This window comes from Trifolium pratense, linkage group LG1 (assembly GCF_020283565.1).
Source record: "Trifolium pratense cultivar HEN17-A07 linkage group LG1, ARS_RC_1.1, whole genome shotgun sequence".
NCBI classification, from domain to species: Eukaryota; Viridiplantae; Streptophyta; class Magnoliopsida; order Fabales; family Fabaceae; genus Trifolium; species Trifolium pratense.
In genome coordinates, this window is record NC_060059.1 from 30688009 (window position 1) to 30760097 (window position 72089).

The following is a 72089-nucleotide window of genomic DNA, read 5'->3' on the forward strand; positions in this document are numbered from 1 at the left end:
AAAAACAGTGTTATAGAAAGGGTCAGATGACTGGTTTGACAAGTCTGATGAAGAGCCAGTCACATAATCGACCTGAATATAATAATGTTGCATAGGTAAAAACCGGTTTGACATGCCCAATTCAGTGATAATACTAGCTCAACCACATTACTTTTGGTATATGGTTAGAATGGCTGAGCATTACAAAGGATATTCTATATTAGAGTCACGAAGTTAAAAATCAATTTGTGAATGCATATTAAAATATGGTATGGATTTTTAAATTAGGATATGATTTTTTTTTAAACATTTGGTAATATAGAATTTACATATGATTTTTTTTCTTTCACTTAATACCAGTCGTTGACGGTCTAATTTTGTATCATCGCATAGAAGCATGAGTTTATTTATGATGGAAGAGATTACCTTGCAGTTGGCAGCAGCATGCTTTTCAAGGGCAGAAGCCTGGGACTTGTAAATAGATACATTCTTAGACATAACATCCTTCCTCTCCATACCTTCTTTTCTTGGGAATCCACCAACCATGACGGCAATATTGACTCCAGTGCATGCCTCCACAACATCAGTTGTAGCAACAACACCTGAAACAAATAATTCCACATGACTTCAATCTCCTATTCATCATACATACAGGCAATTTAAATAAAACGATATCAAGTCTAAGATTTCAATCCATAATGTTTATGAAACATGTAACAAAGAGGGTAAGTTATTAAACCTTTAAGAAGTGGAAATGCAGCATCCACCAACTCCATTTTAACTCCATTCAATGACTCAGCAGCTGGTGGAATATCAAGCATGTGAAGGATCACAGGTTGATCAGGACCGAGCATCACTCCCCTAGCGATCATAGGGACAAGTGCATAACCAATTTGCCCTGCAATTAACATAACATTATATCAATTTACGACAACCCGGATTCCAGTTAGGACATTGGAGGACTTCGATTAAAATTGGACAGTCTAGATTGAAGCTTGATAAATAAATCAAATATAAAAAAACCATAGATTAAAATCCGAAGGTTTGAGATCTTCCAATTATGACATGCAAATTTCTTATGCAGCCAACATCACAAATGATCACACATTAAATTCACTACACATACTATAAAACCCCCTCTTAACAAAAGGGGTTGTAAAATTTTGATGAATTACACATACTTACAAAAATTTACAAAACTTCATAGATAGATCAATTAACTGTTACATAAGAATCCAAACCCGATCATCAAAAATAGATACTAATTCATAAACAAATTATACATCAACAACATCGTATCACAATAAACAAACACAAAAATTGTCAATCAATAATCACATGATCGGATCTGAACCCTTTAGTAGATCAAGATCTAACAAAACAAAGACAACATTTTAAAACGAACCCATTATTCAAAATCATTAGACAAAACATGGTGAGATCATAGATCTAGCATAAAATAGAGAATAGATTGTGGTGATGAAAGGCATACCTGCAGCACCAGTGACGAGAACACGAACTGGGTCTTTGGCCATTTTGGAAGAAATGGAAGGAATTGAAGATTGAAGAGACGAAGAGCAGTTTTTGTTTGAGAGAGAGAGTGAGGTTAGTGTTGTGTTGTGTTGTGTTGTGTGTGGACTGTGCATTTATGCGGCGACAGTGTTGCCACGCTTGTGACGAGATTAAACGACAATGCTTTGTTGCGTTTAAGGTACTCCCTCCGTCTCAATTTGATTAACACAGTCACTGTTGTTCACTATTCACACATGTTGTTTGGATCTTATTTTTCTACTAATAAAAATAAATAAATATTAGCATATAAGGTGTTTGATTCGTCTCGACGAGTATTTTCAAAATATCAAATTTTTATAATTTTTACTATTATACAATTAAAAATATTGATCGTCAAAGTTATGCATCAGCATGCGTGAAACAGTCAACTGTGTCAATCAAATTGGGACGAAATAAATTTGGGAAGAAATTAATTACTACCTATTAGGAAAGATTTGATTTAATACTTTTTCTATTTTTAACACAAAAATAATGTGTCTAAATGAATGATTTCAATTGGTTGACCGTGTAAACAGGTTTACTCTTGAAAGGTATTCTAATTAAACAGCACTGCTATATACAGCGAAGGAAACCTTCGTGAATTCCACGAACTGCTGTGGTCCCACCATTTTTAATTTACTAAAAAAAAAAAAAATTGTATCGTGTGTGCCGATTTGCCGCATAAGAGCGCTAACTGTTCCTCTATAACCTAAAACAAACATATATACTTTATAGGATAGGATTAACAAGACCACCGTTTAAGCATATGCGGTTATACCTCTGTGGCTCTAGTATTCAAGAATCGGAGCCGTTTAGTTGCGGGTTTAAGCTTGGCATGGGGTCTGGAAAAAATTTCTGCACAATTTTAGAACTCCGGGGGTAGTCCTAGGTCCAATGAAGCTCTGGTCCGAATTGTGTCTTTTTGTGTGATCAATCTGTTGTTTCTGCTTGTTGTCTGCTGTTTGGCGTCAATTAGGCATGATACTATTTTTCCCTGTCCTCGTTGCTTTAACATGTTCTGATGTATTCTTTGAGTGATTGAGAGTTTCAATTCTCTTGTTTTGACGGTGGGGATATTCTCTCTAATCTTGTATCTTGTATTTTGTTGGCATATCTTATGCCTATTTATTATACCGTAATTCTCTTAGCCTTTTATGCATATCTTATGATTATATTGTAATTCCCTTAGATTTTGTTAGCAAATTTTAGAGAGCAAGTTTAATTTGGAAGAAGAATAAGAGCAAATTTCAGAGAGGAGAAGGAACTTGTTGTTGGCGGTGGAACTTGGAAGAGATGAAAAAGGATAAGAGAGAAGAGATAAATTGAATTAATTAAAATGAATAAATAAATGTGAGTGGGTCCGATATAGATTTGCCAACTCATTCGCTGTACATTCGTGGAAATCAGTTCGCTGAAACTAGCATTTTCCCTAATCAAACTCTATTAATATTAACTCATGCATAAAAGGGATATATAGTAATATAAGGTTGGACGGAAAATTTGATAAATTTTTTTTCTTTTTTGACTAAAAAATTGTTCTTATCGATAATAGAATTTGACTTCTTTTTTTTCTTCGTAAATTTAGCTCGATTGATAGGAATATTGCATTTTATACGAAAGAGATGAAAGAAATAGGGCTCGAACCAAATCCCGTTGTAAGGTGAGAATTGTCCTCACTTTATAAACAAACATTCAGACCATGTTGTAATTGATGTGAAATTTTTTAACATAATTTATACTCATTAGCCTACTTGACAAAAAAAAATGATTTTTTTTTAGAAATCGCTTTTAGAAATAGCTCATTAATTACTTGAGTATAATTATTCGTTTAAGATTTTCGTGAAAGAAATTTACAAATTTTATTTTGTTTTTTTTTAAGGTTAAATTTAATATTAGTTCTTTTTTTTTTTGGTAAAAAAAAATTACAGTTATTGAATTTACAAATTATCCTATTTTAGTCACACAAAAATAATTTATAATTATCTTGATATGTTTTAATGTTTATAAATTTTAAGCTCTTATTTTAACAGAAATTAGAATGAAAAAACATCTAAATTCATAATGATGCTTAAACATCTAAATTGATTTAGGTCGTTTTATCCATTTTATTTATAATGATGCTTACACATCTAAATCTAAACAATATAATATTCTTATGGATTCCATTACTAAATTGTGTGCTTCTTAATGGTTAGGGCAGTGTTAATAATAGACATTTAAAGGTGAAATTAAAAGTAAAAAACTATTATTTAATTTGTGTCTGCCGAGTCTACCACGACTGTGGTCAATCCAACATGGGTCGTGGCAGTGTTTTGAACTCGTACCGTCTATTCGCCTGGCACCCACACGGTCGTGGCCAGTTAGTTGATACTAAAACTTGACTTTGTAATTCATCAACTTTTAGTGACGACTTTCTTTGACTTTTGGCTGAGAACCAACTAATTAATTGGCATCGACTTTCCACTTCCTCACCATTAAAGAAGTGCCTTTTAGGGGGGAGGTGTATATAGTAAAACATGTTTTATGTGGGGGTTTATATAGCAAATTGCATTAGGAGGCCTAAACATGACCATAGCTTTCAGCACTAATGATATTTTTTATTTATGTATGCTCCCAGCAAGTGTTTTCACCTCTAGATTTTACTATTAAGTGAGCCATACAAAAACTTAAAAATTTTGGATGATGAAAATGAGGAAATTGAAGATAATTTATGTGTCCCTAATGATGTGTCAAATGCATCTAATATTGAAAATCCTGGTGATGATTATGAAAAAGAAACTCCTCATTTTGATATTTATGATAAAAAAAATTGGGACAATCTTGATAACAAATCAAAGGATGTTTTAGTTGAAAAGAGACCTACTAAAGAAATCTTAATGACTAAATATCTTAGGCATTTCTTCTTATATGCAAATTATTCAAGAACAGTTAGCAATGGTGAGATTAGTGATAAAAAATGGTTAGTTTATTGCAAATATGTTGACAAAGTATACTGTCTTTGTTATAAATTATTTAAATCTTCTACTTCTAGTAACTTGAGTTTGCTGGCATGTGAGAGCTTAAGTGATTGGAAACATATTAGTCAAAGACTCACACAACATGAAAATAGTGCCAAATATGAATTGAATTATGAAAGAGAACAAATGTTGGATTAAAATTGTCTAATTTCTTCTAGTAACTAATGTGAATAGTTGGAATGAATTGAGAATAAGATTGTATTAAAACTAGACAATTGATAAACACTTGCAAGAAGAAATTATGAAAGAGAAAGAATGTTGGATGATGTCAAAACATTGTATTATGGTCTGTGTTTTAAAAAATAAAAATAAATCGTATTATGATAATTTGTGAACGCAATGCCACAGTCATGGAACGCGACCATGAGCCACAATTGGAGCCCAAGAGAAGAGGAGTGACAAGAACATTACCAGGATTCTCATTTGGGTGCATGAAGTATGGATTCAATGTGTCATTTTGATAACCCTTCAATTGAGAACCTGTATGGCCACCATTGATACTAGCAGAACTACTATCAGACATTATTGAAGATGAAGATTGAGAGAGAAACCAAGAACAGTGTTCAAAGAATGAACCAAGAAACTAATTGTTCAAAGAATGAACCAAGAAACAAAGGAAATAGCAGCGGAAAGAGTGAAAGAGAAAGGATCGAAAGAAAAAAATGGAAGAATCAGCAATGGTACCGCATAAGAGGCCTGATACCATGTGAAAACATAGCTGAAACTCCATGAATGAGAAATGAGAGTGTGTGAAGGAAGAAGAGAAAACAGAGAATAGGCACAAGTTGAGCCTCAGAGCAGAAAATTGCATTTCACACAACTGATTCATTACAATGCATAGTGTTGGTTCTTATACACAATGAACTAACTCAAAACTAACTAGTAACTAACAAAACTAACAAAGATAAAACTGTTTTGGCAGTTACAAGCTCCAGCTCATAGGTGAAACTCAGTTAACTTGCTTCTCAAGTAACTGAGTTTTCTCAATATCTTTCACACATTTATTTATGAAGTTTTATTTGCAGGATTGGTACTGGATCAGGACCTTGGAGTTTCCTTAAAGACCAATAATCCATACTGTTACAAGATCATTGAGTTTTGATAGAGTCTCTTGTTGCTTAGCTCAAATTCAATCAATTATGAAGAGAATAACAATCCATCATAGAGAAGTAGAAGGTGTTGTTTTCCAAAGGGTAGTTTTATTTTGACTGGATTGAAATATTCTATATGTATATGTGAATGTGAATGGCAATCTTGTGAGTTCAATCAACCATTTATTATTAATCCAACAAGAAAATACATTTGGCCTAAATAAGTTAAATGCATCATTCTCAGTATTCCACATTCTCAGTAGTGATTTGCAATTATAGAATCTTATTGCTTTTCCTCTTTTTCTCATTATAGAATCTTATTCCTTTCTCAATATTGATTTGCAATTATAGAATCTTATTGCTTTTCCTTTCTCTTATTCTTCTTTCCAGTTCTTAAGTATTCTCCATAGTGATTTGCAATCGAAATTTATAAAACCTTATTCTCAATATTGATTTGCAATTGAATTTTAGAACCTTATTTCTTTTTCTTTCCCTTTTTCCTCTTTCCAGTCCCGTAAGAAAACCAGTTTCCATGGCCGAATCACTCATGTTCAGTCTCGCTGAGTCATTCATCGGTAAGGTTGCTTTTCGTGCTGTTGAAGAAGCATCTTTTGCCCTTGGCGTCTATGACCATCTGCGAGATATAAAAAATACTGCGTCGCTCATCAAAGCTGTGCTCCTGGATGCCGAACCAAAGCAGCGGCAGAATCATCAGCTCCGTGAATGGCGAGTAAACAGCTATTTTCGTCCCTGAAAGTGCCACTCGCTATCATAGTAATCCCTGAATCAACAAAAAAACATTTTATAGTCCCTGATTCGTACTTCCATTAGTCAAAATAGTCCAAAACGTTAAATTGGTGTTAACTCTAATGATGTGTTCATTTTTTCTGCCACATCATATGCTAATTGGAATGTCCACATGGCCAGTGACTAAAATGATAACAAAACCTCTTTCATCTTGAAAAGAAGAACAAAGTTAATTTTTCATCTTCTTCCTCCATTCCAAGATTACCATCAATCATCTTACTTACAAAACACAATCTAAGACTAGTTATCCAAAAAAAACACACCAAAAATAAAACTAAATCACTTCTCAAAGTCAAGTTTTATTCTACTAATCACCTCTCAACAAATCATCTTAACATTCTCAAATCTCTTAAACATAGCATGCTTCACAAAGTGCATGTAATAGTTCTTCAATTTTTTCATGGTATTCGTCATTGTAGTGTTTGTGTTGTTGGTATTTTTGGGTTTACTTTTCTGTTGTAAATTCCATAAAAATAAAATTATTTTGAAGAGTTTTACACTAATTTGTAGTGTGTTGGGTGAATGAATTTTTCAGATGTGGGGTTTGAGAAAAATTGCTTTTTTGTTGTGGATTTTTTTCTGCTAGCACAATTGCACAGATAGGTGGATGAATACTCTTTACTCTCAACAACAATACAACTTATTAAAGTTGGAAACCCATAAACTCGTTTCATCTTTCACCCATATTTGCATCCATTGAGTTCATCTTCATATGTTGTTTCCTCTACTTTTGGGTGTTCAGAGCAATCTTTAATGTTTTAAAGAAGAAAGTTAAAGAGAGAGTGAATAAAGAAGATGAAGATTTGAGTTTGTTGACTTGTTCCTAAAAGATTTGAGAATGTTAAAATGATCATTTTAGTCCCTCACCATGTGGACATGCCAACAAGCATATGATGTGGCAGAAAAAATGGACACATCAGCGGAGTTAACACCAATTTAACGTTTTGGACCATTTTGACTAACGGAAGTAGGAATCAAGGACTATAAAATGTTATTTGCTGATTCAGGGACTACTATGATAGCGAGTGACACTTTCAGGGACGAAAGTGACTGTTCTGAGACAGATCAAGCGCGTCTTCAACGATGCTGAAGATGTAATCGACGATTTTGAGTGTGAGGCATTAAGAAAGCATGTTGTCAGCACTTCAGGTAGCATTGGAAGAAAGGTACGTCGTTACTGCTCAAGTTCTAATCCTCTTGTTTATCGCCTTAAAATGGCTCATAAAATCAAAGATATTAAAGAGAGATTCAATAAGGTTGCTGCTGATAGGCTTAATTTTGGCTTCTCTAGAACTTATATTTGGAGTCATTGTTTGAAGGCATACAACTTCCGAATCTTAAATTGTTGAGTGTTGATTTTTGTGGGAATCTAAAATCTTTGCCATTTCATGCTATTCAAAACTTAGAGATTTGTTTATTTATAATAGCAAAACGGTGAAATTTTCGTTGGACCATGACAGTAACATCTCCAATTTAAAACTGAAGTTTCTAAGTCTAGGATATTTACCTCAACTAGTGAGTTTTCCTCAATGGTTGCAATTGCAAGGATGTGTGACCACATTACATACATTGATAATTGTAGGTTGTTACAATCTAGAAGAGCTTCCTGAGTGGCTGTCAACTCTAATATGTCTAAAAACAATTCACATTGCTGATTGTCCGAAATTGCTTTCGCTCCCCGATGACATGCATCAACTCAAAAACCTTGAATATTTGTATATTGGTGCTTGCGATGAATTATGCAGAAGATATCATCCAAAAGTAGGAAAGGATTGGCACAAGATTTCACATATCAAACAAGTCATCATTAATTGAATCACCAGAACTAGAAGATTAAGAAGGATTCATAGATATCACAGTCAAAGTTAGATGGTATATTTCTCTTATTTGTTTTTGTAATAAAGTGTTGTGTTGTGTGTATAAAACTCCTTTTTCTTGGAGGAATGTATATTTATGTACGATTGAATGCATTGATTTCCAAAAAGGGATAAGCTGAGCATCGGTGTTCTTAAGAATCGCCGCCAGTTTTGCAGTGGTGGATGGTTTGCGATTGAGTGGTTCTCTGCTTCGTTCATTTGTTAAGATTTGGTTTTCCCCGAATTATATTAAGATGTAAGGAATTCAATTAAGATTTTCTGCCAACAAAAGGGCTTAGGATTTTAGAGAGAGAACAAATGAGTTTTCTCTTAGTATAATAATTCTAGGGTTATTGAATTCACCTTAGAAAACACTAAATCTTAATGAATTGAAAAGATTAGAGATTGGAAATAAAAGAAAGTTAAATAAGTTTTTATACTTAAAAAGGGATAAATATTAACCCCATGACCAAAAAATAAAGAAAAATATCACATTTAAACCAACAAAAACAAGAAAAATCAAGAAAAAAAAACGTGTGCATAAAATAGGAGCCACCACAACCAAAACACCTCACACCTCTAAAACAACGTTCAACCCCCACGAAAGGAAGAAAGAATTTGTTGCAATTGAAAAAAATAGACAACAAGTATACCATCAATCAACCAAGAGCACTTCATCAAAAAAAGAAAAATCAACCAAGATCACCGAGACCCAAACTCTGACTCCGAACCAAGGTCAATCTTTCCATATTTTTCATTAAAATTTGAAGTAAATTTAAGTATTCTTAAATTTATATATATATATTTGACAATGATTAAGTATTTATTTTAAGGATATATATTGGTACGACGTGTTGTTAGCGATATCCAATCTTCTTCGAAAAACTTGTAGGCCACACAATATGAGTTCTTCCCTTGAGCACATACTTAAAATGACAAAAACATTTACCGGTTGGACCAATTCATTGTTAGTAAAATTGGTACAAGAAGTACAATCCATCAGAACAAAAGAATCTCTAACACAAGAAAACATAAATAAAAGTACTAAGAAACTAGGAGGCACACTATCAACAAACTAGAACCCCTTGAGTGCACCACCATGAGAAGAACACCCGTCAGGAAGAGAGAGGCAAAGGATCAACCACGGGTAGGACAGAACAACAAGAAGGCCTCAAATCCCCCTGACCCATTGAGACCCAACACGACACGCACACAAACTCTACCCGTTCCAGCATAAAGAAGGGTGGATACCCCACTCGTAAAAGGAACAGGGAGAGTTAGGGTTTTTACCTAAAAATCACTTCCAAGATAAAAGTTTCACCCTATCGACAAGACACTCGACAGAAAAGGTCCCTTCCGAAAATAAGATGTCGTTTCGAGTTTCCAGATGGTCCACACAATAGTTTGTCAAATTAACAATCACCTCAATCTATCTTTTTCTACCCCTACCTATGCCCAAGAAGTCTCAAAAAACCGTAAAACACCACGAGGGGGCACCAACTCCACACCCAACCACCGAAGAATACCATACCAAACTTGTGAAATTTGGTTACAAGAACCGAATAAGTGATCAGCTGATTCAGGTCTTGATCCACAGATCACACAAGTAGAAGCACTAGCATCCACAATGACACCCCGCTTCCAGAGATTTTGACGAGTCAGCAACCTATCCTACAGAAGTTGCCAAGAAACGACCGCCACTTTTGAAGGGGCCTAAGTTTTCCACACTTTTGGAAGAAGTCTTACTTCCTCTACAGAGAAGATCACCTCATCAATTGTGGAACTACTAAGCGTCAAAAAAACATACTTAACTGAATAGAGACCACTTGAGTCATGCTTCCAAAACCAAGAATCATCTGCCGTAGAGATTGTTGAACTGTTCAGAATTTCCTGGAGACTTTCCAAGAGATTAAGCTCCTAGATAGATAGATCTCTTCTCCACCTCAAGTCCCAAACTCATTGACCTTCGACCCAACTACCCATATCCTCCACCGTACAAGCACTTTGGGCTGAAACAAGAAAGAGCCTTTGGAACAGAGTTCTTAGCAGGGCTCCCCCTAGCCAAGGATCAAACCAGAAGGAAGTCATATGACCATTACCGACCTTTTTAGCCACCCCATTTGAAAACCAATCTGAGGTAGCATCCTCTTGATCACCTAATAAAGACACGTTCCTCCACTAACAAGAGACCCTCCTGAGTTCCCTAAGCCTCCCTCCAAGATGAGGGGAGGAATATAAAGAGTCATATCTCGCTAAAATTATATCTCTCCAAAGACTCACTCCTCCAGAAATTAGTCTCCATCTCCATTTTCCAAGCAACGCTAAATTCACGGCTCGAAGATCTCTGACCCCCAACCCTCCATCACTCTTTGACTTACACACCTTGCCCCAGCAAACCCAAGCAATCTTTCTAGCACTCTTAGGCGCCCCCCACAAGAAGTTCCGTTGAATTTAGACTATATTTTCCACACTTTGAATGACATTTTCATAAAAGAGAGATAAAAAAATAGGTATGGAATTGAGAACGGAGTTCAATAGGACCACCCTATCTCCAAGACTCACATACTTATTCCTCCAAACTCCCAGACGCTTAGCTAAACTATCCAAAAAGGCTGCCATGTTGTTTCCTTTCGATGATTTGCCCCCACAGGTATAAAAGGAATAGACCCAATTCTACAAAGAAAATGGGTACCATTTTAATATAAGTTAAACATGAAAACACAATTTTTATTAACCATTTTAATAAATGAATTCATTAGCACAAAAATGAGTTGCTGCCACCTAAATGTTACATAATTTATAAAAATCAGCACGATAAGTGTTGACTTAGAATGTGGAACAAGTGAGGAACAAAACTTCAAAAAAGTTTTTTTTTTTTTTTCATGCATATAGTAAACTTAGATGAATAGTACTATGTAGGACAAAAAATAATTAATAGATTCGACAAAGCCAGAGCTAATCAATATTTCTAAAAAAAACAATGGAAAATAATTGAAGTTAGTTGGAGAAACTAATTGAGTGGACAGAGACATATCAACGTGATTTGGAAAGAATACCATAATATAAACATCAACCACTCTTGCAATTGATTTTTTTTTTGTTTGACAAGAACTTGCAAGTGAACTATTCACTATGAATAATAAAAAAATAGTAACAAATTCAATGATATTTTCTATAATTTATACACATTTTACACCAACTTTACATATTGTTTTTTTTTTTTAATTAGAGAGTAAAACTCAACTTGGATCATGTAAATAAGATATTGAATTCAATTAAAAAAAAAGAAAAATCTATACACACTTCATATCCAACGGTTCAATATGATAAGATCTTAATCTTATAATTTCAAAGCACGAAATTCAAACTCCTAAAATATGGTCGTAAAATTTAAAATAGTTTACCTCATCACCCAATTTATAAAACAAAAAAGTACACACTTTATTACTATTGAGACTAAAAGTACAATATGCACAATATTCCATTAGCTTTTCACTTTGAACAATTAGAAGAAAGAATACAAATAATGAAAATAAGAAGGAAAAAATAATCCTCACAAGTTTGTTTATACATCTTCAGAACTTCTTCACACATCACTCCAAAACTATTAACCTAATTACTTGTTTGCTTTTGATTTTCAAAACAAAGTAAAAATTCCTTTGCTTCTCAATAAAAACTCAATGAAAGTAAAAAAAAAAAAAAAAAAACCAAACCATATGATGTGTATCAAACTAATTCATATACTACATGTGAAATTAAAAAAAAAATGAATGATATATATGATCAAATATTCAAGTACTTCTTGCTAGCCTCTCATGAAATTCAAGCAATGATTTCTCTTTTTGAAGCCTCATATCTTGACGAAATTTCGATATGAATTCTTCAGCCTTTTGATCTACTTGCATCATTGGAGACTTAGCAACAACAGCTTTCCATGCATCCTCTATAGTATCTATATCATTGCTACTGTTTTCTTCATGCACCTTTTCAACTTCTCTACTTGTTTCACCTATTGCATGTTGAATATTACTACTACTCCTACGATGTCTCTTGATGGTGGAATTCATGGAAATAGAATGAGCTTGAGAATTATAGAGATCATTTATATGTATAGCTTCAAAGTTTTTATGTTGAGAATGGTAAAAAGTTGAAGGTAATGATTTAGAAGAAATGAGAGAGCTATGATGAGTATTTTTTGTGGTTATGAGATGAGTGATTGAATGAATGAGTGAAAGAAAGTATTGAAGGGTGTTTCTGAATGATTTTTGAATGTTGAGTTTGTTGAATTTTGATTGGAAATTGTTTGAGAAATTTTTCCATGCTTTCTTGGTTGGTTTAAGTTTCTTTGATAGCCTCATCCGAGACATGTTGATAGGTACAAAATTAATGAAAGGTTGAAAAGTGGATATATGAGAGAAAGAGTTTGATTGAGAAGGGTTTAAAGAATGTCTTAAGGAAGAGTTATTCCTATATTGGAGGAAATGGTTCTAATGAAGGAAACTTTGATGCCTATTTTTTAGTTTTATTATATAATTATTACTTTTTATTTTGTTTTTCAAGTTGGTACTATCTTTTTGTTGACCAATCCAAATTGCACATAGTTTGATAATAGAATTACTTAAGTGCCATTGTTTTGATTTCTAATTTGTAGCATAGCGACCATAGAGCTTGTTTTGATTGACCTAAGAACTTGTGACACTATTTAAGAGAGTGTATGGGAATATCTTATGACAACAAATTTATAGTTATTTTCTGACTTATTTTCAATAAATAGGCATTTGATAACAGAGTTTCTCAAGTGGTGGGTATGTCCTCCACTATAGAAATCACTATAGTTCATTTCTATTAGATTGAATGAATTATGATTTCAGTGTTACAAACGATATTTATAATAATAATTCAATCCGGATAACCATAACAATACCCTTGAACTGTACTGCATGGGGTAACACCCCCTAAAACATTTAGGTCAAGCTTGCTCAGCTCCTGAGCCACCTCATGTCCTTTCCCTTTTTCTGATGCATATGAGTCATACTCAACAAAAACAATTTAACTATGTAATTAAGTTATTTTTTCAAACAGGTTTTATTGATGGCATGACTTGTAATATAATAAAACCTTAACGATAAAGATGTAATTTTTTAGTTCAAGGTCATGTGTCTTTTGATAGAATTGACAGCATGGAAGCAGCCTTGGGTGCTAAGTATGGTGAGAATAAGGAAAGCTCTAAATTCTGTAAAGACCACAAATCCCATGTGGTGTGTGTGTGCCTGTATGCAACTTTTGGTTGTGTCCTTGTGGTGCCACTTCTATATATATAATTTTCTAAAAGCAACTTGATGTTGTTCAATGAAAAGTACCCCGCTCCCCATTAAAGAAAAGAAAAAAAATAATCACATTTTATTCATTTGATTTATGAGTTTGCCATTGATATTAAGTTTTGAGTAAGCTTAGTTAATTTAATCTTATGAAAATTTATCAATACAGTTAAATTCAGGTAATAGATGCTCTCGAGTTACATATATTCTTCCATGCATACAAATTTAAGATTGAGTCTACGACCACATACTATTATATGTTAATTGTACTATGCTTATGTTTAGTATGCAGTGGATATGTCAGAACTACGGTGATTCACCTTGATTTTTCAAAAACTGTACTCTGTAACTTCCGTAAAAGTACAGTGGGTGACCGTGATTCTGACATACTATAGTCACTGTAATACCAAACATACACTATATGATGTTTTACATGTTATATGAAACATACTATTCATTTTGAATTACTATTTAAAAGTCATTAGTCTCTTAGCACCAAAGATCAGATCATTTGAATATCAATGCAGCTACATTAAGTAAATCTGAAAGAAAAAGTTGTTTTCATAAGTTGTACTTTTGTGTTGCCCTTTATTAGTCCAATTAATAATAAAATAATCAAATGTGTACAAGTGCTTTCAATTTCAAAATAAGATAATGAGAATTTGAATGTACTAATTTGAATTGACTATACAAATGAAAAGAGACAAACACTTAGCTGGCATTTAAAGTTTAGATAATTTCTTCCCAATCAGATTAAACAGTATAGTTAGGCTCTGTTTGGCAATCAAAGAGACAAGATTATGACTCCTCACATACCACCAGCCACTTGCTTCCACACTTTTATTAGGAAGTGACAGCCACAATAAACTTTATACTTTTTCATAATTTCATCAAGTAACTAAAAGTTAAATGAATTTATATGTGATAACTAACCTATAGTAGTATAGAGTAAGCAACAGCACAACCTTTCCCTTTCTGTTGAAACTCATTAAATATATTTTTTAGTAATATTTGTCTACCCTACTCAAGAGCTTGCTACATCACATTTGACAAAATAAATTAATATGAATTTAGCTTCTTGATGGATTATTGTTTCGGCATATAAAAAAAAATTACATCGTTTAGAAATCGAGACTAATAGTAGTTTATAAACACTTATTTATTCTTCTCAATTTAATGAGACACCTTTTAATTAAATGATAAAATTGTATGGACTTATGTAAGATCCAAACTGACAATAACTCGTAAAAACGGGTGATGTACAATACCAATAATAGAGGGTATGTGGAAGAGTTACAAGGAAAGAAAGAGTGAGAATGAGATCAAAGAATGTTAATATCAAAAATAAGTTTTCTACCTCTAAACCTTATGTTATAGTGTTCCTAGTACTTCCTATTACATATTCTATCTTCTATTGAGGCTCTTTTCCAAACTGTCTGTTGTAGATTTACGTAGCACCAACATTTCAGATAAAGGTGTGTCTGGTGTCTCGTATGTGTATGTCCGACACCAACACATACATTCAATCACTTTTATTAATTTTCTTAATGGTCTGTACGTATCAGTTGTGTCTGGTGTGCGTGTGTGTCGATGCTTCATAATGTAGATACTGTTTGCACTAATTTGTCTAATTACACTCAGTTGATTGTTGCGGCTTCCATTCTGAATAATTTGAGACGACTATTGTGTTGACAGTGTAGACCAGAGAGAAAAGTTTAAGAATGTGATGCCTAACCATTTTCTTCAGCATGAGGTGAGGTGGTCGACGAACCAATCATTTCAGGTGGTAGACTGTATCTCCTTTGCAACCTATCTCTGTTATTGTTCCACCATTCTTCTGCTTGTTGCTCATTGAATCTTCTCTTACTACTCGCAGAAAAGGAAAGAAAATAATGAAAAAAAAGTGAAATTGTATCGAAGACAAAAATAACTGAAATAAGAAAACTAACATAGAAACTCCTCGATCATGTATAGAAAAATTAGCCATAGAAAAATTTAGTAACTAATTAAAAAAATGTTCAAATATAAATGTTGAATGCAGAAAATATATATAGGTGGAAATTTGTTGGATTAACAAGTAGCTCTCATACCTGAATCGAACACGTTTGAAAACTTTTACGTCACCAGGTAGTAAACTGACTGTGACATAGACACCATGTTCAAATTGTTCAATGATAGATGTTTCTTCTTCACTCACAGGATTGTGAGATTCAGGTGATTTGGAACGATTTTCTGAACTTGGTGGAGACACTCCTGGACTCGATACATACGATCTTCTGCATTTGTGATGAACATTTCCTCCATCTATAGATGGAACAGCCTCAGAAGCTTCATCATTTCCTTCTGATGCTGGTACACCATGTGCAGTTTGTTTCTCAGACTTAAAGCCCGATTGGAATGAAGAAGATTCAAATTCTACATTTTCTTTCAGAATATATTGTGCTTGAGCATGGATCTCTTTCAAGGTTTCACTGCCAGGAATCTCTGGTGGCAACTTTTCTGTCACTTCCCTCAACTAAACAAGAACAAATGTAGAAGCTAGTTTAGCTATTTAGTATGACCAAATCATTATTAACTACCTGTTAATTTCCCAACAGTTGCAAGCATTAAGCTTATTTCATACAATAAGTCTTCGCTTAATCCCGTCAATTAGTAGTTACGGGTGAGCAAATAGATAACAAATGAAGGTTCATCTGTCTTTAGGGAAATTGTTATTAATTATAATTCACTAATGGCCATTTTATAACTGTCTCTAAGGGGATTTGAACTCTGTTCCTTGAGGTTGGTTACAGGTCAAAACTCTTACCATTGAGCTTACACCTCATGGACATGGTTCATCTGTCTTTAGAGTTATTCAGGATGAAAAATTAGCTTAAGGAAAGAAAGAAAAATGGGTGTATCTTAGGGTTCTAAATCACATAATACAAGCTTGATACCACATGTAAGATAAAAATTAGGCTCATAACTGTGATCAATAATAATGGGCTTTGGACACTAATTTTGATTTGTGTAGAAACAAAGTGTAGGCCCAACCTCTAAGGTACATGATGGGTGGTACTGACTAGGGTTTCGATCTTATAAATAGATAGGCTAGGTCCCCTTTGCCATCACACTGTCACTCTGACGATAAGCTTGTTTGAGGTTTGGCCCATTGATAACCTCAAATCTTGTAGCATGTGATCAGGCAAAGGAAGACCTGGTCTAATATATCATCAATGTAGGTGATTATGATTATCAAGTAAGTGTGTTCTAATTTCATGTAATATATCGATCTCTAATTTTAATCTTACAAACAAAACAATTTTCATACCTAAAGAATAATGTATATATTATCCATTAGACTCATTAATGTTAACTTGTTTAAAATTGAGTCAAGACATTGTTTCAAGCAAGTCAGAATTTTATTTGAAATAGCTAAGTTCAATCATGAATTCATGATGTTAAAATATAGGATCAAAATACCTCATCTGCCATAGACTTGATGAAATCCCTTACTTCTCTATGCTTAGAATATTCCTCTCCAGCCAATAGATGTGCTTCCTCAATATTTTTCTGAAGCTCGTTAATCTTCATATCTTGCATGTCACCCTTTTGCTTTAAACTTCGAATCTTTTATGTAAGAAAAAATATCCATAAAAATTATTAATGGATTCCTTGGAGAGTACAATAACTAATTACAAGGGTTTCATTTTGATTAACTTTAACTCATAGGGACTTCTCAACTAAAACAAGTTTATGGTTCTTCACTTAGAGAAAATTTGTTACAAGCTTATACGAGCTTAAAAACAAATTAAATACCAAAGTTTATCCAAAATTTCAGATGTAGAAGTTGTTCTTAAAAATAATATAGTTATTATGATAAGTGTTTCCTGAGAAGTTTACTCAAATAGACTGGATTTGAAAATGGTGTAAACTATGAAACATACATGGTTTTGCAACTTTGAGACTTCTTGATTCAAAAGCTCATTTTTCTTCTTTAAGTTATCAATAATGGTTCTTGAAAATCCAGGGGAACTAGAACGTGTCGGGCTAGGCGGTCTTTTTGAATATGGTGAGGTTGGTCTTGAAGTAGCTGATGAAGGTGCAGTTGGTGGTTGACTTTGCGGCATAATAAGAGGCCTGGGAGCATTCTGTGTGGAACTTGATGAACCTGGAAATATGACATCTTTCAATTGCAAACTCAACGGATTTTGAGCCTCTCTTCCCGTGGGAGAAGGTTCGCGTGTACTTCCAAGCATAGCACTTCTTAAGTCAAGATATTTCACTAGACCTATGGCAGTAGAAGTCAAAAGAATTTTTGAAGGCTTTACCTCTCCCCTGTCATTTTTTCCATGTGAGGTACTAACTGGACGACTAATTTCTCTATTATAATTGGAAGTGTTAAGACTATCAGAACCTTTAAGCTTTCCGTGACAAGCATCACACACGCGATGTGGTTTGCTAGGTGATGGAGCCAATGCTGCTTTCAGGGCCTTTTTCGAACTACAAGGATGACAATGCACCAATCCACAATGATAACAATTATGCCTTTTTCTAGTAAAACCAAAAGGTTGTCTACAACCGGAGCAAACCGATTGGTCATTCCCAGAAACCCATTTATGTATGCATATAGAAGTTGTAAAATTTGCGCCGCATGCAATACTCTTTACATGCCTTTCTTTCAAGGCTTCCACCAACGTTGGAGTTTTCTGATCTTCCGTGTCTCCATGTCCTAATCTTCCATTCGCACCTCTTCCCCAAGTATATAGTTCACTTCTTGAAGTCAATGCAGCAACATGATGTGTGCCGCATGATATTTCTTCAACAGTTTCACCTTGTAATTTATCTCTTACTAGAATCGGTACTTTTCCATCAGAGTTTGGATTTCCTAGTTGACCGTATGCTGTGCTTCCCACAGTAAAAACATGTCCAGATGCGGTTAGTGCAACAGTGAAACTTTGTCCGCATGCAACCTGTTGAAAATTATATTCAGCAAGTGTAGCCACACAAGTCGGTTGAAGATAGGTTTCCTTGTTACCATGACCTAATCGATATTGATCGCCATCACCCCATGTGAATAGTCTCTTTGATGCAGAAGCATTTGAACCTGATTCATCATTAACCTCTATAATGGCTGCAGTGTGCCACACTCCACATGCAACCTTAATAGCCTTGTGTCCACTCGATAACTCTACCTCCTTTGGATATGAAACACTCTCTCTATCTCCATGCCCCAAGACACCGAGCATTCCATCTCCGAAGGTAAAAAGTTTCCCATTGGAGGTTATCAATGCTGTATGCCATGAGCCACAGGCTATACATACAACCTGAAGTCCTTCTAAAAAGCCGGTGACTCTCTTCGGTATACAATGGCTAACATCGGTTCCATGACCTAGAATTCCTGCATTATGTGTACCGTCACCCCATGTGTATAGATCCCCAGATGCAGCTACAGCACATGTATGATATTCACCACAAGCAACAAAACACATATTAGTAACTGCTATGGACTCAACAAGACGTGGTTTACCAAAATCTTTATCGATTCCATGTCCAAGTCTCCCGCCAGAGTCCTCTCCCCAGGTAAAAACCTCTCCTTGCCGTGTTACTAGAGCAATATGACTTACACCGGGTTCTATCTGATGAACATCGAGAACAACGTTAGACTCTAATAGCTTAGGAATATGAACATCTGTCTTGGAAGGGACTTGACTCCCTAACCCATCAGAGGAATTTCCGTCGACCCAAACCTCTCCCCATATGAAAACATCACCTAGAGACTCAATGTCATCTGGCCCTGATCCTACACTACAAGCATAGCCAACACTTGACACACTAATACGGGAACAATCTCCAACACTTGTCCTTACTGGCATACTCGCACTATCTGACCCCACATCTGACCGTCTTCTACTTGATGTGGGTTCACGAAAAGCTGATTCAAAAGAAAACCTGCCAGTGGAAATGGTTGAATTCAACTCTAGTGCCCCACCAAAAGGACGATCAATCGGAGAAGAATCAACGCTATCCTGCAAGTGAAATTCAAAATAAATTACTTCATTGAAATGAACTTTTTTTGAAGAATAGATAATTATATATTCATGTTCCTTTGCCTAACAATTTCAGCTTTAAGGAGAACCAGATATAGACTTGCACGTTGCAACCAAATTCAACTAAGATCTTACTGAGTCGGTGAAGGTATTATGACAATCATTATTAAAATATCACTAAAAGAATATTATGATCACAAGTAAGGCATTGTGTACATCATTTGATTTTCAAAAGCTTTCTTCTATGTAATCTGTCAAAGTGTCAAGAGTTCATGTTAAAGAGACTCTATATGTCTCCACCTATGTAATGTAAGGATAAAGTAACGAAAGATTGCCTATTAGCCAAAATTTAGATAATGTCTTAAATATCAATGAAGTATTCAAATTTTGAAACTTTCCAAATTGGATTGGTTAAACAAAGCTTTAATGTCAAAGCTATAATGGTGTAGTGGAAGGGTTATAGAAGAATGTCATTTAGAATGGTTATAAATAGGAAAGTTTCAAAATCAATCCATAGGAAATTGAGAAATCAAAAATCAATCCATAGTAAATTCGTGAAGGATATAGGAAGTAACAACTATTTAACAATTTGTAAACGAATATAATTTTAACATTAAATTATCATTTAAACAATATCTATTGCAACTAACATCTGTCAATTCACTTGAAGAGCGCCGCTTTCTATGCCCAGTAGAAATTAATTCCTTTAGGCCCGAAAGCCATATCTCAACTTCAGCTGTATCCTTGCAGATCTAGAAAATTGAAAAGGGAAATAAGTCGGTTCAAAGATTCATATGAAATAGACAAACTTAATCCAACATAGAGAGTCTGTGTTTTCTCTAACCAGATCAAGTGATCTTTCGCCTTTTTTATGAATAAGTGAAAATGATAGATAATCCTTTTCAGGGCGCAAAAATCTTCTAAAGACAGCCTGCAAAGTACATGTTAATGTTAACATAACCGTAAATCTAGCAGCCTCTAAAGACCAAGCACCATTTAACTTACTGTTCTCTGTCCCGAGATGATGCGCAAAACAGAAGCCAACTTCAGATGCTTTTCCTTTCCATGAGAAATCCAAATCAGGGATGTTTCATCCTGCAGCAGGGTGCCACTAAATATGAAACCATCCACACAATCATTTGAAATTCAATGCATATAAGTTAGAACAACAAACTCGGTTCTAAAGTAAACAGATAAATAAACGCACAAGAACACAATGATTGATAGCGGAGTTCGCCCAAGTGTGTCTACATCTTTGACAGCAGAGTGACTGTCGTAGTTTCTACAATGCAATTCTTCAAGTTGCAGAATACAAGCTGTGTTTAAATACTACATTCCAGATTACAAGTTTACCCCTAAACCGTAGCACGTGGACTTCACTCCCTGCTCCCCAACCCTCCTAATCGTAACCCAACATATGAATGGACCATCCCAAAGGGCAGGCGCTCTCATTGTACTGCACTCATTGCACTTTCAACTCCACTCTCTATGCTTGAGTTGTTGTGGCAAGTGTGAGGTGAATTAAGTCTCGCATTGCGTAGAAAAGTGGAGGTTGAGAACTTTATAAGTGAGAGGACCCATAAACCTAATACCTTAAAGTTTTGGGTAAAAGTGTGGTGTACAACTCACTTGTATGGTTGCTCTGAGCCCAATGTGGATGATCCCCCGGCTGCCCCCTCATGACCCAACATGAGTGTCTGCCGACTTATTAGTGAATATGAACCATTCTCAACAATATACAAATGCACATGTATGATTTTTGGGATATAATTCATAAATGAAACTTGTAGCAGTAAAAAAAAACTCACCTGTGAAAGCCTGAAATTACAAAGTTTTGGCTTCCCTTTTCGACAATACTTGACTAACTGAGTTCCTCTTTTCAAAGTAACCAATGCCTTCACAAAAAAATCAAACTAAGTAAGTGGAGAACCTAAGCAACATAATATTTAGTACATCATATAATATATAAGTAATCAATTTGAAATTCCTATCCAGGGGTTGGCCTGGTAGTGTAGGCTTGGGACCTCACAGTGTACTTCTCTCAAGGTTTCAGGTTCGAATCCTCCTAGTGTTAACAATTTCTGTGTAGGGACAGTTCATACAGGGCTTTGCTCTAACTTCAATTGGGCCCCAACTAGTGGACGGTGGGGTTGGTCCCCCAAATTAGTTGGTCCTTGGGACGAATACCAAGTTTTAAAAAAAAAAAGTAAAAATAAAAATTCCTATTGAAAAATGAAGGACAATCACTTGAAACCTAAGAAGCACTAACACAGACACAATATCAACATTGACGCATATAACAATTTGAAAACATGTAAGTGGTTGAATGCAATCACGTCTCAGTGTAGTGTGACACACCTACACACATATGACCCAAAAGACACATTTAATCTGAAGTGTCGGTGCTACATAAAATAGGATTATGCCAGATGAAAAAAACAATAAAAATTCTATAAAAAAAAATCCAGTTACAAAATAATTAATTTTAGCAGAGAAAAAAAATAAAAGATTAATCTGATTATGAAACTAACTTGTTCAATATCCCGGTCAGGATTCGTAAAAGTATCGGGATCTGCCATTCCATCTGAAAGAAAATGTAAGGAAACCAGTGAAGAAGACAAAGCTCAAGCGTCATACTTTCTACTTGGGCCTCTCATCAAAGTCTCCAAAAACCTCTCACTCAAGATCAAATTTTTTTTTCCCAAATAAAGCAACCCAATAATGGGTGCTATAGATTGAGAATTTGAGAATGACCCAGATGAAAAATTCTCATCCGAATCTGGAAAAGATTGAAAATTGGTAAAAGGGTATGTGGAATTTGCATGAACAAGTGTATGATCAGTTGCTGGATTCAGGAATTGAGAGAGACAGAGAGACAGAGAGAAGAGAAGATGCGAAAGTTTCGTAGAAGGAAAGGGAATGAGATATTGGCGCGCTTCTTAAACTCCTTCCACGTCAACAAACTAACTTAACACTACTTATTTTATTTTTTTCCATAAAAAATTAGTATTTTTTTTCTTTGTTACCATATTATCGATACAAAATTTCTACCACGGTTTAATAGTGATTAATTTTCAAGGATTTTGTAGACACGCAAGATAAGTTCTTTTCTTTCAACCGAATGTTTTACCGCCATTTAACAATGACTAATCTCCGTCGAGGAATCTATGGAGCACACAAGATAAGTTTTTTTCTTCCAATTAAATTTTTCCATGCGCAAGAGTTAGGGGTCGAACCTCTGATGCCTACTTAAGTCGAAATCTCTTACCACTTAGATCAAGTCATCGTTGAAAACTTACACTAACTTACATGTTCCACTTTTGGCTCTTCTCTTGTAAGAGCATTTATCTTTTAAAAATGGACTGGGTGAAAATTAAACATAAATGAGCATTAACTACATTAGTTGAGAGTGTATTTGTATAAGTAATTTAGGTTAACAGGTATTGAATAAGTGATTATATATAAGCCGAGTAGATTCAAGCTTTGATGCTCGGGGACTATTTCGTTTTTCTTCTTGTTTTTATTATTTTGTTCCAACGATGGGATGAAAAGTGGTTCCTAAGTAGTGAAATGTACATATGTATTTGGGCCCTCTTATCTTATAAGTTAGAATGCGGACCTAATGGCTTAGTTATGCTATCCTTGTTTTATAGCTCAGGGAATACCTAAGTTCAATTGAAAGCCACCCAACAGATTATCCCGACTTCGAGGACCAAGTGCTTACCTTGCCTTATTCATTGTATGGCTCTTTTCCTTTAGTTGAGGCGCGAGCTAGCCTGTCTATAGCTTAGTTTACCCCAGCAAGTAGGGTATCGACTAGTTATGATGGAAGGACTTGAGACTACTATCATGCTAACGACTAGGAGATTGCGATTCAAGCATCTTTTACTAAGATGCTATACAATATACTCCCTCAATAACCAAATAAAAGAAGAAAAAGTTATTAAAATTTGTTGAGGATGAAGTATTCTCTTCACAACACTAATATTGAAGTTTGTTTACACCTAAAAAGTTCGATGACAAGGTTCAATCCCTGACTTGAACATGCAACAACATTAAAACTCCTAGGGAGAATTTGTCACCCATTTTGGGCCCCATAAGACTTGAATGATTAGTCTCTAAAGTTGCGCGCAGAAGATATCCGGTTTACACTCAAAAAAATCGAAAACAAAGTCATTCTCTATGTTATGGCCACAAGGTATTTCAACATAACAGTTACAACTTTCTCGCCATAGAAAAGACAAGGTGCAATAGTTTCTGCACTATTTTTAATCAGTAATGTAATCAGTTTTATACACCCTAGTATTATTCATGTATGATGTATTGGTTTAATATGTAATCATCCTCTAATTTTAATCCTGACAACCAATAGAGAAAGAGAAATAGAGAACATGATAAACCAGTTGAAATGATTTAATAATTCAAAAAAATAAAAGGTATAGTCTTCAAAGAATGGTAGGATCTTTGTATCTCTTGAAGATAGCTTCAATATCTGCAAAGACTTCTGCTGGTAAAGGCCTTTCGGTTGTTGTAAAAGCATCAATGTCTTCTTTTAGTTGTTCCACAGAAGTTGCACCGATAATTGAACTCGTCATGAATGGACGGTCTCTCGCAAATCCAAGCGCGAGCTGAACAGGAGTCAGACCATGTTTCTCGGCCAACTCAAGATACTTAATAGTTGCTTCCTGAAATCATAATATGAAAAAACAATTGTAAATTTCTTAATTGGTTAACTTGTTAACCATGGTTTAGAGTATAGTCTAAACCAATGTTTTAAAAAAACCGAACCGGACGATTCAGCAACCTGCACTGTCTGCAGTTCGGTTATGTGACTGGTTCAATCGTGGTTTCGTTCTGGTTCAGCTGGTTTAAAGCAGTTGAATCATGACACGAAAATCTCACCAGTTTGATGTCTGGTTCGGTTTTTAAAACAATGGTATAAACTCTAAATATAAGAACTAGAATTAGTGAGTACCCTTGCAATTGATTTGTTATATCTTTCCATGTAGCCAGGGAAGAGGTTCAATCTTCCCCTTTTCGCAGCTGCAGAATTTATATCTATATATTTTCCAGTGAGTGATCCACCACCAAGTGGAGAATACGATAGCAAGCCAATGTTGCAATTCTTTGGATGACAAACTTCGACAAGATCAACTGCAAAAACATTAAACCAACAAAGAACTTGAAAAAGCTTAAAACAAGAGAAATCTCCATTTTACACATTCTTAGAAATGTATGTCAGTCATGGTTATCAAATAGAGATTCAAATCGTGAATCAGAAGACCTTTTTACTAAGTTTTGAATCGAATATTATTATGAACCATAAGATACATTGGCAATAAAGATATATCGTTTTTAAGAAATCAAACAAGTGACAACAAATTATAAACTGATATATCATATGACAAAAGAAAAGTGATTGGTTATACAAAGTTGACAAGACGACTTCTTACAAGCAGTGATAAATGAGCGAGATCTGATTAATGTCAGAACTGTACTTACCTTCGAAACGACTTCTTACAACCAAGCTATAGCTGTTTTGGATACTAACAATCTTCGGAAGTCCCTCAACTTTAGCTGCATGGACAAACTCCATCACTCCGTATGAAGTCTCATTCGAAACACCTATGTAACGTACCTGATGCATGCAAAAATCCGAAGAAACTGAATCCAATAAACATGTACAAGAGAATGAACATGATATTAAGATATATAATTTTACATTACAGTCGACACAAGATACAAAAATATATAGCAAAAATATAAGTCAAAACAAAAACCACATTATTTAAACTAATTTAGGAATATAGGAAAGATGAAGCATGTTAGGAATCAATCACCTTTCCTTCATTGATAAGTTCTTGAAAAGCTTGCAATTGTTCAACAAACGGTACACTAGGCCTCCACTTTGAAGAATCATAGCAATATTCACCAAACAATGGAACATATCGATCTGGCCTATAATGAAGCAGAAAATCGTATATTCAGAAACTAATAGTTCAAAAAATAGTTTAGCTTTCTGGTTCAAGACAAAAATAGGAGATAATCTGCAACTTGTCTGGCTACATCATGTAAATATTGTATAATGAAAAGTAACGTCAAAACAGAAAATAGTGACTTAAATTATGGAAGTTCTGCAATAAAAATTATATTTTTTAACAATGCATGCTGCACTTAAGTTTTAAAAATATATTTACACGCGCTCAAGCCAGATGCACCGCCAATAAAGTAAGAAGAAAATGATAAGCATCATATAAAAGCTTACATGCTATAAACTCACCAGTGAATTTGCAACAGATCAATATAATCAGTCCCAAGACGTTTAAGGCTTTTCTCCACACTTTCTTTGATATTTGCAGTATCAACCCGCAAAATGTCTGCGTTGTCGCGTAAGTAACTCGCTCTCTCAGAATAACCGCATACTTTTGTTGCTAAAATAATCTATCCACGCAGTGGGTAGACAAATAGAGATCAGTTAGCAATATAGAGATTTCAGCCAGCTAAACTAATCTATACTTTTGTTGCTAAACTAATACCTTGTCACGGGATTGAGATTTCAGCCAGCTAGCAATATAGAGATCAGTTTTTCCTTGTGTTTCTTTTTTCATTGGAATTGGGTACTGAAAAATGAAAAACAGAAACAATTTGATCAGAAACATAAACTTTACCGGTTAATCCCATATGGCATGTTGAACAGACGGTAGCTACACATGATAAAAGTGTAGTAGATTGCAAAAGTTGCGGGGATACATTGGTTTAGCACTAAACAAAAAGTAGATTGCAAGAACAAAATCAAGTAAAGAGAATAAATCAGTTAGGAAAAAAATTAAAATGGATCACATATGTAAAACATTATGAATGATACATAGGGAGTTTTACAATTTTTAAACCAAAGATAAGAAAGCGGCGAGAATGAGGCAAATAGGATGTGTTGTGTACTTCAGAGTTCAGACCGACGTGACCATTGAACACATCCTCAAGGGGATTTGAATTCCAACCCTTGAGGTTACAAAGTCAAACTTTTATCACCGAGCAGACAGTCACTCCATCCACACAAAAAAAAATGTAACTATTACATCTAACACAAATTATGATTGAGTTCTTATTAATCCAAAGAGTGAAATTTGCACAATATCAAATCTAAAATCTAAAACAAACTAATAAACTTGGGTACTTAAAAACAAAATTGTTAAGAGTCTCACATCTATGGAGAGATAGCCTGAATATGTGTTTATAAGAGAGGGCAATCCTCACCTTACAAGCCGATTTTGTAAGGTTGAGTTAGGCCCAACTCATATTCTAAGATGGTCTCAGTCTCAGAGACTCCTCCACAATCTGTTAGGCCGCCTGCTATCAGGTTTCTGATCGGGTCATACTAGAGGTTGAGTTAGACCCAACTCACAATTTTAAGAAAAATAACCATTACATTTACATATTTTTTTTATATAAAAAACCAATACAATCCAAATACTTAAATTTGATCAAGAGAATAAAATGAAGCAAATGCAGATTAGGTTTTGAAGAACTTACAGCCTCAGCAGTATCAAGAGCATTAATGCCATTATCAAATGCATAATTAAGTATATCATGAGATTCTTTCTCTGTATTTTGCTCCCCAAAGGTCATCTAAAAAACATAACACACCAATCAATCAAAAAAATGCCACAAACACTCAACAACAAAAAAGAATAATAAAGTATAAACTTACAGTACCGAGAGTGATTTCACTGATATTGAGGTCAGAATCACCAAGCTTTCTATATTGCAATGGATTGTTAATGGCAGCAGCACAAACAAGAGGCTTGAAAAAAGACCCAGTTTTCCTCCTCCTTAGGAGGGTTGTTCTTGTTGGAAGTGAGAGTGAGAGTGATGGGGTGATAGAATGAGAAAGGGAAGTAATGTCAGAGGAAGAAGGAGAGAAGAAAGAGCAACGACCGGACATGGCTTCTTAGCTTATCTTCTACCTAAACAAACGTTGTTGGTTGGTTGTCTCTGTTTACTACAACCAGTTTCCAATTCATATTTTTAACTTTCTTTAGAGCAACAAAGTGTCGCTGAATTTGGTAGTACAACTTTGTGATAGGGAAAGCCTCCACGGGTGTGTGTAAATCTGGTTTCACAATTGTTCCATTTTTTGTTCTAAATTTTCATTTTTTATTTTGATACTTTAAATTTAGAGTTTAAGGATAAGTTTGGTCCAACTTTTTTTTAAGCTTATGCAAACAGCTTATGTAATCTAAATTAAGTTTTATGGTATTTTATAAGTTCACGCTGGTGAAGATTGTAATTTTATAAGCTATTTTATTATAAAGTACCTTGACAAACTTCTAATAATATATAAAAATTGCATAAATTGTTTGCATAAGCTCTAAAGAAAAGAAAAAAAAGTCCGGTCAAACGATACCTAATTGTTGTGACAGTGTAAAGATTCTTTTATACATGCATCTAATGATGTGTGTGTTACCACATCATTTAAGGAATGTGTCACATTATGTATTTTAAACATAATATCTTTTTGTAAAAATAACTTTACACCGACGATGTATATACATTAAACTCTTGAATTTATCCACTTTTGTACTATTTGTTAGTCATTCATTAATTTTTTGACTAAAAATTATTTATGTAGTATTTTAAAATAAAAAAAAAACTTAAAAATGAAAAATGAAAATGTTTTTAAAATAAATTGAATTTTTTTTAATTTATTTTATGATACAATATCTTTTTGTAAAAAAAATCTTTATTTATTTTATAATCAATTTCTAAAAAAAATTATTTGATTTTAAAACAATTTTTTATTTTAAAATGTCACATAAACAATTTTCAATCAAAAAGTTTATGGAGATTAAAAAAAATGTAAAATAGAATACACTTAAAATAGAATACACTCAAAATCCAGCAATTTTTAAACTTGGGTTACAATAGAGCAATTAATACTTAGGGGTTGAAAGGATCTAGTCATCTCCATAAAATAGTGGACTATTCAAAATAAGGGGTCAATTTTGATAACGGAAAAAATTGTAAGATTTTTTCACCATAAAAGAATGTATGGACTATTTTTAACTATAGAATAAAATATAAGGATTAAAAACGTATTTAACCCTATTTTTTAAAAGCTAACTACTTACGAACTAAAACTTTTAATAACATGTTGCTAACATTTACTTTAAATGTTACCAAGTCTACCTAATTTTTTTTCAATCAACAAATTTTATTAATAAACGACTCTCTTTAATAAGAAGTATAAGGAGTTCACAAATAAAAAAATTAAAAAAAAAACTATAGATAAGATGTTGAAAACACCTTAACCGAGTATAAGGCACAACAACAATACCAATTCACATCTTACAATAGTTTGGGGCCAAGTTCTACCATCCACAAGTGTATTATATGGTGCATAGTGCATAAGTTACCGATTCCATTATAACGAATACGAATTTTACAAAATTCATCGTTAAATTTTGTAAAATTTGTATTCGTTATAATGAAATCGATGACTTGTGCATTATGCACCATACGGTGCACTTGTTTCCATGTTAGCCAAAACCTAATTTGGGTACGTACATATCATCAACACTAAAAAGCAACAAAAATAATTCAATAGAAGCTAGTCTAAATGCTAATCACCCCTTAAATCAGCGCAAAATCAATTATAAACTAAAATCAACCAAAACCACCCCTTTTAAAATCCATATCAGAGATGAAAACCAAACAGCAGCACCAAAACCTCTTCCAACAAGGATACACTTTCATTCTACTCAAAACTCCATCTCCACCATACAATAACAATAACAATACAAACACTAGACATCTCCAAAGCCAAACAAAATCTAGATCGCTCCAAAGCCAACAACACCACACAATGTGGCAAAAATGTCACAGACATCAGGTTGAAGCAGAACAGAAACATCTCCCATTGATGGACAATCTTGTCAAATCATATCCTTCCAAGATAAAGAGAATATATAAATCTACCTAACTTGTAATATTTCCTTGATTTATTAGTATTTTTCAAATTTTACTAAATTTTGTATATGTTGTAGTGAACTTTATTTAAAATAAAAAGAAAGCTAACATGTAAAGGTGTAAATGTACATGTTAATGTTAAGGTACTTAATATAAAAAATTAGTTTTAAAAATTGTCCATTCAACTTTTTCGAAGTCAAAAGCTTGATCTTTTTCAATACAAAATTTTCATTTTTAAGTTCCTTAAGAGCATTCACAATGGAGATACTCATTTTTTTAGTATCTAACTGGATCTCACGTGTACACATCACTCATTTATATTTTTTAATAATAGTACCTAATAAGTATCAAATCCCTCCAACCCAACATCTCTTAAAAAGTTCTAAATAGACCCTACTGATAACATATTTCACCAATAATTATACATCATTATAAATGGGACTCATGAAAACAAAATAAGTACACCATGAGTACCTAATAGGTATTACATCATTGAAGATAGTCTAACATATGACACATATATCAATAAGATCCTTAAAATAATATTTTAATTAAGCCATGTTAATATGTGTTCAAAGGACAAATAAAATTATTCAAACAAAGAAATTTTACATTAAATAATTCTAAAAAAATTAATGTAAAATAGTTTGATTACACAAATTTCAAGATAATGTATCTAAATTTGACTCGTAACATGTTAGCATACATTCATTTAATCAAAACCGATTTCTTAATGGTCATGCTAAATATTGTCCGGACACTAGTTAAAGAAAACAAAGAAATAATTTTCACAATCAAACAAATATATTTATACTTTTTGTAACAAAAAAATATATTCATACTTTTAAAGGTAAAATACACAAGTTATTTTCAAGATTTGTTTATCATATTTAACAGGACCGGTCCTAACTATTTGGAGGTCCGGTTTAAATATTAAAAATAGACCTCTAATAAAAAATGTTAAAAAATTAACAAAAATTATCCTCTATTTAAATTATATAAGTAACTAAGAAATATCAATAATAAATTGGTCTAAGGAGTAAGGGTTTTGGTTCCCTTAAACATGTGTTCACGAGTTCGATTTCATGGCTCATGCGTATGGAGAAAATTCGGTTGAGAGGGGAGAAAAATTCTAATCAAAACGTGTAATTTTTTTTTTTAGGTGATTAGGATTTTTTTACTAAACATTTGATATTTTATGAACATTGATAATATATAACTATTATTATAAGGCCTCAAAATTAATCTACCGAGTACGTTTGATATTTTATAAACACTAACAATATATAGGACCTCAAAATTTTGAGTTGAGGCCTCCAAAATTTTGAGGCCCGATGCCGTCGCTCACCCTGCACCCCTATAAGTGTTTCAATGACACTAGTTAACATTTTTCTTTTTTTTACATCAAAAAAAAAACATTTTTCTTTTTTCATAAAAGCACTCCGGTTAAAATAATGTTTCGTTTTTTAAATTTGATTTCTACACATTAAAAACTGCTAATGCATAAATCGGGATTCGAACTTCAAATGCTCTATTATTCACTTGAAATGGTAAAAAATTTGACCACTAGACAACTTGGGGAGAAAAAAAAAACTGTTAAAACAAATTTTTCACTTTCACCAAAAAGCAAACAAACTTTTCACTTTTACATATAAAAAAAGAAGTTTGACCATATTATGCAGACTTACTTATACGGATCGGACTAGAGACATGCAGACTAGCCCAAATTTTTCAAATAGTTTTATTCAGACTAAGTTAAAGGGTTACAAAATAAAAAACTACACTTTTAGTTTCTTATTTTTTAAATAAATGAAATTTTGATTTCTTTATTTTAAGACCATTTTTTATTTAGCTTTTTATTTAAAAAACAATTAAAAACTGGTCTTCTATCTCATTTTTGAATCATTTTATGATGATATGACCTATTTATTTATTTATTATATGACAACACTTATAAATTGAGCCCCTCCTACAATGAATTGTTTGAGAGATCAAATCCGAGTTCAATTTTTTTTAGAAATTTTTTTATCAGACTTTAACTACCTCATCACCGAACTTTAAATTATGGGACCTCTTTCTCCAAAGAATCATAGGGTTAAATACCAAAAAAAAAATCTAATTAAATGGGCTTAGACCATCTTTCTTATAATTCGATGTCACATCATAAATGAACGGTCACACTTATAAATATCTCCTTTTTGAGTCATTTTCCGATGATTTAACATATTCAATTTTTTAAAAATAGAGAGATCAGAAATACACCTGAAAGTTATAAATTTGCTAAAATTTTAAAGCTCACTCCGATTTTTTCCTACTCTATATCCAAAACCTACTATTTTCTCTCCCGTTAATCATTCTCTTTGGTTTTTTTTAATGGCAAAATATATATTAATAGAAAAAATATATTCGGATTACAACAAGGGGAGTACAAGTACTAAGAACCCCATTGAAAAAGGTGCAAGACTACAAGAGTGAAAGAACAAGAAGATAGCCAATAAAGTAAGCAAAAAGCCGGCCCATATCCCTCCAAGATTAAGGTTCACCACGACATAAAACTCTAACGGCTCCGGCACAAAAAAGGTTGCATCTCTCATTCATTTAAAGAGCAGGAGTGCTAAGGGTTTTTGGCCATATACCACCTCCATGAAAGAAGTTTCACCCTGTCAACCATATATTCAATAGACGACGTTCCCCCAATAAAGATTAATTCGTTTCGGGAAATCCAGTCTCCAGACCAAATAACACATTGTCAAACTAACTGCCACTCAAGGTGTGTCCTCCTACCAACTCCCAACCCATGGCAAAGCTCGAATAAACCTAAAAGTCTAAAACCCCCTGGGCAAAACAAACTCAACCCCCTAACCACCTAAAAATAGAGTACCAGATCGACGAAGCCAAGTCACGTCTTAGGAATAGATGTTCAGCCAACTCTGCTATAGTCCCACAAAAAATATATAAAGTATTAAGAATATCTAATAACATGAAGGAGTCCTATCTTGAAGGCGCCAAGAGGATCTCTAATCATTCTCTCTGGTTAAATTGAACAATGAACCATTATGATAAATTGATAATATTAATTTATCGATTATTTGTAAAAGGTTTTATTAACTCCTAGGCAAGGGGCTCTCCATCTCTAGGAAGATTGTGTCCAGGATCTGGTAATCTAAGTTATGGTCGGCTCGTATAAGTTATGTCGAATAAACTTTGTTATTATTAGAATTCTTAATTCATGAATGGCAGAGAGGAAGTTATGGCACCACAAGCAAGCAAAGGCTAGCTAGTTCAAAGATGGTGTTAAAGATAATAGCTTGTTGGCAATTTAGTGCAGTTTGTTCTTCTCTTGAGTCTTGACTTATCAACTCCCGCTGAAGTAGGAGAAGTTACCTCAAAAACAAAGAGAGAGAATTGCACAAACTCCAAAGAAATATTTTAGCTATAATTATGCTACCAATTGCTCCTGCAGGATAGTTTGAAGAACTGTCCTTGCAACTCTAGATATGATCAATAGTACTTGATATATATTTATGATGAATGAATGAAGTGTAGTATAATACTAATAGCAGTTACATGAAAACTCTGAACTCAACTTTCGACAGATCAAATAAAGCTACCAGAATGGCCCCCCCGGCCTTCAGAAAACACATTCACATGAAATGATCATACATCAAAATTGGAATATATATTAAATACATGTCTCATGTCTGTATAATGCTAGCTAAGAAACCATTGGATAATCATGTGACATATAGACATACATATATATACATAGGAAGTTGTATGTTCGTATGAATTAGGAAATTAGGATTCCTTCGTGCATGTCCCCGCATTCATGCGGTCAATTATATCGATATCTGTGTAGTTAGGTCGAGATCGGACAATGTGTATTTCAAATAGATTTTTTTTTTATGTTTTTAAAAATTAAAAATTGAGATTTGAAATTTGTATTGTTTGATCTTAATCCAACGATTACTGATATAATTGTGTTTGATCTCAATTCAACTATTGCTGATGTGACCGATTGCATGAATGAAGAAACTTGTTGACAGAAGAGAATCCAAAATATGTATATACACACACAAAACATATAAGAGAAAATAGTATATCCACTTAAGTTTGTACTATTACTCAATAGCAATTGTGTATTTCGTCAAATCACCTCATTACATCATTACATCCTAGAAATGCTTGATTCTCATTGGATGTTATTTACACTGACGGAGCATATCCATATAAACTAATTTTAAACTCACATTTAATAAAAACTTGCTACTTTACAACATCACACATATAATTTACTTGACCAAAAAACATGATTTAATTGAGTAGATCAACTAATTCATTAACTTCTTGTCAAAAAAAAAAACTAATTCATTAACTTAAAATAAATGTATAATAAGTTTAAAAAATAAAAATAAATGTTGAATATCAGAAATTCCATATGTATTGAAACTTTATACATGTTTGTTAATATATGACATGAGACATTAATCAATGTTTATAATAAATTATGGGAAATGTTAAACTGCGCATTTGGGGCACTTGGAGCTAGTTAAACATACTGTATATATAATAAAAAAATCATCTTAAAATTTGTACATTAAATACTTAAAAAATATAAAACAAATGCTCATAAGATACTATTTAGCGTGACCTATAAATTATTAACGTACCGGACTAATTCAAGTAAGAATTACTGTATTTTTTTATTTTTTTTTCACAAATTAAGAATTACTGTATTAAAATAACTTTGATTCTTCTCCTATGCAAAAAGTGAAAAAGAGAAGACATGGTATAATAGCAATTTACCGCAAGAAAAGAAAACAACTACAACATTTTTGCTTTTTGGCAACAATTGGAAAGTGTAGCCTAAACCGTCAAAACTGTAACCAAAAGGTATAGGGAACAGTTTTCACCCGTTTTGTAAGCGAGCGTTACCTATTGTTTTAGGTTACAGTTTTCGTGCTTTTTAGCCACACTTTCAAAAACTGTCGCCTAAGCTATCCAGAATAGGGAACAGTTTGTCTGCAAACTTTAGGCGACATTTTTTACGTGTTGCCATTTGTATTTACAGTTCATAACTGTCGCCAAAAGAATAAGCAAAGGTAACAGTTTTCTAGTGTCCTCATTACGTATAGGCAACACTTCTTAACAGTTGCCATAACTTATGGACAACAGTTTAAACATTTATGTTTATAATAGACAATAATTTTGATATGATTATAACCAAATTTAACATTCAATTTATATTTGGAATACAAGTGAGGCAAATACATGAACTCCTTTATTCAAATGATTGCAGTTTTACATAAATAAATGAATAGTAGAGTACATCCTTTCTATAGGTACTAAAAAGTAGCAACATATACTACTACTATAAAAAAACCTAAAGTCATGGTTACTGCTCCCATGACTTCTCATATACAAGTTAAGACAATATTTACTCAACCATAAATATAAGTATACAACTAAAATTGGCACAATCTTGGTGTAAAATAGTAAAAATTTCCATTCAATACCCCCACTATCTTGGCTGCATAATCATATGAAGAAGCACCTGTGACATGCCTTCTTTGATCCTAATCCCTTTTCACTGTAATGCTCCTATGTAAAACCTGATACACCAACTTAATTAATCAATAGTTGAACAAAAACATAATAAAGGCCCAAAACTACATCAATCAAAGATGGCATATGCTACCACAAACCAACTTAAAGACTATGTTTATGTTTTCAAATCCAATTGAATTAAGTTCCCCAATAATTGATGCATTTGCTCATGACCGTAATGTTCATTAGTTAAATCATATATCATATTTTAAGCAAGAACACCTACTACTAGTTATGCCTAACTCCATTCACAAGATGTATCCAGAGGACTGCGAAAGATTACATGAACATTGCGCTGGCAGTAAGCCAACAAAACTACAAAAGAAAACCACAAGTCTTAAAAAAACCAAAACGACTTTTGCTACAAGCCCGAGGTACAAGCCTCAAAAACCAGCACCCGAACAGACAATAAACAAACAAAAGTCCCAGGTACAAATAACAGAACCAAAACAATGAAATGAAAAAAGGAAATAGCAACAAAAACAGACCCAACCAAAGGGAAAAACTAGGAAAAAAAAATCAAAGCTGCTGCTGCTGCAGAACCACCACAAACAATTCCAAAATCACAACATAGCAGGTTGAAAAAACCAGAAAAAATTATAGAAGCAACATGAGCAAAAACACAAACCTTAATAAACCAATAGTTTCATTCAGATTGAGATTTGCATAATCTAGCACAAATTCAGTACCTTCATAATAATAACCTCCTATTAATTACTAGCAATGAAACCAAATTATTGTAAACTATTACACAAAATTAGGAATATGGGTTGTTTATATGCCAACTTAAAACTATAGTTACGTTGTTATAACTTTTGCAAAGGAAGGAGTGCTATTACTTTGCCTTGGCTAAAACAATTTGAAGCTAATTTCCAAATCTAGCTAACTTAAACCTTAGTAATTACTCTTTCAAGCTTCTGAATCATGTTTTAAACATCATATGCTATGTCTACTGTATGAGGAGAGGACTAACACTTCCACTTTAGTTCATTGACACCATTTGTGTTACAAAATGGATTCTTGAATTAGGTATTTTCATTACCATATAGATAAGCAAGACTTTGATTAGCCAGTTATCAAATAATCAAATAAATAAATACCCTTATAGAGTTAAGATAAAAGTAACCACCCACCTTCCACATAGGAATAAGCTTTTAGCACCAAATCAAACACCAAAATTTCCCCAAAATGAATGAAACAATGGAGTCCCGGATAGCAAACAGAGCTTCTCTTGGTCTACACGATAAAAAGGGTTCATTAGTTGCCAAAAAAATTTCTTGTGTAAAGTAGAAGATCAAGTAATTAGGTGTTTCTTCACATCAACACACACAAAATCCCTAAAGATCTGAGTGTTTCTTTAAAATAAAAAACAGAGAGAGAGTAAAACGACAGTTCAAAACCCTAATTGAAAGAAAACTTAATCTAAAACACTAAATAAAAAACAAAGAGATATTGAAATTATAGAGGTGACAATGACCTGAGATTTGATTTTGGAACTATTGAGTTTCTCACCGTATTCGCAGAGCTTCTAGCGATGTAGTTAAAATTCATCTTCGGAACGACCGTCGCGGTGTGTCAGTGTTCGATTTGTTTGAAATAGAAGAAGCAGAGAGAGAGATAAGCAGTGGTGTGAAGTAGATTGAAGGATGGAGGCGAGGTGTGAAGCGGAGAAGGAAGGAGACAAAAAAAATGGAGGCGAGGTGTAGTATCTAGGGTTTTTTTGGCTATTTTAACTAAAAGGTTGATTGCTTCAATTCAAAAAAATTTGACGGAAAATAAAAAGAAAGTTAATTAGGAAAAAGGAAAACAAGATTTTTTTTTTTTACATAGGTAAATGCCATATATATATATATATAGGAAGGGATCAAATTACACCGGTGTAACATTTGAGAAATGTTACACCGCTCAATAACGCTTCAACGAAATACAAATTTTACAAAATCCACCGTTGGATTGAAAGTTTATATTTTATAGATCATCTATGTTAAGTTTTATAAAAATTTAAAATCGTTTGATATGTTATTGAGATAAATCAAGATTAACGGTATTCGATAAAAGCGCATAAACCATTAATCTTGACCGGTCTCAATAACATGTCAAACGATTTTAGATTATTGTAAAACTTAACATGGATGATCTATACGATATAAGTTTTCAATCCAACGGTGAATTTTATAAAATTTGTATTCGTTAAAGCGTTATATATATATATATATATATATATATATATATATATATATATATTAATAATTAATTAATTAATTAATAATAATAACAAATAAAATAAAATAATAATAATAAGTAACAAAAAAAGAAATCACAATAGTAGACCCATAAAAAAAATCACAATATATAATAACAAAATATAATGATCATTCTTATAAAAAAATATAATGATTATTATTATTATTAAATTATTTATTAATTATATTTGAAGGGATATCAAAATAAATAAAAAAATATCTTTTTTATTTGCAACAATTGGAAAACGTAGTCTTTTGTTAAAAATAACGCAACCTTTGAAAATTGTTCCCTCATATGGCTAAGGCGACATTTAATAGCTATTGCCTAAAAAGTTCCCTAGTTACAGTTGAAAATTGTCCCCTATTATATTTTAGGGAACAGTTTTATGGTGTGGCAATAAAACACCTAGTAACATGCATAAATTGTCGCCTATACTATTTTTAGGCAACAATTGTCATGGGTTGCGTAAAATAGTGTTGCCAAAGACTACAAATGTTGTAGTAACATGATCTGCAAATCCATTACTGAATCATAAATGACCCACCTTCAGTACACAAACATATATTTATTACAAAATGGACCTTTGAATAATTGGTCACACAATCCTTTACTTACTAGTATGCTGCTATATACTTAACAGCTTACTTCCAATTACTTACTCTCTATCTCACTGCTGCTACACTCCTGATCAGCTTCAACTGCAGTTTCTCCATTGCATATTCCACATCACCAATCTCACACACTGCAGTAATCATATACTCAACTCTTAAAAAATTATAAACAAGGAAAAATATTTCTACACCTATATGTATGCATATCTTTTAGGGTATGCAATTAATGGGATATGGATTTCCCGCTGTCAAATAATGACGCGGTTTCACACTGTAATCAATCATGACTGTTGATTTGAGATATGACGTTTCAGATTTAAAATACAATTTTATAAAACAAATCGATCTTAGTCATCGATCGAAGATCGAATGGTTCAGATCAGTTATAGCACCCTGGGAAATTTGATTCCCAATTAATGTATGCAATGTTATACATGTAAGGTAATTGTGATTATAATCAACTAAACCTACTAGCTATCATAACCAAATATGTTTAAATTGTGATAATTTATGTAAATAAGTCACGACCACGATCTAGACTGCGACATCCTTCTTTTTGTTGTTGAAATTAACTGCACATCGTACATGGGTTAGAGTACCTCTTATAGTTCCTTTAATAATATTTTTTTGCTTATAGAAAAAATGATTTCGTATTAGATGAGTAAAATTCTCCATTTAAACCCTTGTATGTAATTATTATTAGATATATGTATATTTACAATTTAAACCTAACTAACTAAACTAAAACATTTTCACAAAAAAATCTGTAAACATTAGTCATTAGTATATTATATTATATTAACAGCAAGAATTTGAATCATAAACTTCTTTCAAAAAACTTTATCAGATGTCTCAGTTCAACTACTATTCAAGTAATTGATTTCTTTGACCAAATAGTTCATATCTAGATCTCTACTCTCACATTCTACCAATATATATTGCTACATATGCAAAACAAATGTTAATGTAGTTTCACTAATCACTATCACCATGTAGTTTAAAGTAATTTGATTTCATTCTTCATGACACATACATATATATATTATATATATAATAATGTTTTAAATTGTGGTCTGCAACCGCAATTGTACTGATGATAAAGGTTTGCAGTGTAACCGCATCGGTGGCAAAGTATTTTAATTTAAAAGTAAGTATATATATAATTTAATTAGATTGAATTGGGTAGTATAGGTTTTATAGTAATCTTACACTAGTGATCATAAATCACTTGTAGTAGCATTTGATGGTGGTGGTGGTGGCGGCTGAGGAGGACGCTTTCGCTTCTTTTTCTCATAACTAATACCTCTAGCTTTAGCTTGCACATCCCTAACTTCACGAAGGTAAAGTCGAACAGCACGAGCGCCAAAAGGATTAGCTTCCGGTTTCCCACCATTCTCTTCAAAAGCAGCTCTAAGTCTCCCTATGAGTGCATCAAGGCTTCCCCATGCTTGGCGAAGAGGACAAGGACAAGGTGCAGGTGGATTTGGGTGACCATAAAAGGGACAAATCTGTGTATGAACTTTAGTTTTTCCGAATTGATCGAGATATCGCAAGAATTCAAGAACATTAGCTCCACTACAACGTGAGAGTGATAGTGGTGGTCTATGGTTTCTTAGGTATTGTCCAAATGTGTTCCAATCTCTTCTTTTTTGATTCTCATATCTACTTGGTGATGTTGTTGTGGATATTGATGGTGGTGATGTTGTTGATGATGAAGATGCTGATGTTGAAGATGATGTTGATATGGCCATCATGGCTGATGATGATGATGATGTGTTTGTTATGTTCATGGTAGGGTTTGTGTTCATCATTTCTTTGTTGTTTGATAAGGATTCAAATTCTTGAAAAGAATTCATTGTTATGTAGTATTTTTTTTTTCTAGATTGGATCTTTAGTGGTGTTTGAAAATAAATTAGAGAAGAGAAACAAGAAAACTAGAGAGAAAACAAAAAGAAATTAAACTATAATGATTTTCAAGAGATTTTGAGGAGGGAGGGAGGGAGAGATATGAAGGTTGGTTTTGAAGATGATAAGGAAGAAGAAGAAGAAGAAGATGATGATGATGATGATAATGTTATAGGTGAAAGAGATAGATGAAAGAGATAGAGATGTGTGAGGAAAGGTAGGGTAAAAGAGCAGTGGAAGACCATAAACTGTTTTCTTAATAGGTTTCTATGAATTCCTTTGGTTTTTGTTAACTCCTATAACTCCTAGAAAGAATATTTTTTGTTTCACTTTTTTGAGAAAAGAAAATTCATTTTAAAATTGTATAATTAATTGATTTTTACATATGTTTAAAGGTTTTTCAAATATAATTGATTATATCTCCATTTATCTCAAATTAGAATTTTTCTTTTTTATTAAATGGAATCAATATGAGAATTTTATTTTATTTTTTAAATTGAATCAATGAATTTGAACCTGAGACTCTCGCATATGTACTACATAAACTTCACACCATTAGATTAAACCTACATGGTTTGAAATCAGAATTTTCTAGTACAATTGATTTTTACTTTCGAAATTGTTTCAAAAATTAATGTGTTAGTATATAAAGTTTTTAACGAGACAGTTGTTTGTATTTCTTTTTCCTTTGGACTATATGTTTGGATTGATCGAATGAGATAGAATGGTATGGAAATAGATAAAATAGAATAATGTTACATTGTTTGGATTTAGAAAATAATAATGGAATGAAATGAAATATGATGGAATGAATTCAATCCAAACAGAGCCTTGAGTATTGGTGTAGTCTCTCCAAGATGTTTGATTTCTATATCAAGTTTTAATAATATTTTACTTTGATGTGTTGCTTCGGGTGGTTATTAGAAGGAGGTGTCGATCTAGTTGGGATGCACTCTCCATCTCTTGCACTTCAACGATTTACAAAAAAAAAATCATTTTTGTTAACTTTTTTTTGTTTACAATGTTGTTAATGAGGATCGAACTTATGACTGCATACATATTACCTAAATTCCTCATCACTAGACCAATCGTATTGACTTTAATTTTATTTTTTTAGTAAGCGAAATTGTGGTCCTTTAATGTATCAAAATTAAAAATCATAGTTAAATGTGTATATCCTTGATGAGCTTAGTACCTTTTGAAGGTGAAAGTTATAGCCAAGCCTAGTAAGCCTGGCGGTTGTTCAGGCTCTAACTAAAAAAAATTGGTATTTTTTAAGGGTTATTTTAGAAGGAAATTGAAATTTTTAGAAGTGAGTTTATGATAAAACTGTGATTTTTTATTCAAAATTAAGATTTTTAGAGGTTACATGTAAAATTTTAGCCAATTTTTATAATTTTTCGCTGACTCCGTCACTGGTTATAGTTATGATCCATAAGTGTGAGATAAGTCTTTTATCATACACAGATATATTTTTATCATTAGATTAATAGATTAACTTATGCATGATTAAACACTTATCTCAATTGTATATATTAAACAAAGTTTTTTTTAATGTCTATTTTGTTGACTAGTTTGATATTTGACCGTATCTTCTTTTAATTAGTGTAGTCTATGAAATTTCTAACAAAAAAAAAACACACATAGTATCTAACAATCGTACATACTATTACTATCTATATACAGATATGAAGTGAAAAAAATAAATTATCTATATACATACGGCTGTAATAATATTACATTAATCTAACACATAAAATAAGATTTATATAGTGAAAAGATAGATGGCAGAAATAATTTCCGGAAAAAGAGAAGCAAGTGAGTTTGAATGACTGAATATCAGTGATTGAGCAAATAGAGAAAAGAGGGGGGTGTAAATGTGAAAGGAAAGAAACAATATTTTGGCCTTTAGGGCTTTTGTGGAAATGTAAATAGGTTGATAGTGACACTGAAAGATGACTGATGCTGACAGTATAAAGCAATTTGGTAAAAAAATTATATCAAAGAATAACATGATTTTCCTGCTCTCTCTTTCTCTTCTATCTTTTCTCTTTGATTGACAACTCCTTGCTTTAAATTACTTCTTTATCCTTTGCTGTCTGATATGACCAAAAACTTTACCAGTTTACCTTCCTTCTTAGAACAAAGAAAAAGTTATCATCAATATGTCATCACACATGCACAATAGTACTAGTATTTCATGAAATGGAATGAATAACTCAATTGGTTAAGTTAGTTAAGCTAAAAATTAAGAAGTTTGAGATTTAGGGTTGAAATTCTCACAATGAGAGAAACTAACATAACATTGATATATATTAACAACTAATAATTTGTCATTCAAAAAAAAAATTAATATTTCATCTGTGTCAAAATAAATGACATAGTTGATCATTTTATATTTATTAATGAATAATTTTGATCATTAATATATTTAATTAATAAAAATTTAATATTTTAAAAATACACATTGAAATAAATATAATATTTTACTGTTAATATTTATTTTTATTTATTTGTAAAAAATACGGTTAAAACTAGATACGTAAACTGTGTATACGGTAAAATTAGTTAATTTAAAATGAGATGGATGGAGTAAGATTTTGGAAGAACAAGAAGATGAAGTAGGGTTTGGTTTTGTAAGCAAATCAACCCATCATGATCATGTCATGGTTACTTTTCACAAGTGCTAGCTGCTAATCCCCAGATATCTTAGACTAATCATTTCATTTCAATCATTAAAATCATTGACTGCAAAAACTTCTAACACACCAATTAATTTTGTAAATTATGCATCGAAAAATGTTATTTTAATTTGTAAAAAATGTTAATATGTGCCATTAAAAAAAAATAATCTTAGAACTTGTGCTTTTAAGCATTAAATATTTTACACTATTAAAGTTTTTATATCTAGAGTACATGTTAATATGATTCTTAATTTATTAATTAAAATATGGTTGCATACTAGTATATTTTTGGAAATAGTTCCTGAGGGGGGAAAATACTTGTATAAGCACAAACACAAATAAAATGTGTTAGATACACTCACACAAACAAAACAAATTAAAAGGAAAAGTATTAAAATACTGTTAATTAATATAACTATATTATTTTTCTTTTAATTTTTTTGAGTTATGTGTGTTCCCAAATAAATTTTATTTGGATGTGTACCTATGGAAGATTTGTTTGTTATAAGGATATACTAGCATGACACCCGTGCGTTCGCACGGGAGTCGCGGCGTTGCTGCTCCTCATTTGGTAAGATGAAATTTATTGGAAAGTGGATTAAAATATAAAAAAATAGAAGAGATATAATATTTGGTAAAAAAAATAGAAAAAGAACAATGGTAAAATCATCACCAAAAAACCTTAGGTCTCCATATTAATATAGGAATATAAATAAGGATAATGTAAAAATTATGAAAAAAATAGTTTACCTTATTAATATATTAGTAAAAATATAGGTCTTGTAAAAATCACCAAAAAACTTATGTCAATGTATTAATATATGAGTATAAATATAGTGACTAATGATTATTAAAAAATAGGCAATCGTATGTGAAAATATAGGTCTCACAATAATTATAAAAATAATTAGGTCACCGTATTAAATATGAGTATAACCTGTAAAATTGTAAAAAAAAAAAATTGACAACTTAATTTTTATTTTATTTTTGTTACAAACAACTTAATTAATATATAATTAAAAGTATAAGTCCCGTAGAAACCACACAAACAAAAAAGTTTCCATATAAATATATGAGTATAAATATAGGTTCCGCAAATGTTATAAAAGATGGGCAAACTTATTAATATGAGTAAAACACATAGGTCCCCATGTACCCAAAAAAAAACACATAGGTCCCCAAAAATCACACAAAAGATTAGGTTCTCGTATTAATATATGATTATAAATATAGCTCTAAAAAAATAGTAAAAAATTGAAAACTAAAATTTATTTGAAAAAGTGCAAAAAAAATAGGAATTTATTCGTGGATTAAGATGAGGGTATAACAGGAAGATAATGTGCAAAAATCCACTTTCTTAATTTAGTGTTATCATTCTAACTGAACACTTATAAAAAAATGGAAGGAGTAAAATATTAAAATGGAATTAACCACCTCAAGAAAAATTTTAAAATATTGAAATTATTTACTAACTTTCAAATATGACACAAAATACTCATAAAGGTGATGATGTGTCAAATTATTAAGTAGGGGTAACATGAGATTTTCACATGTATTTTATTTTCTTAGGTCCTTGTAATAAATATATATATGAGTATGAATATAGTCCCGTAAAAATTATTAAAAAATAGGCAATCTTATTAATATGCTAGTAAAAATATAGGTCTCACAACAATCATCAAAATAATTAGGTCACCGTATTAAATATGAGTATAAATTTAGGTTCTACATAAATTATTAAAGATCAGAAAACCTTATTAATAAGAGGATAAATATAGGTCCTGCATAATTCACACAAAAGATTATGTCCACGTATAAATATATGAGTATAACTCGTAAAATTATAAAAAAAAAAAAAACTTTATTAATATAGGAGTAAAAATATAAGGCTCGTAGATATAACAAAAAAAAGAGGTTTCCGTATTAATATAAATATAGCCCGTAAAATTATTAAAAATAATAGACAACATAATATATTAGTAAAAACACAGGATCTTTGAGAATCACAAAAAATAGTAGATTTTCGTATTAATATATAAGTATAAATATAGGTCTCACAAAAAATAGTAAAAAACTGAAAACTTCATTAATAAGAGTAAAAACATATGCCTCGCAGAAATCCCACAAAAAATTAGATTCTTGTATATATGAGTATAAATATATGTCACGTAGAAATTATGAAGAATGAACAACTTTATTAATATATGATTAAAAATATAAAACTCGTTGAAATCAGAAAAATAATAGGTTCTCCCATTAATATCTGAGTATAAATTTAGGTCCTACATAAATTATTAAAGATCAAGAAACCATCTCAAGAAAATATTAAAATATTAAAATTAGTTATTAAAATATCGATCTGACCAATGTATTGATGACACAAAATATTAAAATATTAAAATGGAAGTAACCACCTCAAGAAAAATATTAAAATATTAAAGTTAGTTATTAACTTTTAAATATGACACAAAATACCCTTGAAAATAATTATGTGTAAAAAAATGAAAAGGGAAAAATTTGTGATTTCATATGTATCTTCTTTTTTCCTTAAAAAAAATGTATCTTTTTTTTCATATATTGTAGATGTGTCATTATATTTATTCATCGGTCATAATTATTAATTTTATGCGGATTTCTATATGTTATTTATTTTATTTTTTTAAGGTAAAGAAACGTTTTAAATTGAGTAAGTAAAACAAAATTAATACCGCATATATTAATTCGCCTATATATTAGATTGTATAGGATTTATTGATGCCCAGTTAATTGATTTTTGTTTAATAAAAAAATTGAATTTGTATAAAGTGAGGTAATTTGAATTTGGGTTACATACAAAAAGTTGGAGTTTTAGATAAAAAGAAAAAAAATTGTGGGAGAAGTAACAAATAAAGTGGAGTTTTATGGTTACAATTGGGTATTTAACTCATATTGGTTCCAAAAATATAACAAATTAATTCATATGGCTTAGTGGTAAATATAATAAGAAGTGTAACTAAAAGGTTAAGAGCTCAAATCCTGCTGAGAAATGTTAGAAATTTTTTAGCATTTTTCTACTAATTTTTTTTAATAAAGACACAAAATACCCTTGAAAATGATTATGTGTCAAAAAATGAAATAGGGGCAAATTGATAATTTCATATGTATCTTCTTTTAATATATTGTAGATTTAACATTTTTCTACTAATTTTTTTTAATAAAGACACAAAATACCCTTGAAAATGATTATGTGTCAAAAAATGAAATAGGGGCAAATTGATAATTTCATATGTATCTTCTTTTAATATATTGTAGATTTAGCATTTTTCTACTAATTTTTTTTAATAAAGACACAAAATACACTTGAAAATGATTATGTGTCAAAAAATGAAATAGGGGCAAATTGATAATTTTATATGTATCTTCTTTTAATATATTGTAGATACTATAGAAAATAAGATGTTGAAATATGGGATATATGGTTCCTCTTCTTCCAACTAATCAATCTCTCATTCTCTCTCATTCCATAATTTGTGTTTATCTCTTTCTAAAGTTTAGAGAGAAGATCAAGATAGAAAAAAAAAATAAAGAGAAAAGAAATCAAAAGAGAGAGAAAATCAAGAGAGAGATTGAGAGATTAATCTCTATCCATGGGTAGAGGGGAGTTGTAGCCCGTCCCAAAATTTCCATTTTTAATAAATATATATACATATTTTTAGTTATGTTTATGTTAATTATCTATACTAATTTTTCCATTATATATAACAAAGTTATCATGGTCGAGTGGTGATGAAGTGTTTTTATTATCCTAACCATGCTATTTTAGCTTTTACTTGCATTTTTTATTGTCATTGTTTGAAAGTTTGACTACTAAGCCACAAAAATCAACCTTTTCCATTTTTTTTAAAAGGTTCAATTTTTTTTTTTTATAATAATAGGTTCAACATTTTATTATTGTGGTTAGGGTTGGGAACAGGGCAGGCTAGGCCTTGATAGGTCTGAGTCTGACCTACGATTTTTCTTCAGGCCTGAGCCTGCCTATAGCCTATCAAATATTATTTATTTTGGTCTGGCCTTAGCCTTTTTAAAGCTTGGTCTGGTCTTGTAATCTATTTAAAAGTATGTGTTACATAAATGTAAATAATAATATTATATAAATAATAATAATTAAATATAAACAGGCCGGCCTATCAAGCTTTGTAGGCTTTTTTAGAAGCATGAGTCTGACCTATTTATGTAAACATATTTTTTTCAAAGCGTAAGCCTGACATTTTTAATAAACAGACCAGGCCGAAGGCACCTGACCTATTCCCACCCTAATTGTGGTAAACACAAACACACACACACACACACACACACACACATATATATATATATATATATATATATATATATATATATATATATATATATATATATATATATATATATATATATATATATAAATGAGTCGGTACAAACTTTTTTATTACGCACACTAACTTTTGTTTGGAGAGATCAACTTTTCATTTTCTCAATATTTTTTAGTCGGTATGAAATTGCTCAAATATTACATTAGTGTAATTTGATATAGCTCTTTTTATACGCGCACATATGCACGCACGCACGCACATGACGACCCATAAAAAATTTCAAACTCCGCTATGACCCTCCCGAAAATTTTAGTCTAAGTTCGCCACAGATTGCATGGAACGTGAAAATACTTCTATCTCGAAATATAGGGAGAATAGTTCCTCTACCACCTCTATAAGGCGGCCACCTTGCTCCACCAGTTCAATAACGTCAATACCGCCTACCAAATTAATTCTCATTATATTGTCACCGCCTCATGCTAAATTCTCCTCAACAGCAGCAATCTCAACATCTCTTTGTTGATCGGCTCTAATGTGATTGGGGAGCTAGAAAAAAAAATTAATCAATAAATATATACATTTTTTTATAGTCACAAAAACATATTGTAACTATTAAAAAATGTGTCAAAAAATAAAACATAGGAGTATATTGTAATTATTTTAATTGATTAATTTAATTTATTTAATACTTACTTAGAGATGTAAATACTTTTACAAAAAGAGCCATAGAAAAGCCACAAATTATACATAATTTACTTACCGCAGCGCTAAGAGGTGCCGCAAAAACAATGATGAATACGGATTTACAAATCCATTCAAGTACACTGGCATGATGCTTCTTAGCTATAGTAAATCGTATAGCTATAAAAATCGATAAAGATAAACCGACATCTATTGCCATAAGCAATTTGAGGGTTAATCGCTGTAATTAAAAATGAGTTAAACAGTAAAAAAAAAATGGTAAAAAATATCTTAATAATTTATAATGAACTTAAAATGTACAAATTATTTTTAAATAAATCACCCGAGTATCACTAGGCCCTCGATAATGTTGTATAGGATAATATAGATGGTCTTTATGACACATCCAACGACATTCATGGAAATGATTAAAACACCGTCTATGGAATATGGTAACGTAATTTGATATCTCTTACGCACACGCTCGCATGCGCGCTCCTGCACACACACGACGACCCATAAAAATCTCAAACTCCACTACAGTTATCTCAAAAAATTTAGTCTAGTTCCGCTATTGCTAAGATCTAAAAACATATCAAGAATACTGACTAAAAAAAATGGCATAACAAGAAAAAGAAAGAAAACAAAAATACAATAAAATGAAGAGCTCTCAAAATAATAGATGTAAGAAGCCCTCTGAACAATTCATTTCAGTAGTAGTCTTTATCTCTTACCAAAACACTTGAAAATCATTTTTTTAAAAGCACACAAAAAGAAAATAAAAATCCAAAAAGTAGGCAACACATCATTTTGGGGGAGATGCACTATATCGAAAGCAAAAAATGGCCAACTTATCTTATTGAATGTCTAGCAATTCTTGTAGAGACATGATAGCGATTTAATTTTGAAAGTAAATAAAATCAAAATGTTAGTATTCTGAAAATCAGGTAAAATATAGCAATGTATTTAATGTCCTTCATTGCAATATATATCAGAGACATGTTATTGGAAGACAAAATTTCGTAGACACCGTAAATCGACATCAAATTTTCGAAGCAACAAATTATAGCTTCACATTTTCACGTCAAAAGGGCTTGTGGATGCGCAGTTGCGGTGAAAAGTGGAATCAAACACTAGATATTTGTTTAAATCTCTGGTTGAAGAAAACAAAGCATCATCTAGTCTAGATAAAGACATTCATTATCTGTCCCATAAGTCCTAGCTCAATTGGCAAAATATCGAAATTGTTAGGTCAGACGTCGTGACCTGGGTTCGAACCCAAAAAAAGACATTCGTTATCTATATCAGAGAAAGAATTGTTCTCAAGCTTATATTAAGAAATGCATCTGATATATGACAATGAAAGATTGAACACATGAAAATCATCATCTTATCAAGAAATGAAGCGTCATTTGATCATTTGTTAAAACAGCATCAAACATTGTGGAGAATCAAGAAGCATCATGAAAGATAGAAAGAAAAAGAGGGAGCAGGCATGGTCCCTCCTTAGCTTCTATAAAAGCAGATATGCCAATTGCCAGATCATGATTGGCAGCAGTAATTATTACACACGGTTTCACACTATTTTTAGTCTAAACCGTCGATCAGAGATCAGACGGCCTAAATTGAAAACTGTATTTTTTCATCTAAAATGATCTCAGCCATTGTTTTATGGTCAAACAGCTGAAATCAATTACAGCGTCCTGCTCTAACAGCATATCCGCCAATTCCTAAAGTAGCTTCAACGAATTGGGAGAAAATCAATTTGTTAGATTCATCAAGATAATTAACATGTCTTTAGTAGAGCTCTAAAAAACAAAGCAGCTTCAAAACAAATGGATAGAATAGAAATTTTTTTGAGTTCTCCTTCTTTAGACTGTTGGTGGATAAAAGGCAAATGTACAAATCTATAGGTTTATTATCAAGATAAGTTTTAAATATATCAATTGAAAATTGGAATGTTAAATGAGTGTTAATTTATTAATTCATATAATCTTTGAAATAGATACATATTAATGACAAAGTCCAATACAATCAACAACAAAAAAATTGCATGTATATTTATATCATAAGGTGCATTCTTTAAATGAACAAATACATATCTTAGTCCAATCCAAGCAACAGAAAAAATGCATGTATAAATATCAAATAATAATGATAAATCCTAACTTTTCACCACAAAGACATTCTACTATGTGTTGATTATTAAGTAGCTTACATAATACCCAAATTGAAGGGCAGAATAATGAATAATAAGGCCTAAGGCTTAATAAATAACCTGCATTATCATCATAAGAATGAAAATGAAATGAGAACTAAAAAGAAGGAAAATTAACAATGTGAAGAACATTATGTAATGCTACAAAATGTAGTTGTAGCTAAAAACTGCTTTCAACACTAGGGGGGAAATTCTATGCTGTCAATCCTTTGTAACAGCAGAGAATATATATTAAAGAAAAAGAAAATGGAAAAAAAAATAAAATAAACCATGTAGTTGTGATTTTCTCCTATTCTGCTGCATTTCTTAAGCTTTCAGTTGTGAGCCACAATTTCTTTTGGATGATAAAAACAATTTCGTTGCCATCTTGGTCGGAGTCAGAACTGGAATCGGCAGTTGCAACTTCTTCCCAATGTAATGCTGTTAGGTACTTTTTAACAAAATCAAGCACAGGTTGTTTATCCCTGATGATTATGAAACCGGTAGGCCTAACCATACGGTCCATCTCGAGTAATAGATCTTCTTGGCTGCACTCTTTCGCATGTACGTCAGAGAAGACATTCCAGGCATGGAGTAAATCATAAGTCCGGGGGTATGTTGAAAATGCTTCACACCTGTTCAAATATATTCTCAAGTAAGTATCAGCGTAATCAATTATCACATTACAATTCAAATTATGTAGCTACAAGGAGTAACTTAACTACCAACAAAAGGATAAAGAAAAGGTTCCAGCAATGAATGTAACAAATCTAGTAGGGCTTGTTTGAATTGACTTATTTGATCTTATCTACTGACATAAGCATTCTTGAAATTGTCTTCGACCCGAGTAGTCGCCCTAAGGTCTTAGGCCCTTTAGGCCAACTATGGAACTAATCCTTAGTCGGCAGCTAGACATTCGGGAAATTCACACGAGACTGGGCTGCCTCTCAAATAGGCTACCTCGGGAATAGAACTTAAGTTCTTATTATGCGTGAGAAACAAACCAATGCTCCCAACACCATATTAGAAAAAAAATACTACTTATAATTAACTTAATCATCATTAAGATAAAATTTTGTGATGAACTTCACAACTAGAGTAAAAGGGTGAACTTATTCAAAAAAAAAAGAGTAAAAGGGTGAAATATATTAAAGACGTCACAAGATAGTTTCGGGAAAACAATGTTAAATACCAGTCATGAGTAGTCCCTATGAGTCCTCTATCAAATACGATTCTAAGTGTGCTTGGTCCATCATGAGGTACAACATTCATCACCCAAACATCTTTCTCTTTAAGAGCAGCTGCAAATGAACCCATGTTTGCTTTCATATCCATCACATTCCTCACAGTGTTTGATGAGATTTTTGAACCCATGAGATTCCAGTAATTCTCAACTCTTCTTTGCCATAGTTCCTGCATCATATGATACAAGGAAAAAGACAAATGATTACATCAAAAGTAAGAAAGTTTATTGATTTTCTTGGTATGTGTAAATAACTCTATAACAACAATTTAAAAGGAACGAAGGTAAGTATTCAGTAATGGAGAAAAAACTGATTAAAATAGTAGCAAAAGGATAAGTTCGCAAGTTTCAGTTACCGTGTCCTTTTCGAAGATTTCACTTGAATAGCCAAGGTCGGCTAATCTAGGAGGAGGACTGGTCAATCTTGAAGGCCATGGAGCTAATTCACTACCTTGTGCTCTGTTGTCATCTGATAAAAAGAAATGTTTAGGTGCTTTGAATACAGATTACATGTAACTAAAAGCAGTTCTACAACTTCTACAAACAGTACAATAAGTTGGAAAAATACTAAAGAAAATTGTGATTTGTTCAAATTCCACTATGCTTCAGCGCTATAGCACCACTATAGCCGATATTTGACAACACTTTGTACTAAACAACGTATCACGGAGCATAACGATTTGTTCAAATTATATTGTAGTAAGAAAGAAAACTAGAAGGCACAGAAATAAAATGCAAAAGTACTCACGGTCAGAGTAAGGCGTTATGCAAGTTTCCATATTGACTCCCCAAACTGCATCAGGGTCATCATCAGACTGGCAAAGAGGAGGACGAGTACCAGGTTCTCTTTCCATATAGCAATCATTTGTGAGAGGTTTCTGCCAGATAACAGTTTGGTCTCTCTTTGAAGCAATCCTCCAACACATGCGTCCGACAAGGGCACTCATTTCTCTCCATATCCTCAAATCCTCTTCATCCTGAGCATATGCTTCTGGAGATGAGTACGCAAAATAACCTCCCGGCCTAAGAACACGGTCTAGCTCAAGGAGTAGTATTCCATCTCTCTGAATCCAATCAATACGGCAACGAGAACAATGCGCAAGCTCAAAAGATCTACTTGGATAAGGGAGTCTCTTGGTTCCCAAGACACCAAGATATGCAGGAATTCCTCTTTCTAAAGCAAATTGAATTTGATTTTGATGCACATCATTGGGTGCCAAGGACATTGCAATGATATCAGATGCCAGAAGATAACCCCCAAAACTTGCAACACCACAGCCAACATCAAGAACAGTTCGCAGTCTTCCTTCGTTGTTAAGATTATTGTCCGTAAAGTTGAGCATCTGGCCATAGAAACTAGCGACTGTGAGACAGTGACTTATCCATGAATTCGAAGTAAATATAAATAAACAGATTACATCAAACAACCTACAAAATCCTATTAACTGGAACTGGAGTGAACAGTATTATTGTATCTGTGTCATGTCTCCGTCCATAAAATAAATGAATCGGTTTTTTGGAAATTAGCGTCTGTTCAAATTCCGCAAACAACAGTGCTATAGCACCATTATAGACGATATTTGACAACATATTTTACAAAGTAGTGTTTCACAGAACAATAGTGGTTTGTGCAAACTCCGCTATGCTATAGTACCACTATTTAACAACATTAGAATGAACATTGCATGACATTGATAGATATTTGCAAAAACACAAAAGTTAGATAATACTACAATAGTACAATCAATTGAGAGGTGCAGTAAGCCTTACATTTGCGATTGCTGCAATGTACTTATCAGCTCCATGGTGAAAATGAGTCCCTCCTCCAGGGAAAAATATCTTTTCACCTTTCACAACCATCCAATTCTGGTCGGACTTCTCGTGTGCAAGGTGAGTATGTGGTATATTTACTTTCCAAACCTCCTCCCTGCTTTGTGGCCACTTAATAGGGACCTGAAACATCAAAGAAACAACAAAATAAAATGTTATTCGATTAAACAAGGATATGTCATATTTAATATTAACATCTAGTCTCAGCATATCTTTTACCTTGTATCCTGGAGGAGGAGGAATCAAGCAATTGAACCGTCTTTCTGCAGGAGGGCAATGTCTCTCATAATGTTCCATCAAACCAAGATCAAGCTTCAGTCTCATTTGATAGATAAGATGTCTGTCTAAGCACGGAATCAACTCTGAATGACGATCATCACAAACCTTCAAAACAGAAAGCAATGCATATTTTATTAGATTGCTGATGTTCTAAAAGTAAAGCCAAACTTAGGATGACCATCACAACCTTGGCAATGCTGCCGTCGTTTCTTTTGCATGAACCTATAAATTTTACTTAATTATTATGCAATTAAGAATCTGTTGCTTGAGATTCCATATGTTCATGTTTTCTCTTAACAGGTAGACATGTATTATTTATTAGCAATTCAAAAAAGCATGCAGTTACATATGTATATATTTATTCATTATCAAAACATTACTATATTAATAGTTCTTTTCTTTTTTTGAAAGGATTAATAATTCTTCGATAAACTGTAATTTACGAAATTAAAACAACTGATACATAGATGATATTTTAATATTTGTTAATGATATTTAGGGAAATTCAATAAACTATATCTTTCAAGTGCAGGCTTAGAGAGCCAATAAATGAAATTTAAGCTAGTAGAAGAGGCATAAAGTATAGGGTTAGAACCAATAAATGAAATTTAAACTTTGAACAACATCTTACAGGGAAGCTCTTCGGTACAATATCACTCTCCACCGCATCTGTCTGCGTTAAACTTGAAGATTCTTCTTGTGGCTTACTATCTGCATCATCATCTGCACCCAAATACGATGCACCGAGTCTTTTCAATGATTTTCCATATACAGCTGTAGATGAACCACTATTTTGAGAACCAAAGATGGACCCTTGGAACACATATAAAAAACCAAGAAAGAGTGCCACGGCAAAAACGGAAGCAACTAAACGCTTCTGCGATCCATCAGATCTGCCCCTCGACATTTATCTGTTGGAAGTAAGAAAAATTGAAATAAAGTTTTCACTGCTCAGTTATGTATTACAACTGATCACAGCATTGATCTTTGTTTCACTACACATGAAGCACTAAATTCACCATCCAAAACACCACATGAACTAGCAACCGCAATATTTCGAATTAGATAGCACAGTCAAATTAGATGCTTTAAGAAACCTATCAGATTCAAGGGTTAACCTGCAAGAAAGGGGACAGTAGTCAGTAACACAAACACATAAATCCATTACTATTCTATAATCTTGAACAACAAGTCATAGAGATAAAAAAGAATTACAGCAAAGAACTTGCAAAGCTTGATCATAATCAAAGGAAAAGTGTACATTGATCAGTAAAAACAATTTGCAAGAATGGTAAAAACAATTTGTACCAAAAAAAATCAATGGAAACTTAAAACTTAATCCAAACAATAATGAAGAATTAAAGAAAGAAAGCAATTATGCTAAGTACCAACCAAATCATCAAGAAAATTGACATTCATAATTCATTCAATCAAATGAAAATGATGGATCCAAAAGAAAAAGACCCAATTTGAAATCTGATATAATGACAATTATTAACCATATGTAATTAATTACTACTTTCTTAGATCTGACACAAAGATTATATAAACTACATTATCAGTAACAGAAAATCAAAGTGAAATAACATAAAAATGCAAACTTTAGCATAATCACCGACACAGTTAGAAAAATGAAACAGACCCAGATAGTGAAATGTTGCAGATCCAAGAAAAAATGCAAACTTTATGAAAAATGATGAGAGAAAGGAAAGAAAAAACTTACTGGGTTGGGATAAAAATGTATGAAGAAAGAAGTTAGATTTGGAGTGAAGAGAGAGGGTATCGGATCTAAGTGTTTTGGTGTTTTTATTTGCTATTTTGAGAAGTGATGAAAAGGGATTATGTGTCACACTGTCCCATTTTGTTGAGGTTGTTAATTTCAGATACTCTTATATCGTCATGTGAGCAAATAATTTAGATTTGGTCACACTCATAAAAATGAAATAAGTATTTAAAAAATAATTAAATAATATTTTTTTTAAAATTATTAAATAATTTTATATTTTGTGAGTGTGACCAAATCCAAATTTAAAAAATAATTAAATAATATTTTCTTTTTAAATTATTAAATAATTTTATATTTTGTGAGTGTGACCAAATCCAAATTATTTGGTCAGGTGACCACACAAGAATATTTTTGTTAATTTAAGGTGTTCTCTTTCTTTGTCCCTACATCATGTTTTTTATATGAAAATGAATTTAATGAATCCACCCAATCATAATTTGGTAGTGAAAATTAATCTGATAATTGTTTTTGACAAGAATGTGATTAATCAGATGAAAAATTCTTACTACATTTGATTATAAATAGTTTAAAGATCGCATAGCTCAATTGATTTTTATTCGATATTTGAGTTTGTCGCTATATTAATGTAGAAAATTTATTTTAAATTATATATTTAAATTTTTTTACAGTAAAAATTTATTTTATATAATATTGTTAAAATATAAGTGGAATTATTGTGTTAATTATTTATTGTAAATTTATTTATTCAATTTTTTATATTCTAGCGACAAATAATGGTCCCGTATATATTTTTAATCAACAATTAGAAATTTTATTATGAATATTTAGGGTAATTTAGTAAGTTTTATACTAATTACTTTATGATATTATTATTAATTATTGTTTTTTTCCTATTTTTATGTATAGATGTATAGATTGTTGTGTTGTATTCCTGTCTATAATCTATTTTGTTCCTGTTTTTAAGCATATCATCTTTCTATATTTTTTTATATATTTATTTTAGTTAAATTACAATGAAGGATATAAAACTTGCAACGTGCTTAAGAGTAATAAGAATAGATTAGAAACTTTGGTGAAAATCGATTTTAATATATTAGTAAATTAGTAATAGATATTCATTATTGTTGCCGGTGTCTTCTTTAAGTGCAGGTGGGATATTCATGATTGTTTCCATTGCTGAACTGAATCAGAAAAAGATTGTCTCTCACGGAAAAGCACTCTTGCCAAAACAAACTCGGGCTAAAATTAAACGCCGTCAATGAAACACACTCCACATTTATCTAAGCAAAGTAACAAGCTCGATGGAAATCCCCGGACAAAAAATGACCGTTTTCTTCGTAGTGTGCAAAAAGAAAATGACTTTAAAATATTATATAAAATAAGTAATATCAACCATTAATTAATAAATTAATAAATTAAATATAAAGTAGATATTATAGATACACCATAACAAATCATAAAATTATTACACAGCTCTCGATATTTTTCACTTTACATTCTACTTGTTATTTCAGAGAATCTAAATCCCACAATGTTTAGTGTCGAACATTCACTAATTGACAAATTTGATCAACACTTTACAAAGAACAAAATTTAAATAAATTTATGTTCACAAATACCAAATTGAGAGCATCCATTTACATAAAGAGAAACTCTTGTATGGTCTCGTGACCATAAAATAACATTTGGTCTCATCCACTCAAATTTTGACACATGGAATGGAAAGAGAATTTTGTTAACAAAAAAACAACAAAGAGAGAGAAATTGTTTTTTCTCTGCAAATTGAAGAAAATGGAAGGAAGACCCACCACCGTTGTCCACACCACATAACCACCGTTGTCCAGATTTTGATCTGGTTAGAGATCAACGCCACCGACAATGTTATCCTCTTCTCTCACTCTCAGATCTCTCTTCCTCTCCGGTATCAACCATATTTCTCACCGGTGATGGTGCCGGAAACGCGAAGGCTGAGGTGTGGTGGAGAAAGGATGGGAACGAAGATTGATGGCGGTCGGTGATGGGAGGTGGACGATTCGTGGTGGTCGCTGGTTAAGGAGGTAGGCGGTGGTGGATGAGTGAATATGGTTTTGTCTCTTTGCTTTTCATTGACAATTTTCTCTCTCTTAATATGAGTTGTCAAATTTTGATTGGTTGACCAAATGCTATTTTATGGTCACGAGACCATCCAAGAGTTTCTCATAAATCAATAACCATTTTGATTGTCAACATTACACTTAATAGACATGTCATCACCATCCACAATGTTGAGTGATGAACATTCACATGAGGACGAATTTGAAAAACATTTTACAGAATCTATAATTAAATTAAAATATTCATATTCTTAGGTACTAAATTGAGAGTGTCTTACACAGTCATGAACATTTTAATGTTTTAGGGATATAAAAGCCTATGCTATAGACTCTAACCAGCGTTAGTTTTCAAAAAAATAAATAAACAATGGCACAAGATTGATTAGTATATTTGCAGGCAAAACCCCACAAGTTTTAATATTAATTTATATAAAAAATTATCTGCTTCTCTTCCTCCCTTTTCCTAGTTGTCCAGATTTAAAAGCATGTTCTTGCTCTTGAAGGAAAGCTTTAGTCTTTCCGTACTTCTCAGCTCTTGCTTTCTGCATTAAAGCCCTTTCTTTATCCTTCGCCTCAAGCAAGAAGCAGTTGTCTTTACGTAAATCACGAGCAGTGCGTTTAGCTTCACGCTTCACCAGTCTCTTCATTTTTCTCCGTTCAGCTCGCTCAAGGTCTGGATCATAATCTCTACCCTTAACATAGCTGCAGAAAATAGTATGACATTAGTGCTTAATTTTTGTTGCCTTTATTGTAAGGGAACATATTACAACACCAAAATGACACATAGGAAAAGGAAGAACTTACTTTTCCTCAAACTTAGGATTCAGTAATTTGATTGGAACTGGCTTTTGTTTCCGCATTTGAAGTGGTCGCCTCAAAGCAAGATGTTCGTCCACTTTCAACTTAAGGAGCTCAGCCACATCTTTAAATTTATCTCGTAATGCATTTTGCATATTTTTCTGTTCAGATATCTCACGTAGTAATCCTAATATCGGTAAAAATATTTCCGGGAATGAACTTAAGTTATCATAGGTATTGATATATCCTTGTAGAGTTTCTACAGCAGTAACTAATACACTAGCCCTGTAATCAAAAAGTCACAATCAGCCAAGATATATGAAACCACAGAACTTGAAAAAACAAATCATCGATCAATACTCTGAAGATAATCCTCAGTCTCACAACATAGTTGCATCTAGTATTAATTCTGAGATCATAGCTATGGTACCAAATCTAAAATGACCAGCTCTTGATAGCATGACTCAAGAACAACAATACTCAGTACCCTTCTATTTTTGTTTCAAATACCAAGATTGACTACAAAGGTGGTAACATTTTTCGTTCATAAAACATGGTAACAAATTGGTTTACCTGAAACCATCGGTAATGAAGAAAGGATCGTCTTCCGGCATGTCTATTAACTTAAAGAAATTCAGAGGGCTAATCTTGTCAACTGCCTCATTTATGCACAGTAGAGGCTTAAGATCTTTCAGTTCCATATGATGATATAGCTGGCAGAAAACAAACAATATGGTCATTCATTGTCCAACCATAACATTGTGGTAAGATCATTTAAGTACAGCACCATATGATACGAATGATATTTACATGAACTAGATAGGTTACAGATTTACTCAAGTGATAACCTTCACATATCAATCTCAATTCTCAAACACAAGACCATGAAAAGAATCTAGTGAACTAAAAGGTAGGTACTACAAGCAAGTAAAACTTACTATAATTAGAACGACAATGTATACTTATCAACAAAATCAGAAGTTTGTATCATTAAGAATATCTCATAGAACTTTAGCAAAATTAGTTTATCCTTAGCAAAATTTCCATTAGAGATGTAGGTTAAACAAACATATATGCTGTGCGAGAATCAGACATCACGCACGAAAGTGAATTCGGCAAGCAAATTAAAGAGGGCATATAGAACCAGACATCACGCACGAAAGTGAATTCGGCAAGCAAATTAAAGAGGGCATATCTTTCCGACATCGGATCATGCTTTTTTCCTCAATTATTTGCTTCCACAAATAATGTTTTTCTACCAGCTTTTTTTTATTTTTATATTATAATACACTAATATTATAGTACACTTGAGAAACTAAGGAAAAAGAAAAAAAGGGGCATCAGTAGAAATATACAAGAAAATGAACAACAACTATTGAGTATGTGTTTGGTTCTGTGGTGGATAGAATTGATTTTGATAGAATTGAGTTTGACATAATTGAGTTTGATTAAAAGTGAGTTGAACAGAATTGATTTATGTTTGGTTACATTAATGTAGAAGTGATTCTCAAAATTTGATGTTGTTTGGACAATTTGAACCAAAATTGCTTTTGTATGTATAATTACCATATTGGGTTTTAATATGTATATTTTCATAAAACATAAAACTAAATTACTAATAGTTAAATATTTAAATATAATCAGACCCTTATAAATAATAAGTAGAGACATATCTTCGTATCATGGTACTCCTACTAATTCACCTTAAAAGGTAAAATTCTAGCCACAAGACAAATTGATAAAAAAAAAATAAAGACATCGAAGCGGTCCACAAAAATTACATATTGTACAAAATTATGCAACACTTATTTTTGGCGTTCTGTATATATACGGCGCCCTATTATATATTTAATTTTATACCGGTCTCTGTTCGTCTTGTGCAGAGATCTCATTAATAATTTTTTTTTTGACGAACTCATTAATAATATATTTTTCGTTAAAAAAAAATTATACAAAACTTATTTTTCTTTTGACAATAATTATGCAACACTTATTAATCCACAAATATTACGTAAAAAAAAATAATAATGCACTAATAGTCATACTAATTATTGTAAAAAAGTACTCATTTATTCAAGCTATATATAACACATCAAAGGTCAACAAATACTTTAGGAGAAATAAGCAATATGCATTGAAGATATTGAGGATAATTACGGAATAAAGGAAATATAGATGTCCCGCACACCAATAAATTTATTGGAATCGATTGTAAATGACGCAGAAGCTCCATATTCCAGCTTCACTTAGAATCACGTTTTGAGCTATAGAATTGCTTTAAATTTTGCAAACCAAACAACTTTATAAATGAGTAAAATCACGTTAAGCCCGTAGACGCAAGTTTGATGTGTTCAAAAGCTCATCCAAACAAGCACTGAATGTGTTTTTTCAACTGAGTTTTGAAGAGGTAAAAGAAATTGTGCACAAGGAAAGGAGAGTATGGTCTAACAGAAAAGAATAAACAACAATGATTTTTTTCTGCAAATTAGACAACAATGATTAGCACTAGCATTAAGGAATTTGGATTTCTATGAAAGATCTGAAATTTTGAAGTGTTATTTCATCCAAATACATATTGAAGACACTAATACACAAGATGAGGAGGTTGTCATTTCATGCATACATAAATAGTTAAATACAAAATATTTGCAAGCACACGGACGTACACACACCAAAATATGATATGAACTGCAAATGATCAATGAAGAAATCATACCTGGGAATCTTTGCTTGAGTTATGTTTACTGTCAGTGATTGCCAGCAGTAAAGTTCGAATAAATACTATTGCTTCAGGACAAAACTTCTGGGACTGTTTCAACACCTGTATTTTATATTTACTATGTGAGCAAGCTGTAAATGCAATAAATGAAAGACAGAGGAAGTTTATGTTCAGCAATACTTAGAAAGCAGAGTTCAAAGGCTATATTCATTTGTGGAAACAGATCAGATTTATAGATTTACATGAAGAATTGGTAAGACGCAACTATTTCATGATAGAATTTAGACATGGTTTCATCAGTTCGTTGTTGGTGATACCAATACCATACCAGAAGTGTACAAGTTAAAGACAAGAAAGTAACTTGCCACAGGAGGTACACCAGAAGTGTACAAGTTAAAGACAAGAAAGTAACTTGCCACAGGAGGTACTTACAGAGAGAAGCATAGAGCATAAGAAAGATCCAATGGCAATATCCCGGCCAGATGTTATTGGGCAACGCATCAGATATTCACACATCAATAGTACCACAGGAGTCGTAACTGGATGTCTATAATCAGAACATGGAAATATCATGGACCACAATCGAAAGAGACACAGCGTCTTTGAAGAAGGCCAACTGCTACTTTCTGTGATAGCAGAAGAATTTTAATTTTAGATCATTTGCTGCTTAAACATATATGAATCCATAGTTCTTGATAAAAGAGGCAGAGACCACAAATATTCAAGTTAATTTTATTCTGACCTGCGTTTTTTATACTCTCAACAAATTGCTTTCTAGTGGTTTCTATTCTGCGACGGGCACATATTGCAGCAAAGTATGGGACTTCTGAACTCATCTCTATCAACGGCTTCACCAGCATATTAACTAACTCAGCATTCAATGGTTTTTTATTTGCCAAAACAGCAAAATACTGCAATAATACTCCATAAAATACCTGAAAAGAGCAGAATGGTTATAAATACTTCTCATATAATTAGAAGTACAATAATCAAGAGCCACAACTTCCTGATAAAATATTTAGGAACAGTAAGAGACAGTCTTTCATTAACCAACTAAATAAAATAGTCTGTTAAATCTGAGAGAGCATTGCAAAATGGACTGGGCTACAAAGAAATGCAAACAATCACCGGGCACATGTCATACTTCTTTACACTCCATAAAAATTGTTCAAACTAAACCTTGCAATGCATCAATGACAACATAACCAACCTGTATTAACTAGATTATATCGATATGAAGAGTTAGAACTTGTTTTGAATAGTTTCTGGGTCATATATAATGGGATTATTCGGATGTTCTTTATTACAAAATGTTTTCTTGTATATTATTGGCTGTTAACCAGGGGAGCAGTCTCCTAAAAAAAACAGGGGAGTGGCCGTCTGTTAGCTGTGTACCATATCTGTGGACCAATTATTTTCTCTCTCAATTTCTATAAATAAGTCCTGTAGGACAGTAGGTATGAAGCAAGAATGGTCAGTCCCCTATAGACAATAATTGTAGCACCAACAAAATTGTAAATTGAATATAGTTTAAAATACATAAGCTATAGGTTTCATCCAACGAACAAAGCATGATAACATTAAAACCTATATTTAAACAGTTTTTTTTTTACGGATATGTATATATATATATATAACAGTTGAGTTGAGGGAAATCTGGATTTTTCAATAATTGTCAACAATACCACATAAAAGTTCATATAACAGTTAAACTCAGGTTGAAAAGTCCAAGTTATCATGCTTCTCACATACAACAACCAGTGGATTCAGTAAACATGAATACAAGCACCAAGGAAATTTGAATCAAAACAAATAGTTAATATAAAGGTATATTTCTTACTTGCACTTTCTTTCGATTTTCTGCAGCAACTTTGATTGAATCGTTTTTCCGAATCCGATTGATGATTAAGATAATGTCAGAATTTGAACGTTTATCCACCAGTGAAGATAGTTCTTCAAAGGTCTTCGGAGCTTCAATTATATAAGGAATCTCTAACCCTTTCGACATTTTCCCTCCAACGACTATCTTCTTAGCATCTAAAGAACCATTATCTCCCTTTACGCTTTCAGCAGAATCATTTCTCTTTGTTTTTTTATGAACCCCAACATTCAACCCTTTTACTTTATCAACTTCTTCAGCAGCTCTTTCTCCGTCCTCATCATCATCTTCATCTGAACCTGCACTAATATCATCATCATCACTCTGTTCCCAGTCTCTCAAAGTAATATTCTTATTGTGTTCATCAAGATCATCCTCTGATCCTGCATCGGGATCTTCAGAGCTTTCCAAATCATCAGAATCTTCACCATCGTCATCTTCTTCACCATCATCATCTTCACTGGAAGAACCCTCCTCCTCATCTTTTCTCTCAAGAATCTCATCAACCCAACCCTTTTTAGGTATAGTTTCTTCGTCGACAGAGAAGGAATCGCCAAGGTCATCACCAGAGAGAGATCTTGGTTTCTGTATTGATGGCTTTTCTGAATCTTCGTCGTCTTCTTCACTTGAATCTTCAACAGCGGCCATCCTCTTCTGCCGTTGTTCCTGAAATTATGAATTAAAGAACTAAGTATTTGACTCAGTAAAAATAAGTATTTACACAATTTTACTCCCATGTGCAGAGAGCCCGTTTCCCTGATTATCACCCAAAACCGCAAGGTTACAAGCCAATGGTATTACAAGTGACGACACTGCCAAGGCTCACTGGCTCTCTACATTAGCATACTATATATATTACATAATATGAACATCAATCCTACATTAAGCTAGGCAGTTTTAGGTGCATCCCAATCCATACACTTTGGCCATAACAAGTGATCTAAACCATCTTAAAATGTAGCTCACATATACAACCAAGAATGGAGGTCAGCTAATGTTTAAAAAACGTGACAAAATGCTAAGGGTAATTTTTTTCATTGTATAATAACAAACTTATAGCCAAAAGTCATGTTATCATACCTCCAACGCCACTAATCGTTCTCTTTCCTCCAGAGCAATCTCTTCTGGAGTCTTCAGCCTATCTGAAGGACGAGCACGCATTTCAAATCCCAATTGTCTTACAGTTTGGTCATACTCATCAGGCTTTTCCTGCCATAAAGAGAAAGTTGGAATATAGGATGTTCTTATCATGAGAAGTTATTAGGGCAAGAGGAACCCTCAAGGATAAATAATGGTACCTGCACAAACATTTTCGTTGCCTGTGTAGCAGACAAGCTATCTTTATCACTTTTTTCAATTGAAATACTACTATTGTTCACCAGAGCTTTCAAAGCTTTCATCTTGTTTGGTTCAGTCAGAGACAACAAGGCCTTGGAATGAACCAGAGATGTGAATTTACTATCTAAGTCTTGGAGGAGTTCTTCATCTTCTCCCTTTTCTTTTGCTTTTTGAGCCTGGAAAATATTAGAGTGAAAGAAAAGAAAGTGAACAAATTACAGAAGACAAATAAAATAACAGAGCCTGCTTTTTGGGCCTGATTTAAGAAATATCGCAGACCTTGAAAAGCTTGCTTTTTGCCATAACCTCGGCCATCACTTCCTTCTTGGATTTACGTATCTGTAGAAATCAACAGTCAGAAACAGCTTCAAAGTAATTTAAATAAAGCGACAATTGTGAAAAGTTTAGCAAATATGATATCAAGATTCCCTATAGTCATCGAAAGAGCAAAATTGGCAGATTACGCAAAGCATTATTCATGGGGTGCGTAATGATTCCCTATAGTTGCTGAAATAGAAGATAAATATACATAAAAAATAATAATAAGGGAGCCAACATTGACAGCATAATAGTCCTTACTTTTTCTTCACCGTCGGCCACACCTCTCCCCCCCGGACTCTGCATACTATAAGCATCAAGACGCTGAGCTAAATCTGATTCCTCTGCAAAATCCATATGCAACATAAACTTTCAGGCACACTTAGAAATTCGTAAAGATAGAGGCAAATAGCAGAGGGATAAAATATGTCATGCCGCCATAAAAAGATGCAAAAGAACAGCATAACAAGCAGCTTAAGGAGTCCTTAAACAAGAATTCAAACCCGAAAGGTTCCCAAATAACCAAACTCAGCAGTAAAAAAAATGTACATAATTAATCATCTAACTATCATCCATTAGTTAGCTCATTAGGGTGTGCAAACAAATCCAAAAACCCAATATCACCTTAGCACATCATTAACATTAACATGGTAAACATAAAGTAATACAAATGCAACGTACTATCAAATTCATCGCCACCATCTTCACCAGGTATGTCATCCTCAAAATCATCCCTTCCAAGAGCATCAATTCCTTCAAATTCATCATCCTCTTCTCCATCTGACAAATGATACTTGCTTTTTTTACTCAATTTCACGTTCAACTACAATTTCAACAACCATATAACAATCATTAATTAAAAAACAAAATCAGTCAAAAATTCAAAAATAAGGACAGATTCAGTTCTCTTCACAAAAACTATATCATCTTAGAATTTGAATCAGGTCTATTCATCCTTATAAAATCGGTTTATAAAGTGATAACTAACCCACTTATAAACTTAAATTTAGGCTTAGGCTAACCAAATGTTTTCTTTCAAGTGGTTAATGAGCTCCCTAAGACATTGTTCGGGAGAACTTGAGTTCGTGTTTTACTTACTCTGCGGCCGAACTCCGGATTACCAGGGTCCATTCACAGGAACCAGAGGTTAACACTAAAAAAATAAAAACTTATATTTAGGTCTTATCTCATCCAATGTATGGGGATTACCCTATTACACCATTTGGAGTGTAACCCGAGTGGCTCGATAGCACTAACTTGATAGCTAATTTTAGTTTTCCAAGAACTTAAACTGAAAAAATTCATACTTTCTTGCTATTCCATATCAATGGTGGCCCGATAGCAGTAACCTGATAGCTAATTTTAGTTTCCCAAAAACTTAACCTGAAAAAATTCATACTTTATTGCTATTCCATATCAATGGTTTAGTGAAACACTACCTGGCGTTCGCGCTGCGATCTAAGAATAGCTTTTCCAAAATCATCAAGTCCTTCATCATTCTCACCAATTCTCCTATCAATAAATTCAGAGTTTTTATTACTCTGTTCATACTCCTTAAACAATCTCTTCTTCCTCTTCTCAATAGCAATCGAACGAGCTAACCCTAATCGTTTGGTGTCTCCTTTACGCTTCTGTCCCATAATATCAAACTTCCTCTTCGACCAAATCGTCTCAAAAGGGTTATCGTTCACCTTAGGAGCCTTTGATTTCATCGCTACACCTTCTGGACCCATCTTGTTTTTCTTATTCTTCTTGCCGGTGTTTTTGTTGTTGCTTTTGTTGGTTCCATTGGCGATGCTGCGTTTTGATGATTTCGCCATTGATGGGTTTGAGCAGTAACGGTGGGAGTTGGATGAGTGAACTGTAAAAGGAGTGAGGTGGTGGTGTGGTGGAGACGGTGCGGCGGCGGGAAGAGTGAAGAGTGAAGAGGTTGAAGAAAAAGAATGGGGTTTTGTGTATTGTGCGAACTTGTGGAAGTGAAAACCGATGGACAAGAATTAGGGGTTTACAAAAAGTTAAAGAAGAAATAAAAAAAACTATTTTAATTTTAATTTAAAAAAACTATTTTAAGCACTTCTTATGAAAAAATCAATCCCCTTACAAAAAAAAAAACTATTTTAGATCTTTAAGTTCCACAAACTTGTGATTCTGGTTCCTTAATTTTTAAAATAGTATTTTTGGCATCCTATTTTTACCCATTTTACAAAGGTCAATTTTAATCGAATCAACGCTGATATACAAGTTACTTAAGTGACTCAACTGTCACGTCAGCTTCTTTTTGCCACTTAATAATTAATAAAAAATAAAATAAAAATGATGGTGGAAATATAATTTGTTAATAGGTACTTAAGTGACTTAACTGTCACATGCACACTCAAATGTCTAGTTGTCCATCTATGAGGCAAAATGAGAGAATCTTCACATTGTAGGGGGTAAACAGAAAAAAAAAATTGCGCATTGGGTAAATTAAATTTCGCTAACTTTCATGGGTAAACAGTCATTTACCCTTAATTATATAACACTTTTTTTTTGCATAAAATATATAACAATTTTTGTATATAAGCTAATGTGAATATATGTTGCATTGCAACTAGGGGTGATCGCGGTGCGGTTTGGTTCGGTTTTGAGCATAAAAGTCATCCTAACCGCGAGATAAAAATGCATGCGGTTCGGTTTGGTTCGGTTGATTTTTAAAAAGTCATCCAAACCAAACCAAACCAATGCGGTTTGGATCGGTTCGGTTGGTGCGGTTTAAAACATAACGATTGTACCGAACAATTTTAAGCATAAAAAATAAATAAAAAATTGAAGTTCCAAAATAACATTGTAGTACCAACAAAAATTATTTATCCAAAATAACATTATAGTAACTTACAATTTTAAATATATAAAAAAATTGAATTTTCAAAATAACATCACGGTACCGATAAAATTTGTTTATTTAAAATAACATTACAACACCAAAATAAAATTTCAGTACAAAAAATAAAAACAACTTGAAGTTCGATTAATTTGGTCGACTGACTTGGTAATTGGGCATGTATATTGGAATATAAATATATTTTCTTTTACGATATTGGAATATAAATATATAATAGTAACTTAATGCGGTTTTTGCGGTTATCCGCGGTTTTTGCGGTTTTTGCGGTTTGCGGTTTTGCGGTTTGCGGTTCAGTAAGAAAGTCATCCAAATACATCCAAACCAAATGCGGTTTTTGCGGTTTTTCGGTTTGGTTTGGTTCGATTTGCGGTTTTACTTTTGGATTGGTTCGGATACGATCACTGATAAGTGCCAAAAAGTAGTTAAAATTCTTACTCAATTAAGGCAATTATCGACTTATTTTCAAAGATATTTATAGTTAAAACCCCAAAACGTTGTACATTTTAACTAAAGATGTTTTATGTCCTAATCCTAGCTTTTTAAGCTTTCATGATTAAAAGAGGAGCAAAATTTAATTCTTTTTCCAAGAGGCTGGTGGCTGAGCTACCAGGTGATGGCTGAGCGACCAATTTAAAGGAAATCTTGGGCATCAAGCTTCAACTTTTGTACGTGTCAAGAAAGCCCCTTCACCAAGGCAAGTTGATGGCTGAGCGACCAGGTGGTGGCTGAGCGACCACTTGATGCCTATAAATAGCAATTCACTCTCATTACAAAAGGGACACCAGAGAATTCAGAGAGTTCAAAGACAGAGCAATTAAATTAGAATTAAGCTTAGGTCATAGGCAAGAGAAGGTGGATCCATCCAACTTGAGAGATCAAGGGATTGATGTGCACTCTTTGTTCCTCTTTCCACATTTGTAAGTTTACCACCATGACAATGAGTGGCTAAATCTTTTGTTGTTGGGATTAGGTGTAGCTCATTCATAAATATGTACAACTCTTAATCATGTTATATATGTTTTAATTTATCATCAACTTAGTGTTATCTTTGATTTGCATGTTTATCTTTAAGATTTGAATTGTTATAGACATATTTCACTTTGAATCAAATGGAAAAGATAATCATTTATTAAAAATCCTAAAACTCTAGACATAGATTTAGGTTTTTAATATTCACTTTTGTATTGAAACTTAATGCTGTTGTGTTATTCAAATGTTTCGAGACATCGGAGTTTAAATAATACAATTTAGCCGTTATATTAATTATCCAATCGAGACATCGAGGATTAATAAGTATAACGTGATTCTTGTCGTTATCTGGACACAGAAACGTCCGTGAGCAATACGTGATATGTTGATGATTAGTTAAAATATATATGAATGTTTTAGAAACGTACATATAAGTGAAAGAGTGAAGTCTAATCCCGACAACCTCTTCTCTCTGAATCTTTAATCACATTTTTATTTACATTTATATGCTTTTGCAAGTTTTTACAACAAAACAAACTTTAAATACTTCACTTAAAATTATGGTAATTGTTGAACGGTTTTTAATATCACACTAGTCCCTGTGGAGACGATAATTCTAAAACTTACTTTTGTACTTTCAACAAAATGGCGCCGTTGCCGGGGACTGGCGTTTGATATTAGTGTGTTTAACAATTTCTATTGTTTTAAGAAATTTTCCAATTTATATTTTCTATTTTATTCCTTGTGCATGCTAACTTGTTTGGTTAGATTGTTGATTCTTGTTTATGCGAGGTAAAACTCCACAAGAGGACTTACTTTTTGATCCAGAAATAGAAAAAACTGCTCGTAAGAACAACAGCAAAAACAAAAAAAGAAAACAACAAGCCAGACAAAGTCAGCAGCAAGAAGGAACTTCTGCTCCTATTTCTCCAATACCTTCTATTCCTGAAGAAATAATGACAGAACCTGGAGATCCTCCCACCCCTGGGGTTTGTAACAACAGCCCGAGACGTTTGGCTCACTTGGCGAGACCAAGAGCTGGAGCCAGACAAACCGAAATGAAAACTGGCTTTTTGCAATTGTTATATGCTAACCCTTTTGCAGGTTTACCACATGAAGACCCATACAATCACCTTGTCAAGTTCTATGAGATAGCTGGTTCACTTGGAGCCACTGAAGCAGAGGAAGAATCAGTATTTCAAAGGGGGTTCCCACATTCGTTGATCGGTAAAGCAAAAGAATGGTACCTTGATCAACCTACTAATGTTATGACCAATTGGAATACCCTCGAGGAGAAATTTCTTGAAAGATTCTTTCCACACCATAAGTTCATGGAGGCCAAAACATCTATTGCGGTGTTCGCTCAAAGTACAAATGAAACTCTAAATGAAGCCTGGGAACGTTACAAATCTATGATACGTAAATGCCCTAACCATGGATTTGATGAACTAACCCAAATTCATATTTTCAGAAATGGTCTTTTGCAGGAATCAAAGCTCCTTTTAGATGCAACAGCAGGTGGTTCTCTTTTATCATTAAGTGCTGCAGATGCTACAGCAATCATCGAAAAGATGGCACTCAGTGATCGACAAGGTGAACGCAGCAAAATTCAAAGGAAGCCAGGAATTCTTGAACTCGACACATCAGATGCTGTTTTGGCTCAAAATAAACTTCTTACCAACACGGTGGAGGAGTTATCTAAACAAATGTCAAAGTTGATAACTCTTCAAGAAGGGTCGACAAAAGCTAAACAGGTTGCAGCATGTGAGTTATGTACCGGAAACCATCCAACAGGTCATTGTCCTCCATCTAACGAGGAAGTGAATTTTATGGGAACTCAACAAAGGCAAGGTCAGTACCAAAATGCTGGCTATCAAAGAGGTAACAACTCAAACTATGGTCAAGGTTGGAGGCAAGATATTGGCTCATCAAATAGGCAAAGACAATATGAAAGTTACAGTCAACCACCAGTACAACAAACTCAAAATTCAAATTTGGAAGAAGCTTTGAGATCATTCATAGAGACGCAGACCAAACAGAATCAACAACAAAATTTGATGAATCAACAACAAAATCAGTTTGTGCAAGAAACTCAAGTCTACCAAAGAGGCAATGATGCGGTGTTAAGAAATCTTGAGACTCAGATTGGACAAATAGCAAAAGAAATGGCCAATAACAAAAATCAAGGAGGATCATTTGCAGCCAACACCGAACCGAATCCAAAAGAACAATGCAAGTCAATTACAACAAGAAGCGGTAAGGAAGTTGGCAAGGGAATAGGTGATAATTTGAGGAAGGAAGAGGAGGTTATGAGACGAGCAGATGAAGAGGAGGAAGGAGAAAGTGAGAATGAAGCAGAAAAGAATAAAAAGGAAGAATTAGTTGAAAAAGAAAAAAATGAAAAAATTGTAGAGAAGGGAGAGAAGGAGGTTGAAGTGAGAAAAGAAAAGGGTAGTTTACCTCAACATCTGCCATATCCACATGCTCCATCAAAGAAGGATAAAGAAAGGCAGTATGCAAGGTTTTTGGATATCTTTAAAAGATTGCAAATTAACATTCCATTTTCCGAAGCCTTGGAGCAGATGCCAACATATGCAAAATTCATGAAAGAAATCCTTACCAAGAAGAGAAGGTACAATGATGATGAAGTTATTCAACTTGATGCAAGCTGTAGTGCCATTATTCAACGAACTCTTCCGACAAAAGAAAAAGATCCGGGGAGAGTCACGTTGCCGGTTACCATTGGTAATGTGAATGTTGGAAAAGCCCTTATTGATTTAGGGTCAAGCATCAATCTTATTCGTTTATCGGTGATTCAACGGGTTGGTGGTCTTGACATCACCCGTACAAGAATGACGTTGCAACTTGCTGATAAATCCATCACTCGTCCATCGGGAATGGCTGAAGATGTTCTTGTAAAAGTTGATAAGTTTATATTCCCTATAGACTTTGTGGTAATGGATATTGAAGAGGATGATGATGTTCCGTTAATTCTTGGAAGGCCATTCATGAAAACTGCTCGTATGATGATTGATATTGATGACGGGGTGATGAAAGTTCGAGTTCAAGATGAGGAAGTCAGTTTTAATTTATGGGAAGCTATGAAGCATCCACATGAGAAAGATATGTGCTTCAAACTTGATGCAACTGAAGAAGCCATATTAGATGTAAGAAAGCAAGCACATAGACCTTCATCTCTTGAACAGGCCTTGACAGATGCTTTCGAAGCACTTGACCCCGAGAAAGAAGAAGAGATTGAGGACTTCTTGAAGCAACTTGATGCTTTTGAAGAATTACCTCAACCTGAAAAAGTAAAGATTGACGAGTTGAAGGAGGATGGAAAGCCGGTAAAAGACAAACTTGAGCTGAAGACACTACCATCACACCTCAAGTATGTTTTCCTTGGAGATGATGGTCAAAAACCAGTAATAATCAGTAATTCTCTATCAAAAGGTGAAGAAGAAAGTCTGATCCAAGTGCTAAAGAACAACAAAGAAGCAATAGGATGGGCATTATCCGACTTAAAAGGTATTAGTCCATCTTATTGTATGCATAGTATTATGATGGAGGATGATTATAAGCCAGTTGCACAGCCTCAACGTCGATTGAATCCAACAATGAAGGAGGTTGTAAGAAAAGAAGTGGTAAAGTTACTTGAAGCTGGTATGATCTATCCGATTTCCGACAGTGCTTGGGTTAGTCCAGTCCAGGTGGTTCCAAAGAAAGGAGGGATAACAGTGATTGCGAATGACAAAAATGAATTGATTCCATCAAGAACCGTCACCGGGTGGCGGATGTGTATAGATTACCGGAGACTCAACAAAGCAACCAGAAAAGATCATTTTCCATTACCATTTATGGATCAAATGCTTGAGAGATTATCCGGTCAGAAGTTCTATTGCTTTCTAGATGGATATTCGGGGTACAATCAGATTTCAGTCAACCCCGAGGATCATGAAAAAACAGCTTTCACATGTCCTTTCGGTGTCTTTGCGTACAGATGAATGCCATTCGGGTTGTGTAACGCTCCAGCAACATTTCAAAGATGTATGCAAGCTATTTTTTCTGATTTGATTGAGAAATGCATTGAAGTGTTTATGGATGATTTCTCGGTGTTTGGCCCC

At 32.9% G+C, this 72089-nt stretch overlaps 7 protein-coding genes and 1 long non-coding RNA gene across 10 annotated transcripts in view; all 8 read right to left on the reverse strand.

The window, feature by feature from the left end:
- The window catches only part of LOC123903023 (malate dehydrogenase, cytoplasmic), a 4119-nt gene extending 2441 nt beyond the window's left edge, over window positions 1-1678 (reverse strand). Inside the window, exons 1-3 of the mRNA XM_045952882.1 lie at window positions 1472-1678; window positions 719-877; window positions 406-581 (exon numbers count right to left, since the gene is read on the reverse strand). Of these exons, the coding sequence (XP_045808838.1) occupies window positions 406-581; window positions 719-877; window positions 1472-1625 (489 nt within the window). The 5' untranslated portion in view covers window positions 1626-1678. The remainder of the gene's footprint in view (window positions 1-405; window positions 582-718; window positions 878-1471) is intronic.
- A 10093-nt stretch (window positions 1679-11771) lies between these two features.
- LOC123903031 lies at window positions 11772-12806 on the reverse strand. Its single transcript, XM_045952894.1, has one exon. The coding sequence runs from the start codon at window positions 12666-12668 to the stop codon at window positions 12093-12095; it is 576 nt and encodes a 191-aa protein (XP_045808850.1). The 5' UTR covers window positions 12669-12806; the 3' UTR covers window positions 11772-12092.
- A 1872-nt stretch (window positions 12807-14678) lies between these two features.
- LOC123903041 (PH, RCC1 and FYVE domains-containing protein 1-like) lies at window positions 14679-22605 on the reverse strand. The gene is made up of 9 exons (XM_045952905.1): window positions 22180-22605; window positions 21457-21543; window positions 20654-20743; window positions 20493-20579; window positions 20299-20400; window positions 17546-19627; window positions 17082-17228; window positions 15710-16134; window positions 14679-15485 (listed from the first exon to the last, which is right to left on the reverse strand). Exons 1-9 carry the CDS (start codon window positions 22225-22227, stop codon window positions 15350-15352), a joined length of 3204 nt encoding a protein of 1067 aa, XP_045808861.1. The 5' UTR covers window positions 22228-22605; the 3' UTR covers window positions 14679-15349.
- A 1275-nt stretch (window positions 22606-23880) lies between these two features.
- On the reverse strand, window positions 23881-27770 carry LOC123903050 (protein tas). 2 transcript variants are annotated; one of them, XM_045952917.1, is made up of 8 exons: window positions 27357-27770; window positions 27179-27274; window positions 26185-26268; window positions 25929-26089; window positions 25489-25606; window positions 25151-25286; window positions 24624-24802; window positions 23881-24333 (listed from the first exon to the last, which is right to left on the reverse strand). In XM_045952917.1, exons 1-8 carry the CDS (start codon window positions 27588-27590, stop codon window positions 24094-24096), a joined length of 1248 nt encoding a protein of 415 aa, XP_045808873.1. In that variant the 5' UTR covers window positions 27591-27770; the 3' UTR covers window positions 23881-24093. The 2 variants fall into 2 exon arrangements, with proteins under 2 accessions (XP_045808873.1, XP_045808879.1); XM_045952923.1 differs by having other exon boundaries at window positions 27362-27713.
- Window positions 27771-34873: 7103 nt separating this feature from the next.
- On the reverse strand, window positions 34874-36982 carry LOC123903071. Of its 2 annotated transcripts, none has more exons than XR_006807809.1 (3): window positions 36734-36982; window positions 36355-36457; window positions 34874-35226 (listed from the first exon to the last, which is right to left on the reverse strand). It is a non-coding gene; the product is annotated as an uncharacterized LOC123903071 (long non-coding RNA). The 2 variants fall into 2 exon arrangements; XR_006807798.1 differs by having other exon boundaries at window positions 36699-36982.
- A 983-nt stretch (window positions 36983-37965) lies between these two features.
- Window positions 37966-40216, reverse strand: LOC123903063 (protein LIGHT-DEPENDENT SHORT HYPOCOTYLS 4-like). Its single transcript, XM_045952938.1, has 2 exons — window positions 39286-40216; window positions 37966-38207 (listed from the first exon to the last, which is right to left on the reverse strand). Exon 1 carries the CDS (start codon window positions 39930-39932, stop codon window positions 39294-39296), a length of 639 nt encoding a protein of 212 aa, XP_045808894.1. The 5' UTR covers window positions 39933-40216; the 3' UTR covers window positions 37966-38207; window positions 39286-39293.
- A 9492-nt stretch (window positions 40217-49708) lies between these two features.
- LOC123903079 (probable methyltransferase PMT3) lies at window positions 49709-55098 on the reverse strand. The gene is made up of 8 exons (XM_045952953.1): window positions 54947-55098; window positions 53855-54341; window positions 53164-53328; window positions 52885-53067; window positions 51863-52457; window positions 51471-51583; window positions 51064-51284; window positions 49709-50506 (listed from the first exon to the last, which is right to left on the reverse strand). The coding sequence occupies exons 2-8, from the start codon at window positions 54128-54130 to the stop codon at window positions 50182-50184; spliced, it is 1878 nt and encodes a 625-aa protein (XP_045808909.1). The 5' UTR covers window positions 54131-54341; window positions 54947-55098; the 3' UTR covers window positions 49709-50181.
- Window positions 55099-57287: 2189 nt separating this feature from the next.
- On the reverse strand, window positions 57288-66153 carry LOC123903085 (nucleolar protein 14). Its single transcript, XM_045952963.1, has 13 exons — window positions 65555-66153; window positions 64797-64938; window positions 64377-64459; window positions 64077-64136; window positions 63758-63973; window positions 63540-63668; window positions 62421-63125; window positions 61323-61515; window positions 61013-61206; window positions 60578-60682; window positions 58435-58574; window positions 57868-58146; window positions 57288-57765 (listed from the first exon to the last, which is right to left on the reverse strand). The coding sequence occupies exons 1-13, from the start codon at window positions 65933-65935 to the stop codon at window positions 57501-57503; spliced, it is 2892 nt and encodes a 963-aa protein (XP_045808919.1). The 5' UTR covers window positions 65936-66153; the 3' UTR covers window positions 57288-57500.
- Between the last annotated feature and the right edge of the window lie 5936 nt (window positions 66154-72089).

Bases quoted from the DNA above. Each gene is read 5' to 3' on its own strand.
- LOC123903063 (XM_045952938.1), bottom strand. From the start codon at position 39,932: ATGAATTCTTTTCAAGAATTTGAATCCTTATCAAACAACAAAGAAATG.
- LOC123903050 (XM_045952917.1), bottom strand. From the start codon at position 27,590: ATGTCCGGTCGTTGCTCTTTCTTCTCTCCTTCTTCCTCTGACATTACT. The intron at 26,090-26,184 runs GTATTAGTTTAG...CTGCGTGGATAG, and splicing joins AATCTCAATCCCGTGACAAG to ATTATTTTAGCAACAAAAGT. The intron at 24,803-25,150 runs GTAAGTACAGTT...ATGTTTTTGCAG, and splicing joins TGTAAGAAGTCGTTTCGAAG to TTGATCTTGTCGAAGTTTGT.
- LOC123903079 (XM_045952953.1), bottom strand. From the start codon at position 54,130: ATGTCGAGGGGCAGATCTGATGGATCGCAGAAGCGTTTAGTTGCTTCC. The intron at 52,458-52,884 runs GTAAGGCTTACT...TTCTATGGCCAG, and splicing joins ACATTGCAGCAATCGCAAAT to ATGCTCAACTTTACGGACAA. The intron at 51,584-51,862 runs GTGAGTACTTTT...TCTTTTTATCAG, and splicing joins CATAACGCCTTACTCTGACC to ATGACAACAGAGCACAAGGT.
- LOC123903085 (XM_045952963.1), bottom strand. From the start codon at position 65,935: ATGGCGAAATCATCAAAACGCAGCATCGCCAATGGAACCAACAAAAGC. The intron at 61,516-62,420 runs GTAAGAAATATA...TGCTCTTTTCAG, and splicing joins AAAATCGAAAGAAAGTGCAA to GTATTTTATGGAGTATTATT. The intron at 60,683-61,012 runs GTAAGTACCTCC...TATAAAATACAG, and splicing joins TATGCTCTATGCTTCTCTCT to GTGTTGAAACAGTCCCAGAA.
- LOC123903031 (XM_045952894.1), bottom strand. From the start codon at position 12,668: ATGTCTCGGATGAGGCTATCAAAGAAACTTAAACCAACCAAGAAAGCA.
- LOC123903041 (XM_045952905.1), bottom strand. From the start codon at position 22,227: ATGGCAGATCCCGATACTTTTACGAATCCTGACCGGGATATTGAACAA. The intron at 19,628-20,298 runs GTTAGTTGCAAT...TTTCACTTGCAG, and splicing joins CTTCAAGTGAATTGACAGAT to GATAGCGTTGATTCTTCTCC. The intron at 15,486-15,709 runs GTATGAGAGCTA...TTCTGCGAGTAG, and splicing joins TTCAAACGTGTTCGATTCAG to TAAGAGAAGATTCAATGAGC.